The sequence below is a fragment of the Ipomoea nil genome, unplaced genomic scaffold (genome assembly GCF_001879475.1).
Source record: "Ipomoea nil cultivar Tokyo-kokei standard unplaced genomic scaffold, Asagao_1.1 scaffold0117, whole genome shotgun sequence".
In the NCBI taxonomy this organism is placed as follows: domain Eukaryota; kingdom Viridiplantae; phylum Streptophyta; class Magnoliopsida; order Solanales; family Convolvulaceae; genus Ipomoea; species Ipomoea nil.
This window is the reverse complement of record NW_017616545.1, coordinates 2,704,657-2,776,745: the sequence shown is the minus strand read 5'-3', so window position 1 is coordinate 2,776,745 and position 72,089 is coordinate 2,704,657. Positions and strand designations below refer to the sequence as shown.

Sequence of the window (72,089 nt, the reverse complement as noted above, 5' to 3'; positions counted from 1 at the left end):
AAAATGGTTTTCGTATATCTATATATATATATATATATATATATATATATATATATATATATATATATATATATATATATATATATATATATATATATATATATATATATATATATATGTATTGTATTTCAACGCGTTGGTGTGGGTTACCCGCATCTCTCGCTGAACAGATATATTTGGCTTTCAGGCACAGACGAGTAGATCACTGGAGCGCGCTAGAAGCTGGGGGCGTAGCTTAGATAGTTTTCCCTTTTGGCCTGCGTGCCATGATTTAGTATTGATACTGATTGAGGTTTTAGAATTTAGCCTGTGCACCCGAGTTCTCTGGCTCGGGTGTGGCATAGCACCCCGTACTCTTGTATCGTATTTTGGGATTTAATGAGATTCTATCCTTATTATATAAGTTTTAAAAGTCTTGAAAATCTGGGGTGTTACAGTTGGTATTAGAGCCTAAGTTTGACCCTAGGATAAGACTCTTAAGACCAGACTTTAGGACATTAGGCTTGAACTCTAGGTATTTAGGAACATAGGACTCGGGAATTTTAGGACGCGCGGTGAGATTGTGAAACCTACACATAAACCCCCTCACTTCATTCCTTCATTGTCTAAAGAAAACCTTCCTCCGCTTATCACGTCAAGGAAGGACACCAAGCTCTAATTTGATGTTCTTATAAACATTGACTCAGAAAGACGACAGCATGGCACCCAACAGAAGACAATCAAGGACTCCAGAACCCACCACACACGACCCCCTGACCCAAACACTACAACAACTAACGCAAGTCGCCCAGGCACTAAGCGACATAGCTCTTCGCAACAACAGGCCCCCGCCTCCTCCATCAAACACGAACTCAGACGTCGCCTGACAAGTTTCAAATCATCGACCACCCACGTTCTCAGGAGAAGAGGACCCCGTGATTCTGGAGGAATGGATCCGGACCCTCGACAAAATCCTCGGGTTAGTGGAATGCCCAGAAGAACGTCGCGTAAAGATAGCCTCGTTCTACTTCGGACACGAAGCCGATCTTTGGTGGATCCACGAGGGTCCCGCTTACCAACAAGAACCAGGGTTCAATTGGGAAAACCTCAAAACACGACTACGGGAACGATTCTACCCAACACACGTAAAGGCATCCATGTACGAAGAGTTCCTCCATCTAAAGCAAGGGACAGCCACCGTCATGGAATACCACAAGCGATTCCTCGAACTAGCGCGCTTCACACCAGAGCTAGTCCCCACCGAAGTAACCAAAATAGAAAGATTCGTCTCGGGCCTCAACTTCGAAGCCCGGAAAGCACTAGTGGTAAGCAGACCTCGGACACTCAACGAGGCTTACTCCAGTGCCGCCAATCTCTATCGAATCCAACTACTCCAGCGCGGGGTTCAGGAACAGATACGAAAAAGGAACACCGGAGGGGGAGCACCACCGGTAAAAAGAACAAGGAACGACACCAACACAAGACCAAGCAACCTGACCAACCAAAGACCGTCCCTATGGAACAATGAAGCAAACCCAAGGAGCTTCCCTTGCCCAAAATGCAACAAAAGCCATAGAGGGAAAGATTGCATGGGCAATCCCTGGCGATGCTTCAACTGCGGAGAAGAAGGGCACAAGGCCTTCCAGTGCGTTCAACCCCAAAGGCCACGCCCCACCACCACAGGTCAACACGGAGGCACCACCCACCAAGGGAACTACGGTGCTCCCGGGAAAATATTCGTCATGAGCCGCACTCAAGTCGACCTCGGGAACGAGAGCAACCTCGAGGAGGGGAACCTAACCCCAGAAGACGAGGACCACGCAAACCCCACAGGAGAAAATCAAGAAGACGAATTCTGTCTAGGATAAACTGGCAATTCCTTGTAATCACCCTCATAGTAAAACTACTTATTTAGCGATTACTTCGGAATTTTATAAATAAAAGATTCGATTAAAATTTGATCCTGCTTATAAAGACGAAACCATAAATTATATAACAAGCCAAGCCTCCCATCACTAGAAGACAAAAGAGGGAAAAAGACATGGACCACACCATCAAGAAAAGCCTAGTGTTGCCAATAGGAATTGAACCCTTGACCTCTCATATACAAAACCAAGGTCTTAACCACTAGGCTAGGAGTGTTTCTTGAAACCTCAAGGGAACACTTTCTTCTTAAAGCCCTACAAGTCCCTAAACCCACAAAAATCCCCAAATCAAAAACCCTTCTTCTTCTTCCTCTTCTTCCACACCCTCTCTCTCTCTCCCCTCTTCTCCCTCTCACCCCCGCCAACCCAACAACACCCATCAACCACCACCCACCCGTCGCCGTCACCAGCCGAACCACCGCCGGTCGTCCAAGCAACGCACCACCGCACACCACCGTCGCTACCTGGAGGCAACCCGTGACGCCGTCACCATCCGCCACCCACCCGGACGAACCCCGCTGCCACACGCCTCGTCATTACCAGTTCCACCCAAAACCACCACCATCGCGTCGAACCACCGCCGAAGCCAAGTCCGCCGCCGCTGCGTCGCCAGAAACCCGCGCCACCTCTTCGCCAGAGAACTCGCCGGAGACTCGCCGGAAAACGCTGCCTCGCCGAAAACCAAAATGCCAAAGAAGCCCCTTGGAACCCGTACCCCGGAATGGAGCAACGCCGATTATACCGTTATCGGAGGTAAAGCCCTTGAACCCGACCAATTTTCTCCGGAATTGGTTAATATGCTTAATCACCAAGGGCTTTTGGATACGTATCTCGCCATCAAGGGGGATACGTACCCCGAATTGGTGAAAGAATTCTATTAACATCTTGTAGCCACCAAACGGGGTGATAAGCTAGAAATCACCACAAGGTCCGCGGCAAGGAAATCATACTCTCCGAAGGCCGTTTGGCCATGCTTTTGAAATTGACCACCACAGGTGTGTCAAGCTATGACCGAAAGGGGTGGATTGATACCCAAAACACGGGGTACAAAGACTACCTCGGGTACCTACTCGAGAAAGAGGAAGGATTCACCTCGGCCACATGACCAAATAGAAAGTGGCTATCGGCGGAACAAAAGATATTGGTTATGATTGTAACCGATAGCCTCCTGCCTACGAACAATAAAAGCAATGACGTGGGGAGTTTAGAGTGCAACTTTGCCTACTTCTTGAAACACAAAATCAAGTTCAACCTGCCGGCCCTCATGCTAAAACACATGGAGTTTTGCAAATCAAGCAACCGACTTAGCCTACCCTACGGGATGATCCTAAGTTGGATCATGGAGAAAAAGGGGGTGGACCTAAGCCACACCGAGGTCAAGACCGCAAATGGCATGGTCTTTAATACCCAGAACCTACGCCGCAATGATATCTACTACACCGAGGGGGGACATTACCTCACCCTCGAAGAAATTTGCCAAAAACCCGAGGATGAACGAAGAGAATTGGTCGACCAACTAGACATCTCCAACAAGAAGCTCAAACGGGCAATGCAAGACTGCGGAATCCTAGAGGGAAATGAGGACCAGGAGGAGGACGACGAACCCAACCCGTCGGTGCAACCACGATCAGGAGGGAACCCAAGGGAGCAAAGCGAGGGCTCAATCAATGAACTAATACTCGCACAGCTCAACCGGCAAAACCAAATCATGGAGGAAGGGTTCTCATCCTTGATCCGTACGACACGCGCACTAGATCAGAGGGTGGCAGCAATCGAGGCCACCCTGGGCACTTGCGGGGCGTCCAGCTCAGGAGCAGGAGACCGAGGTAGACCCAAAACCTTTCTATCAAAACACCACTAGAAATCCAGTCTACCCCAGCTAAGGCAAAACGTGGGGCCACATTCCTAACCGGGAGGCCAAGATACGGGATGCCTAGGGGTGAAAGAATGGATTAACACACCGGGCTTCGGGGACGAAGCCCCTCGTAAGGGGGGGAGAGTGTAACACCCCGTGTTACGATCCCTAAAACCAATTAATCATTTAACAAATTACCCAAAAGAAAGAATTAAATCACAATAATTAATTAGGAAAGGCCCACCATAGTCCATGGGCCCTTATCCCTAAACCCAATCCTTAGTCCCAAAAGGAATAGAATAGCAAGCCTATAATATTAGTTCATAATTAGGACTCCTAAATATATAAATAGGGGACTTAAGAGGCACCTAGAGCCGCCACCACAATAATCCCTCACCACACAAGAAGTTCCAAGAATTCCCCTAGGAGAAATCAAGAAAGAAGAAAGCTTCGAGAATCTTGTTCTTGTTAAGCAATTAAATAATTAGTTCGGGTTAAAGGTCGTAACACGGGGTGTTACACCCTCCCCCCCCCCCCCCTTACAAGAGGCTTCGTCCTTCTCTTTAGTGGTAAGCAATTAAATAATTAGTTCGGGTTAGAGGCCGTAACACGGGGTGTTACACCCCCCCCCCCCCTTACAAGAGGCTTCGTCCCCGAAGCCTGTGCATGTCCATTCTTTCACCCCTAAACGTCACACATTTGGCCTCCTGGTTTAGGAAATGCGGCTCCACGTGTCATTTTGTTGTGGGGTAGAGCGGAGTTTGGTTACGTTGACGGCAAGTAGTGTTTGAAAATTTTGGGTCTACCTTGGTTTCCTGCTCCAGAGCTAGACGGCCCACGTGTGCCCAACATGGCCTCGATTGCCGCCACTCTCCGGTCTAATGAGTGTGTCGCGAGGATGCAACTTAGGATCATCTCGTAGGGTAAGCTGAGCCGGTTGCTAGATTTGCAGAATTCCATGTGTTTCAACATAAGGGCGGGAAAATTGAACTTGACCTTATGCTTAAGGAAATAGGCAAAGGTGCATTCTAAGCTCCCCACGTCCTTGCTCTTGTTGTTAGTGGGCAACAAGCTGTCAGACACAATCATAACTAGCAACTTCTGTTCGGCGGTTGGCCACTTTCTGTTTGGCCGGGTGGCCGAGGTGAAGCCATCTTCCTTTCCTAGTAAGTACCCGAGGTAATCCTTGTACCCCGTGCTTTGGGTACTGACCCATGCTTTCCGGTCATAGTCCGACACGCCAGTCAGTTTCAGGAGTTTAGCCAAGTGACCCTAAGAGAGCACTATTTCTTTGCCTCGGACTTTGGAGGTGACTTCTAACTTGTCCCCCCGTTTGGTGGCTACCAAGTGAAAATAGAACTCCTTCACCAACTCGGGGTACGTATCTCCCTTAATTGCGAGATAGGTATCCAAAAGGCCTTGGAATTTAAGCATATTGACCAACTCCGGAGAGAATTGGTCGGGTTCGAGGGCTTTACCTCCGATCACCGTGTAGTGGGTGTTGTTCCATTCCGGGGTTCAGGTACCAATGGGCTTTTTCGGCATTGTGAGATTTTCCAAGAAGCACTGGTGGCGCGGTTTGACGTTTCCGGCGAGACTCCGGTGTTGAGGGCGGCGGCGTGGCTCGACTTCGGTGGCGACCCGGGGTCGGCGGCGAGGGCTCGGCTGGCCTTGGGCGGGGTCGGAGGTTGTGTGGAGGTGCGGCAGCTGGGACTGGCCGGGCGGTTGACGGGGAGGCGAGCGCTGGTCTTGTCGCGGTTGGTTCGCGGGTCGGTGACGGCGGGAGTGGAGCGGTGGTGCTTGGCTGGGTGGTCGACAGCGGTCGATGGCGGCGTAGTGGCAGGCAGCTGGTGGTGTGTTGCTGGGGCTCTCGACGGCTGGTCGGTCGACGTGGGAGAGAAGGGAGGAGAGGGAGAGAGTGTGTGTGGGAGGAAGAAGAAGGAGAAGGGTTTTTGATTTGGGGATTTTGTGGGTTTTAGGGATTTGGAGGGGTTTAAGAAGGGAGTGTTCCCTTAAAGTTTCAAGAAACACTCATAGATTAGTGGTTAAGGTTTTAAACTTGTAAGTGAGAGGTCCAAGGTTCCATTCTCATTGGTAGTATTAGTCATTTTTGTTGTGTATCCCTTGGGTTTTCCTATCCTTCCTTTGACCCGATGTGGCAAGTGGCTTGACCGGATCCCCTTGTCGGACTCTTGCCTTCATTGTGTGTTGGTTTTGGGATTCGTGGATCTATGGGGGATGTTAGTCCTCTTCTTTACGTTGATTTATTTGACTTTGTCTTTTATTTATAAAAATCTCCTAATAACTAAACTAAACAAGCGATTCTACTAAGAGGGTGGTTTACAGGGGTTCACAGATCAACCTAAGCAGAATTCTTTTCCCTGATTTTCCTCTGATTGATTAGCGGGATCCTCGTCTCTTAGGGCCACGTTTTCCATGTCGATGTTGTCATCATTTTCAAGATCAGCCTGGGTGCGGCAGATGACGAATAACTTTCCGGGGGTACCGTAACTCCCTTGGTTGTTTGTGCCTCCTTGTTGGCCCATGACCATCGGGCGTGTGTTTGGGGGTTGAGTGCACTGGAAGGATTTGTGTCCTTCTCCCCCGAAGTTGAAGCACCGCCAGGGGTTGCCCAGTCAGTCCTTGCCTCTATGGTCCTTGTTGCATCTTCGGCAAAGGAATGGTCTTGTATTTGCTTCGTTGTTTCTCATGAGCGGCCCTTGGCCAGTTGGGTTGACCGTCCTCGTGTTAGAGTCGTTTCTAGTCCTTTTTACAGGTCGAAGGCCCGGTGAAACACTTCCGTCAAACTTCCTCTTACGGTTCTCCCGAATTCCTTTCTGAACTTGCTGAACTCGGTAGGGGTCGGTTGCACAAAGGTAGGTTTCCTTGACATGCGCAGGATAGAACCGCTCACGTAACTTAACCTTCAGGTCTTCCCAACTGAACTCCGGATCCTGTCTACAAGCTGGCCTTTCAAGCATCCACCACGAGTCTGCTTCTTGCCAAAGGTAGAACGTAGCCAACTCCACCTTGCGATTCTCTGGGCATACCACAACTTCGAAGATCTTGTCAAACATCCGGATCCACTCGTCCAGCACTGCGAGATCTTCTTCACCGGCGAAGATCGGGGGACAGAGACTTGCGACTTGGCGTACTACGTCCGGATTCCCATTCTGAAGAGGGTGGTTGTTGAGGAGGGCGTTGCTCAGCGTCTGGGTGATCTGCGTTAGTTGATGAAGGCTTTGAGCTAACTGTTCACTGGTGACTGCTTTTGAAGACCTTGCACGACGTCTCGATGGTGCCATCCTCGACTTCTGCAGCAACAGCACGATAACCGTAGGAAACTTAGGACCTGCACCCTTACCTGGTGCCTTAACTAAAGAGAACCAAAGCTAAAAGGAAAACAAAGCACAGAAAACACAACAGAAAATGACACAAGAACTCACAACCTCACCGCGCGTCCTAAAGTCCTAAGTCCTAAACACTTAGATTCTTACGGTCACCTTAAGGTCTCATACCACACTTAGCCACTTAGAAGTCTAGACTCTATCACCCTAGGCTCAAACCTAGGCTCTGATACCAACTGTAACACCCCCGATTTCCATACCAAATTAAACATTAAACATGCAGATAAACTAACCATAAAACATACACAGCGGAAGACTAGATATGAAATAGATGGAAAACGTAGAGTGTCATGCCACGCTCACACCATGGTGAACGCACTGCGTAAATATCTGCAACATAATCTATCAATCCCAAAAACAAAGTCAACGACATAACGTCTAAAGTCTAATCAAAGGCACACAGGCCCAAATCATCATAAAGAAAAGTGGATCTATTCTAACAGCTTCTAGACCGCGCTCTCATCTATTCAGCACCTGAAAGAAACACAGATATATATATATATATATATATATATATATATATATATATATATATATATATATATATATATATATATATATATATATATATATATATATATGGGACGACGCCTGGTCAGCGAATGATGCTGGTAACCCACCAATACATGTGAAATATCATATGTAGATAGTTTATATGTATACAAAATCATTTCGAAACAAGATATAGTATATATCACTTTAAAACCGAGATAGAGATCAACACAAGACTCTTTGCACTCACAATAAAGATAAGGGAACACATCCCAATACGTCAAGAAACAACGACACACAAAAACGGATCAAGGCATAATCTACCATCACATAGTAGATTAACACCCGACATGCACAACACAAGATAACAAAAGACACACATTGGCAACACATGCCTTCGCGACATCACTCATCACGAATAGAGAATTACACATAATGGCTACACAAGCCTTCGTGACATCACCCATCACGAATTGAGATGCCTTCCTTATGCCCGGTTCCAACCTTATGGCTACCACCGACCTTATATCTAGTTCCAACCTTTACCTCCAGGACCCCTGTACACCAAGTCCAACCTTATTACCCCGAGGACCGTCGTCCCCTCTCCGACAATTCTCCAATAAGACCACTGATTTCATAGTACACGAGGTACCAATCACACATGGCAACACATGCCATGGTAACACATGTTACCCTTTAAGAAATACGTGAACCTTACACAAAGGTCACAAACTCCATAATCGCGTCATGGCCACCACGAGGACCACTGTCGTACCTTGGTGACTAATGTCTCATACCATTAATCGTGCAATCTAGGTACAGCCACACACACCACACCACAACAGGAATCAATCAACGGATCACAACGAAGATATGAAACCATACTCAATCAAGGAAAGGATCACAATCCGACTCCAATGATGATTGACACAAGTCATCATCCACAATAGGAAAGGACAAACAACACACACGCTAGCATTTAAACACCGAACTAGCATGCTTATCAAACGGGTAAACCAAACATAGTTCCGAGGAACACACAAGACTCATCAAGGTTCAACGAATCACAATGTTGAAACATCCTACCATATAGTCCTAGACATACGAAACATCAAGAAGACACTCAAATAGTTCCACAAAAGAACATGGGGAAGTCAAAAAACCAAATACCGAGTCAAAAGAATCACAGGGAATAAATCCCCGCCAAGCCAACATATGTACCCCGCTGGTGGGCCCACGGGAACACCACGCCCAAACCACCTTGTACCCCGCGGGTGGGGCGGCGGGTAGGCCACTGCCCGCTGTTCCGCCCGCGGGTACACACCTGTACCAAAATTAATCCCTTCGGGGATTTTCAACTCCAAGCTCAAATTCAAGTCCAAAACATGCCAAATTCAAAGCTCAAATTGAGGCGTCTGCCCGCCGGCTGCCCGCTGCCTGGCGGTGATTCTCGGGCAATGGGTAGGTGGCGGGTCTCCCTAACCCCACCTACCCCCCACTGACTCTTTCATCAAATTTCGCGTCCCGGGATCCTTTGTGGAACCCGAAACCATGCTTAGTCGCTTTTAAACGCAAATAACGGCACCACATAGGCAAATAACGGATCAAAAGCAAGAATTATATTGAACACATCCTAACATGACTTCTAAACATAACAACACCCTAACATGCGAATTCCCACCCAAATATAAATCAAGAACATCACAATACAAATTCCCAATCCAACCTAGGGCTCTAATTCCCTTCCAAATTATCAAGATCATATTTTATCTCTAATATCAAGAAACATCAAGATTTATCAAGAATCATCACATAAATATCAAGAACCTCTTTTTAATATCAAGATCATCAAGATCACACATAAAATCATCACATCAATCAAATAAGACTATATCACGATTATCATAAAGGAATTCATCAAGACACAAGCATATATAGGGAGTTGAAGAAGGAGATTATAGCAAGGAAAATATGTTTTGTTGAGACATGGGTTACCTCTTAGCCTTAATTAAATTCCTTGGCTATGAAGGATCTTTCTTTAAGATTTCTTCTTTCTTGATTTCTCCTATGGGAATTCTTGGAAATTCTTGTGTGGTGAAAGTTATTGTGGCGTGAGTTCTAGGTGCCTCCTATGTCCCTAATTATATATCTAAGAGTCCCAATTAGGGTCTAAATGGTATGGGTTTGCTAATTCTATTTCCTATATGACTAAGGGGTTGGTTTGAGGGACAAGGGTTCATGGGCTTATGGTGGACTCTTCCTAATTAATTAATGAAATTTAATTCTTTCTTTTGGGTAAATGCTAAATTAATTAATTGGTTTAGAGGCCGTAACACGGGGTGTTACAATAGGCGTGGGGGGGGGGGGATTCTTAAATTAAGTGTAGATTAGAGTGTGGGGAAAGTTAGGCATGTAATGATAGGTAAACCCACAATCTCACCGCGCGTCCTAAGTTTCCTTAATCCAATTTACCTAAATATCTAGAGTTCAAGCTTAATGTCTTAAAGTCTTGTCTTAAGAGTCTTATCCTAAGGTCAAACTTAGGCTCTGATACCAAATGTAACACCTCTAAATTTTAAAATTTTTAATGCTTATGAAATAAAGGCAATACTATCGTTAAATCCCAAACAGAGCATAACTAAACATAATTGTTGGGGTGCTATGCCACATCTGAGCTAGAGAACTCAGATGCACAGGCTAAACTATCCAAACAGTAGGAATCCTCAAATCAATGTTAAGTACATCATCATGGCACGCAGGCCGGTAAAAAAACTAAACTAGCTAAGCCACGGGTCCAACTAACGCGCTTCGGAGCTACTCATCTGTGCCTGAAAGCTAAATATATCTGTTCAGCGAATAATGCTGGTAACCCATTCCAACGCGTTAAATACAATATAGGTAGATATATATATATATATATATATATATATATATATATATATATATATATATATATATATATATATATATATATATATATATATATATATATATATATATATATATATATATATATATATATATATATATATATATATATATATATAAGGAAAACCATTTTGAAGCCGGAATACATATATACTTATGAAACTCTAATTTAAAACCGAGAATAGACTCAAGCAAGCAAGGGTAGGCACATTCATCATATTTAATCACACATATAAAGATACTAGCATGCACCCTAAGGTCACAAGACTATTTCATATCAATCATATCAGTGTTCAATCACTATTTCCAACACGTAAACAATTTGGTGGTGCCGTAGGACCAACCGCATGCCCATACATGAGGGTCAGTGCATATAGCTCTGACACGGCCCCGAAGCACCCTGCTTGTACCGCAGCCCAAGGAGATTGATCGTAACCAATCGATGAACCGCAGCTCATTTATAACATTTGATCGCAACCAAACGGTGGACCGCAGCTCAAATAGTATGTATATCTGATCGCTACCAAATTATGGAGCGCAACCCTATATATATATATATATATATATATATATATATATATATATATATATATATATATATATATATATATATAAAACAGCCGATGGATCTCAACCCAGCCACCTGCCTTTATAGCCGACCGATCGCAATCTGCCGGGTTAACAGCTGATGTTTCTCAGCCCATCCAACTGCCTGTATAGACAATTGATCGCAACCAATTGGGGTATCATGCACAATTAACACATAGCCAAGCGCATGCAACCCACATTAACGCATAAGGAGGGGGAAATCAAATGGGAGCACATATATAACTTATGCGTGGTCAACCACATTACTCGAGACACGCCTAAGGGTTCATGCACCTTCCTCCTAGACCAATGTGATACCAATTCGACTAGCATGCAATACACAAGACTCTTTTATCCTACGAATGGTACCCGATACATTAAACTAGACTCATGCTTGACAAACGGGGTCCAATGAGACGCCACAGGACACGGGGAAACATCAAACAGGGAAAAGAACCATGTTTCACATCGGGATTCCAGCGGGTGGCCGGCGTGTAGAGGACCACCCGCCGGCGGCAAGCTACGAGGCAGCGGATGCCCAGCGGGCAATCGCCTGCTCGCTGCCAGGCGGTCTTATGGGGCAGCGGGTAGGTGGTGGGTACCCCTGCCCCCACCAACCCGCCACTGACTCCTATGTAATAACTCGGTCCCTGGATCCCTCGTGGAACCCGAAACCATTTCTAAACACATTTAAATACAAACGACATTTAAATACATCCTAACACGACTCCTAAACATACCAAGACTCAATACCCGATCATGCAAAATCCCACACAAACATACCAAGAATACCACAATACGAAATCCACATTTTAACCCTAGGACTCTAGTCATAATTAAAACTCAAGATTGTTTATATAATTTATCTTAGGATCAAGATCATCAAGATTATCACATAAGCATAAAGATCAACATATAAACATCAAGATCATCTCATAAACATCAAGATTATCTCATAATCATCATATCAATCTTACCTTATCAAGACGCAAGCATAGAATCACATATCAAAGGAGCCAATGAAGATGATTATAGTAAGGAAAATAGGTTTTGTTGAGACATGGGTTACCTCTCAGCCTTAATTAGAATCCTTGGCTACTAAGGTTCTTTCTCTAAGATATCCTCTTCTTGATTTTTCCTACGTTTGGTGCTAGGGGAATTCCTGGGAATTCTTGTGTGGTGGAATCTATTGTGGTGTGATTTCTAGGTGCCTCCTAGGTCCTTATATATATTTAAGAGTCCTAACTAGGGTCTACATGGTAGGGATCTACTTATTCTATTCCTTATAGGACTAAGGGTTTGGTTTAGGGATAGGGATCCATGATCCATGGTGGATCCTTTTCAATTAATTAAGGGAATTCAATTCTCTTTTAATGGTAAGCATCTAAATAATTAGTTCGGGTTAGAGGCCATAACACGAGGTGTTACACCCTCCCCCCCCCCCCCCCATACAAGAGGCTTCGTCCCCGAAGCCTGTGCATGGTTCCAATCTTTCACCCCTGAACGTCACGCATTTGGCCTCCTGGTTTAGGAAATGCGGCTCCACGTGTCATTTTGTTGGGGGCAGAGCGGAGTTTGGTTAGGTTGACGACAAGTAGTGTTTGAAAATTTTGGTCAACCTTGGTTTCCTGTTCCCGAGCTAGACGCCCCGCGTGTGCCCAACATGGCCTCGATTTCCGCCACTCTCCGGTCTAATGAGTGTGTCGCGAGGATGCGCTCATTGATGGGCCTTTCATCTTGGCCTTCCGTGTTCCCTCTTTCTCGTGCGGGTGCAGGTGGGTTAGGCTCGCTGTCTTTATCCTGTTCCCCACATTCTTGCATTGCCCATCTCAGTTCCTTGTTAGAGCTATTTCCAACTGGTCAACCACCACTCGTCGTTCTTCTGTGGGTTTCAGGCAAACCTCCTCGAGGGTGATGTATTGTCCCTCTCTGACATGGTAGATGTCATTGCGGCGGAGGTTCTGGGCATTGAAAACCATCCCACTCACGGGTTTGGCTTCCGTGTGGCTTAGGTCCACCCCTTTTCTTTCCATGATCCAACTTAGGATCATCCCGTAGGGTAAGTTGAGCCGGTTGCTAGATTTGCAAAATTCCATGTGTTTCAACATAAGGGCGGGAAAATTGAACTTGACCTTATGCTTAAGGAAATAGGCAAAGGTGCATTCTAAGCTCCCCACGTCCGTGCTCTTGTTGTTATTGGGCAACAAGCTGTCAGACACAATCATAACTAGCAACTTTTGTTTGATGGTTAGCCACTTCCTGTTTGGCCGGGTGGCCGAGGTGAAGCCATTTTCCTTTCCTAGTATGTTCCCGAGGTAATCCTTGTACCCCATGCTTTGGGTACTGGCCCATGCCTTCCGGTCATAGTCCAACACACCCATGGTGGTCAGTTTCAGGAGTTTAGCCAAGCGGCCCTCAAAGAGCACTATTCCTTTGCCTCAGGCTTTGGAGTTGACTTCTAACTTGTCCCCCCCCCCCCCCCAATTTGGTGGCTACCAAGTGAAAATAGAACTCCTTCACCAACTCGGGGTACGTATCTCTCTTAATTGCGAGATATGTATGCAAAAGGCCTTGGAATTTAAGCATATTGACCAACTCCGGAGAGAATTGGTCAGGTTCGAGGGCTTTACCTCCAATCACCTTGTAGTCGGTGTTGTACCATTCCGGGGTTCGGGTACTAACGGGCTTTTTCGGCATTGTGAGATTTTCCAAAAAGCGGTGGTGGCAGGGTTTGACGTTTCCAGCAAGACTCCGGCGATGAGGGTGGCAGCGCGGCTCGGCTTCAGTGGCGACCCGGGGTCGGCGGCGAGGGCTCGGCTGGCCATGGGCGGGGTCGGAGGGTGTGTGGAGGTGCGGCACCGGGGACTGGTCGGGCGGTTGACGGGGAGGCGAGCGACGTTCTTGTCGCGTGTGGTTCGCGGGTCGGTGACGGCGGGAGTGGAGCGGCGGCGCTTGGCTGGTGGCTGGTGGTGTGTGGCTGGGGCTCTCGGCGGCTGGTCGGTCGACTTGGGAGAGAGAGTGTGTGTGTGTGTGTGTGGGAGGAAGAAGAATGAGAAGGGTTTTTGATTTGGGGATTTTGTGGGTTTTAGGGATTTGGAAGGGTTTAAGAAGGGAGTGTTCCCTTGAGGTTTCAAGAAACACTTATAGCCTAGTGGTTAAGGTTTTAGTCTTGTAAGTGAGAAGTTTAAGGTTCTATTCCCATTGGTAGTATTAGTTTTTTTTGTTGTGCATCCCTTGGGTTTTCCTATCCTTCCTTTGACCCGATGTGGCAAGTGGATTGACCGAATCTCCTTGTCGGACTCTTGCCTTCACCGTGTGTTGGGTTTGGGATTCGTGGATCTATGGGGGATGTTAGTCCTCCTCTTTACGTTGATTTATTTGACTTTGTCTTTTATTTATAAAAATCTCCAAATAACTAAACTAAACAAGCGATTCTACTAAGAGGGTGGTTTACAGGGGTTCACAGATCAACCTAAGCAGAACTCTTTTCCCTGATTTTCCTTTGATTGATTAGCGGGATCCTCGTCTCCTAGGGCCACGTTTTCCGTGTCGATGTTGTCCTCGTTTTCAAGATCAGCCTGGGTGCGGCTGATGACGAATACCTTTCCGGGGGTACCGTAACTCCCTTGGTTGTTTGCGCCTCCTTGTTGGGCCATGACCGTAGGGCGTGTGTTTGGGGGTTGAGTACACTGGAAGGATTTGTGTCCTTCTCCCCCGAAGTTGAAGCACCGCCAGGGGTTCCCCAGGCAGTCCTTGCCTCTATGGTCCTTGTTGCATCTTCGGCAAAGGAATGGTCCTGTATTTGCTTCGTTGTTTCTCATGGGCGGCCCTTGGCCAGTTGGGTTGACCGTCCTCGTGTTAGAGTCGTTTCTAGTCCTTTTTACAGGTGGCGCCCCGCCTCCTGTGTTTCTTTTATGGATCTGTTCATGAACTCCCCGTTGTAGTAGTTGTATTCGATAGAGGTCGGCGGCGCTGGTGTAGGCTTCGTTAAGGGTTCGGGGTTTGCTTACAATTAAGGTCTTTCGGGCTTCGAAGTTGAGGCCTGACACAAACTTCTCTATCTTTGTTGTCTCTGTTGGAGCTAATTCGAGCGCGAAACGAGCCAGCTCGAGGAATCATTTGTGGTATTCCATGACGGTGGCCACCCCTTGTTTTAGGTGGAGAAATTCCTCGTACATGGTTGTCCTTACGTGCGCAAGGTAGAACCGTTCTCGTAGCCGTGTTTTTAGGCATTCCCAGTTGAACCCCGGTTCTTGCCTATAAGTGAGTCCTGCGTGGATCCACCAAAGATCGGCTTCGTGTCCGGAATAGAATGAGGCTATCTCTACGCGGCGTTCCTCTGGGCATTCCACTAACCCGAGGATTTTGTCAAAGGTTCGGATCAATTCTTCGAGGATCGTGGGGTCCTCGTCCCCTGAGAAGGTGGGTGGGCGATGGTTTGAAACTTGCCTAGCGACATCTGAGTTTCCGTTTGGTGGTGGTGGTGGTCGGTTGTTGTTACGGAGGACTGCGTCGCTTAGTGCCTGGGTGACCTGTGTCAGTTGTTGTAGATTATGAGCTAGAGATTCGTGAGCGGAGGGTTCGGGGGTCCTTGACTGACTTCTTGTTGGTGTCATGCTGATGGTCTACAAGGCCAATGTTTATCGCAATGGTTAGTTAGTGGGTTGCACCCTTACCTTGATGCGATAAGCATAGGGGTGGGGGGGGGGGGAATTCTTAAATTAAGTACAGATTATAGTGAGGGGAAAGTTCGGCATGTAATGATAGGTAAACCCACAATCTCACCGCGCGTCCTAAGTTTCCAGAAACCTATGTACCTAAACACCTAGAGTTCAAGCTTAATGTCTTAAAGTCTTGTCTTAAGAGTCTTATCCTAGGGTCAAACGTAGGCTCTGATACCAACTGTAACACCCCTAAATTTTAAAATTTTTAATGCTTATGAAATAAAGTCAATACTATCATTAAATCCCAAACAGAGCATAACTAAACATAATTGTTGGGGTGCTATGCCACATTTGAGCTAGAGAACTCAGATGCACAGGCTAAACTATCCAAACAGTAGGAATCCTCAAATCAATGTTAAGTACATCATCATGGCACGCAGGCCGCTAAAAGAACTAAACTAGCTAAGCCACGGGTCTAACTAGCGCGCTTCGGAGCTACTCATTTGTGCCTGAAAGCCAAATATATTTGTTCAACGAATAATGCTGGTAACCCATTCCAACGAGTTAAATACACTATAGGTAAATATATATATATATATATATATATATATATATATATATATATATATATATATATATATATATATATATATAAGGAAAACCATTTGGAAGCCGGAATACATATATACTTATGAAACTCTAATTTAAAACTGAAAATAGACTCAAGCAAGCAAGGGTAGGCACATTTATCAGATTTAATCACGCATATAAAGACACTAGCATGCACCCTAAGGTCACAAGAAGATATCATATCAATCACATCAGTGTTCAATCACTATTTCCAACACGTAAACACATTTGGTGGTGCCGCAGGACCAATCGCATGCCCATACATGAGAGTCAGTGCATATAGCTCTGACACGGCCCCGAAGCACCCTGCTTGTACCGCAGCACAAGGAGATTGATCGCAACTAATCGATGAATCCCAGCTCATTTAAAACGTTTGATTGCAACCAAGCGGTGGACTGCAACCCGAATAGTATGTATATCTGATCGCAACCAGATTATGGACCGCAGCCCTATATATATATATATATATATATATATATATATATATATATATATAACACTCGATGGTTATCAACCCATCCAACTGCCTGTATAGCCAATTTGATTGCAACCAATTGGGTTATCATGCACAATTAACACATAGCCAAGCGCATGCAACCCACATTAACATATAAGGAGGGGGAAATCAAATGGGAGAACATATATAACTTATGCGTGGTCAACCACATTACTCGAGACACGCCTAAGGGTTCATGCACCTTCCTCCTAGGCCAATGGGATACGAATTCGACTAGAATGCAATACACAAGACTCTTTTATCCTACGAATGATGCCCGATACATCAAACTAGACTCATGCACGACAAATGGGGTCCAATGGGACGCCACGGGACATAGGGAAACATCAAACGGGGAAAAGCACCATGATCCACATCGGGATTCCAGCACCCGCCGGCGGCAAGCCATGAGGCAGTGGGTGCCCGGCGAGCAGTCGCCTGCCCGCTGCCAGGCGGTCTTATGGGGCAGCGGGTTGGTGGCGGGTACCCCTACCCCCCACTGACTCCTATGTAATAACTCGGTCCCGGGATCCCTCGTGGAACCCGAAACCATGTCCAGACACATTTAAATACAAATGATGACACCTCGTAATCAAGTAATGGATTAAAACCAATAATCACATTAAATACATCCTAACACGAATCCTAAACATGCCAAGACTCAATACCTGATCATGCAAAATCCCACCCAAACATACCAAGAATACCACAATACGAAATCCACGTTTTAACCCTAGGTCTCTAGTCATAATTAAAACTCAAGATCGTTTATATAATTTATCTTAGGATCAAGATCATCAAGATTATCACATAAGCATCAAGATCAACATATAAACATCATGATCATCTCATTAACATCAAGATTATCTCATAATCATCATATCAATCTTAGGCAAAGCCTTATCAAGACGCAAGCATAGAATCAAATATCAAAGGAGCCAATGAAGAAGATTATAGCAAGGAAAATAGGTTTTGTTGAGATATGGGTTACCTCTTAGCCTTAATTAGAATCCTTGGCTACTAAGGTTCTTTCTCTAAGATCTCCTCTTCGTGATTTCTCCTACGTTTGGTGCTAAGGGAATTCCTGGGAATTCTTGTGTGGTGGAATCTATTGTGGTGTGATTTCTAGGTGCCTCCTAGGTCCTTATATATATTTAAGAGTCCTAACTAGGGTCTGCATAGTAGGGATCTACTTATTCTATCCCTTATAGGATTAAGGGTTTGGTTTAGGGATAGGGGTCCATGATCTATGGTGGACCCTTCTCAATTAATTAAGGGAATTCAATTCTCTTTTAATGGTAAGCAATTAAATAATTAGTTCGGGTTAGAGGCCGTAACACGGGGTGTTACACACAAGGTACCGAGATGAGAGGTCCACTAACGAGCGTATCCTAGCGCAGCTCTTGAGATAGGACCAGATCATGGATGAGAGATTCTCGTCCTTGATTCTCGCGACGAGCTCGTTGGACAGGAGTGTGGCGACGATCAAGGCCATGCTTGGCGCATGTGGAGCTTCAAGCTCGGGAGTAAGAAACCAAGATCAAACTGCATTGTACCTAAGAATGAGGGGAGCGACATGTGGCTAAGCTTCGGGGACGAAGCTTATTGCAAGGGGGGGAGGGTGTAACACCCCGTGTTACAGCCTCCGAATCCAGACTAATTATGGAATTAATTCTGTTAATGTGTAATTAAAAAGGATTTAATTGGACTAGAATTCCCATTAATTAATTAGTATGGTCCACAATGAATCACGGACCCTTATCCTTAATAAAGTCTTTAATCCGTTAGGAATAGGGAAAGTGGGCCTTTACTATTCAGACTCTAGTTAGGACTCCTGAATCTATATATATAGGATTAAAAAGCATTTAGAAACCCTGGCATAGTTAATTCTACTACGTGAGACATTCCTCGTGGAAACCTAGCAAAGGAATTCCCCACCACCGAACCTAGGAAGATCAATTGGAGAAGGATCTTAGAGAAGAACCTTAGTAGCCAAGGATATTGATTAGGGCTAAGAGGTAACCCATGTCTTACAAAACCTATTTTCCTTGCTATTGTTTATTGATTGGCTCCGATTGAATGATTGATTGTGTGATTTGTATGTATATCTTGTTAGAGCTTGTCTTTAGGTTTATATGGTGAATTATTGCTATTCTTGATGGCCCTGTGTGGTTATTAATATGATCTTGTATTTAATTATGTCTAGAGCTTGTCCCTAGGGTTTATATCGTGAATCTCGTTGCTGTGACGTTTTTGGTGTTATTGGGTGGATTTATGTATGCTCGGGTGTTTATGCTAGTCTAGGACTTGTCTTTAGGGCTTTGCATGTAGATTTCTTGATGTTCTTGAGGTTCCAGATGCTCCTGGTTCTTGGTTTAATCTTCGTTAATTGAATTCGTGATGTTATTGTTACGTGTCAGAATGTGTTTGGACATTGTTTTGGGTTCCACGAACGAACCCCGAACCGGGTGTTCTACCTTCATACCAGTGGGGGGTAGGTGGGGGGACGAGTCCCCACCACTTACCCGATGCCCGGTTTGCCCAGTTCCAACGGGCAGTGGTCTGCTCGCCGGGCACCCGCTGGAATCGTGGCTGCCCGCCGGGTACCCACTGGAATCATGGCTGCCCACCCGCTGGAATGTGGTGGCGCGGCGGGTCGTTTTCCCCCGTTTGATGTTTCCCCGTGTCCCGTTGTACCCCGTTTGATGTTTATGAGTCTCGTATGATGTTTTGAGTACCGTTCTAGGAATTTATGTGTAGTGCGTATCATTGCTATTATACCTTGATTGTTATTGTTGATTATATGTTGATTGATGGAATGATGATGGGTATCGTGATCATTGCGCAATGATGATTGAGATTGATGATAATGAGATTGTGATTGGTGGAATGAATTGTTGGCGGATAACACAACGAGTGCTCGGTTATCGTGCTAAAGGCATAGACCACCCCTTAGACTTGCTGGCTAAAGGCTTAAGTCAGAGTATAAGCGCCGCGGTGCCATGTCAGAGCTATATGCGGTGACCCCTTGGTACAAGATCATATTAATAACCACACAGGGCCATCAAGAATATCAAGAATAGCAATAATTCACCATATAAACCTAAAGACAAGCTCTAACAAGATATACATACAAATCACACAATCAATCATTCAATCGGAGCCAATCAATAAACAATAGCAAGGAAAATAGGTTTTGTAAGACATGGGTTACCTCTTAGCCCTAATCAATATCCTTGGCTACTAAGGTTTTTCTCTAAGATCCTTCTCCAATTGATCTTCCTAGGTTCGGTAGTGGGGAATTCCTTTGCTAGGTTTCCACGAGGAATGTCTCGCGTAGTAGAATTAACTATGCTAGGGTTTCTAAATGCTTTCTAATCCTATATATATAGATTCAGGAGTCCTAACTAGAGTCTGAATAGTAAAGACCCACTTTCCCTATTCCTAACGGATTAAAGACTTGATTAAGGATAAGGGTCCGTGATTCATTGTGGACCATACTAATTAATTAATGGGAATTCTAGTCCAATTAAATTATTTTTAATTATACATTAACAGAATTAATTCCATAATTAGTCTGGATTCGGAGGCCGTAACACGGGTGTTACACCCTCCCCCCATTGCAATAAGCTTCGTCCCCGAAGCTTAGCCACATGTCGATCCCATCGTTCTTAGGTACAATGCAGTTTGATCTTGGTTTCCTGCTCCCGAGCTTGAAGCTCCACGTGCGCCAAGCATGGCCTCGATCGTCGCCACTCTCCTGTCCAACGAGCTCGTCGCGAGAATCAAGGACGAGAATCTCTCATCAATGATCTGGTTCTGTCTCCAGAGCTGCGCCAGGATACGCTCGTTAGTGGACCTCTCATCTCGGTCCCTTGCGTGTAACACCCCATGTTACGACCTCTAACCCAAACTAATTATTTAATTACTTACCCTAAAAAGAGAACTAAAATCCATTAATTAACTAAGAAGGGCCCACTATAGTCCATGGACCCTCATCCCTAAAACCAACCCCTTAGTCCTATAAGGAATAGAATTAGCAAACACATACAATTTAGACCCTAATTGGGACTCTTAGATATATAAATAGGTTCATAGGAGGCACCTAGAACCCACACCATAATAAATATCACCACACAAGAATTCCCAAGAATCCCCCACTACCAAACGTAGGAGAAATCAAGAAGAAGAGATCTTAGAAAAAAGAGCCTTAATAGCTAAGGAATCTAATTAAGGCTAAGAGGTAACCCATGTCTCAACAAAACCTATTTTCCTTGCTATAATCTTCTTCTTTGGCTCCTTCTATATGCTTGTGTCTTGATGAAATCTTCTATGATAATTATGATATGATCTTAATGATTGATGAGATGATTTTATGTGTGATCTTGATGATCTTGATGATGATAAGAGGGTCTTGATGATTGTATGATGTTATTGATATATCTTGATATTAAAGATGAACTATGATCTTGATGATTTGAATGGGATTAGAGCCCTAGGTTAAATTGAGAATTTTATATTGTGATGTTCTTGGTATATATGTGGGTGGGATTTCGCATGTTTGGGTGTCAATTATGTTTAGAAGTCATGCTAGGATATGCTCAATATGATTCTTGATTTTGATCCATTATTTGACTTCGTGGTATCGTCGTTTGTGTTTAAAAGTGTTTAAACATGGTTTTGGGTTCCACGAAAGATCCCGGGACCCAAGAATTGAAAAAGAGTCAGTGGGGGGTAGGGGAACCCGCCACCTACCCGCTGCCCCATTTAGGCGTCGCCGGCGGGCAGGCGATTGCCCGCCGGGCACCCGCTGCCCGGTTTCTCGCAGCCGGCGGGTGGTCCTCCACCCGCTGGTTTTCCCACTTCGAGATGGTGGTTTCCCCTGTTTGATGTTTCCTTGACACTCGTGGTGTCCCAACGGACTCCGTTTATCGTGCCTAAGTCTAGTTTGATGTTTCGGGTACCGTTCGTAGGATAAAAGAGTCTTGTGTATCGCATGCTAATTGAATTGGTATCCCGTTGGCCTAGGTGAAAGAAGTATGAACCCCTTAGGATTATTCCTAGTGTGTGGATGACCACGCATAGGTTTCATTATACGTCTTTCCCAATGTGTTAATATGGGTTGCATGTGCTTGTTATGTATTATGTGTGCATGATACCCCAATTTAGTTGCGATCAAATTGGTTATACTTAGTTGCGGTTCAGAAGCTGGCTGCGGTCAGAAATACACTTTTGGGCTGCGGTCCACCGTTTGGTTGCGATCAAACGTTTTACATGAGCTACGGTTCATATTCCTGGTTGCGGTCCGAGGTTCACTTTTGGGCTACGGTCCACTGTTTGGTTGCGATCAAACGTTATGATGAGCTGCGGTTCATCGGTCGGTTGCGATCAACCCCTTCGTGTTACGATACGAGGCAGGGTGCTGCGGGGCCATGTTAGCGCTACATGCGTTGACCCTCCTATATGGACATGCGATTGGTCCTGTGGCACCACCAAAGTGTGCTTATGTGATAAGATATGAATTGAATGATGATATGAATGATGTGAAGTGAATCTGAGACCCTAGGATAGATGTTAGTGTCTTTATATGCTTGATTATAACTGTTGAATATGCTTATTTCTATTTGTCGAGTATATATATATATATATATATATATATATATATATATATATATATATATATATATATATATATATATACTTGCACTCGGGTGCGAACGGCTCGCCCAGGCGCGAAATAGGAATGGATTCTGTTCGTCCACGTGTCCAGATCTAATGGATGAGAAACACTGATTTTTAAAAAAAAAACGCGGTGGCATTTTCGTAAATAATTGAACATCGAAGTGCAAGTAAAATGTATTACAAGTGCATGTAAAATGTATTATAGGTGCAAGTAAAAATTTACACTGAGCATCAATACTTAGTTGCACTTATAGTTCTAAGTAGTTGCACCTATAATTCTAAGTAGTTGCACACATAGGTATAAGTAGTTGGATCTAGGTGTATGAATGTTTGCAAGTGGTTTTCAGGAGTATTACTACCCGCTGAACTCAGATCAATGAATGTTAACAAGGCAAGATTACATGCACTTATAGGTGAAAGTAGGTGCACCTATAGTTATAAGTAGTTGCACCTATAGTTATAAATAGTTGCATATATAGTTATAAGCACACCCAGGTGCATGAATGGTTGCAGAAAGTGAATGCTAACAAGGTAAAATTACATGCACTTATAGGTGAAAATAGGTGCACTTATAAGAGATTTTACTTGCACTTCGATGTTCAATTATTTACGAAAATGCCACTGCGTTTTTTTTAAGTTATTAGATCTGGACACGTGTCGCGCGCTGATTCGTTCGCATTTCCTTCCTGGGCACTTATTCGCACCTGAGTGCGTCCCTATATATATATATATATATATATATATATATATATATATATATATTTGTTCAGCGAATGATGCTGGTAACCCACTCCAACGCATTGAAATACAATATAAGTATATATATATATATATATATATATATATATATATATATATATATATATACTTATATTGTATTTCAATGCGTTGGAGTGGGTTACCAGCATCATTCGCTGAACAAATATATTTGGCTTTCAGGCACAGATGATTAAGCTACCAGAGCGCGCTAGAGGACCTCGGCTTAGATAGTTAGTCTCTCCTTTCGGCCTGCGCGCCTTGATGATGTAATGACAATGTTTAAAGGATATTTAGTTAGAATAGCCTGTGCATCTGAGTTCTCCAGCTCAGATATGGCATAACACCCTAGACCTTATGTTTAGAATACTCCATTTGGGATTTATTTAATAGAATTGCTTTCATATTATAAGATTGAAAAGTTTTAAAATTTCGGGGTGTTACAGCCGTGGTCCGCCTCTCAACGGGCGGGCCAATGGACTATGCCAAGGTCCGTTGGGTGATGTGGTGCACCTACTGTGTGCACCAGACACCTCTTTCTTCACCTGTAACACAAAACTAGTGCAATTCATCACTTCTAAACCACAATAAATCAATCATAGATCATCAACAACACACAAATAGCTCAACCACAACATTTATCTAGCATTTCTACACATCTAACCACATTTCTAACAGTTAACAGAGATCAGAATGTAGTTTGGGAGTCCATGGTTTATACCTTAGCTTCTTCTTCTTCTTGTGTGAATCTCCCCTTCCTCTCTACTCAGCTTCCACCACTTTCTCTACCTAAACACCTCAAACAAACAATACAAACCAAGCCCAAGGATAGAAACCACAGATATTGGAAGAAGGGAGGAAAAAATAGGAGGAAAGATGAATGAATGGATGGAAATGGAGCTTGGAAGACTTACTGTAAGTTTTCTTCTTCTACCAGAGCTTGGAGAGGCAAGGATGGGATCAGGAGAAACAATGATATAGTGTTGAATATAAAGGGTGCAAAACCATATGTGAGAAGCCAATGATTGGTGGAGGGCAAAATGATAATTTGGCTTGTTTCTAGCAAAGATCAGACAAAGTGGTAGAAAGCTCTTGGTTCACCTTGCATCATGCACCAAGGTCTAAAAAGTGAATTTTGGATAACTTGGGGTCAAAATAGTTTTTCTAAAAATAGTTTCTAGTTAAAACACTTGGTTCAGGTTTCTCAGCCCTCAGGTTCCTTTCCGGTTTCACTCAGATTGACTGTTTGGGTCAAAACTTGGTACATAAATGTATCCGAAATTTAGGGTTTTCGAAATAGGATAAATCTTGGTTTTGAATTTATTTGAAAACTCGGTTTAAAATATTTAATTCAAACACCATTTTCGAAATAAAATTTCGAAAGAGTGAAAATGGTTGTTTTGGAATTTTGTAAAATAGAATTTAGAAAAATTAATTTTGGGTTGTCACAGAAGTGGTCTAGAAACGTGATTAATTTTCTAATATTTATAACTTATTGTGTCTCATCCTTGAAGAGATCCAAGAGCTCTACAAAGTGTTCTAGAAACGTGACTATGTTGTGTTGAAGATTGAAGTCTTTTTTTGGCTTGCACGTACCCACTCAAGTAGATGGTGAATATTGAGTTGGTGTAATTGGCTAGAGCCATAGTGTGTATGGATATGTTTTACCAACCCTTGTAATCTTTGGTGCTTCATCTAGTGGATTGGACTGACGTGAGTTGCCCCGCAGACGTAGAAAAGTTTGCTCTAAACTGCGTTATTTTTCCATTTGTTGTATCCCTGGTTCTTTTTTTACTTATCTTTTATTTGCTTTCTATCATTGTAACTGATAAAGTCTATAATCCAAATAAGTATCTATATTAAAATTAAGTAGAAATCAACTAGGAACCTCTTTCATTCAAGACTCGCGATCCTTTTTCATTACCGAATTAACCAAAATGATGTTTTTTTTTTCAATTAACCGAAATTTTTTAAGCTGAAGTTTTAAATCCTAAAAGTAATACCTATAATAATAAATCCAATTAAAATGTACATATAATAATAACTCTAAGAAAACATACAAAAACAATACCATACCAACATTACACATTTATAAGGATTTTACATATTATATATATATATATATATATATATATATATATATATATATATATATATATATATATATATATATATATATATATATATATATATATATATATATATATATATATATATAGGGAAAGGATCAGGTGCATTTGTTGCTTCCCGTGCGAATGTGCGGTGGATTAATGTGCGTGAGGTTTATACTTAATGTGCATGAGATTTGCACTCAATGTGCCTGAGATTTGTACTTAATGTGCGTCATGTTAATATGCGTGAGTTTTGTATTTAATGTGCCTGAGTATTGTGTTTAATGTGCATGAGATTTGTGCTTAATATGCGTGCCTATTTCAGAATTACGAGCTCAGAAGGAAGCAGAACAGAAACTCACGCACATTAACGCCCAAGCTTCTTGTTACTTCTTCCTTCAATTTGGTCATGGATTCTGGATTATCAGCTACCTTCAGTGCAGTTGAATGTTTATATAAATGACGCACTCACAGTAAAATTTGCACAGCAGCTAGGTGTGGATTTCTGTTGTATTATTCTCATAATTTTTAACCACCATAGCCCACCTCCGCATCATCATCATCAGGGAGGGGAAAAATGGCTACTGGGATGGGGAAGAAGCTGACATCAATATTTTCTGCTGCATTTTACACATTCACGCACATTTAAGTAGAAATCTCAGGCACATTAAGCACAACACTCACGCACATTGAGTACAAATCTCACGCACATTAATCATCCGCACATCCGCACGGGAAGCATTCACCGCACAGGAACCTTTCAATATATATATATATATATGATTATTTATTTATATAAATTTAAAATTACGATTAACCGTTCAGTTAATTCGGTTAACCGACAATTTCGAACTAAATTAATCGTTAACCGAAATTTTAAAAACCTTTAACCATTAACCTAATCGAAAAAGTTCGGTTAAAAAATAGTGGAATAATGTTCAAATTGGCCACTGAACGTAACCTGAAAATGCAATTAGGCCACTGAACGAAAAAAAAAGTGCAATTAGGCCACTGAACACTCCAAAAATGTGCAATTTCACTTGATAGCAGGTTACCCTCAATTTTAGCAGGTTATCTGCTTACGTGGCAGCTGAGTTGGCATTTTTAATAAATTTTAAATCATTTTTAATAAATTTTAATAATAAATTTTTATTTAAAAAAATTTTTAAAAAATAAAAACGACTTTATTTTATTTTTTATTTAATTTTTTTTCAATTTTTTATAAAATTTATTATTAAAATTAATTATTAAAAATTATTTAAAAATTATTAAAAATACCAACTCAGCTGCCACGTAAGCAGGTAACCTGCTAAAATTGATGGTAACCTGCTATCCGGTGAAATTGCATACGTTTGGAGAGTTCAGTGGCCTAATTGCACGTTTTTGGAGTGTTCAGTGGCCTAATTGCACTTTTTGTTCGTTCAGTGGCCAATTTGAACCTTATTCCAAAAATAGTTAACTGAACTTTGTCAGTTAACCAAAAATTTATCGAAGTTTGCACGCCCTAAAAAAAAAGGAAGAAAAAGAATGTTTTACCCTTTATTATTAGTAGTATTACTATATATAAAGACATTTTAATTTTTATACTACTTTTTTCTTTTCATTTCAAATAATTTTATCCCTCTATGTAATTTTATTCAATCTTATTCTTTCTAACTGACTTACAATTCCTTTATCTCTTAAGTGATTCGGTCCAACCAAACGCCCTTTAATACTCCATAGCATATATACACACGCGCGTGCTCTATATGTCCAACCACACGGCCTAACAAGACTCAAAGATTAAAAAACACCGCCGCGAGCAGGCCGCAGCTGGTAGCATGTCAAATATCTTTCTGAAAAACTTCTCCCATTGTTTCAAATGCCTTCTGAGGACTACTACTCTCTCTATAGAAGACCATGATGACAAAGGAAAACTGGAACCCAACAAACCTCTCTCTTCTATTAATAACAACTTCAATTATTCCCTCTATGCCCCCACCGTTTCTGCTTCCACTACCGACGACGAGTTATTCTCCACCGTTTTAGCCTCCGAACGCTTCTTCTTCTCCTCCCCCGGCCGCTCAAACTCCATCGTTGACTCATCGGAATCTCCTTCTCCCAACCCCACACCCCTAATCTCCGGCGGGGTCGCTGTTCAAACTGATTCCCCGGACCCGTTAGCCGACTTCCGGCGGTCAATGCAAGAAATGGTGGAAGCACACGAGTCAACGGACTCGGATTTCTTGCACAGCCTTCTACTTTGTTACCTGAATCTCAATCCTAAACACACTCACAAGTACATCGTGGGAGCTTTCTCCGACCTCATTGTATCTCTAGTTTCATCACCGTCGTCGATCGGACTGTAGTTGAGCCGATCGAGGAAAGCAGAAGCAAAAGAACAACCCCGCCGCGCTGCCGCCGTCACTCCATCATATCATATCCAACCACAACGTACGTACACTTGGTATACAAATTATATTAAATGCTAAACGTACAAATCCATGTAGTGTTCTAAACAACTATTATTTAAGGTTCCTTTGGAAAGCAAGAAAATGATTTATGAAAAATTCATTTTTCAGAAAATATTAAAATTGTTTTTGTATGTTTGGTTCATTTACCAGAAAATAGGAAAATGATCAAAATAATATATTTCAATTATTTTTATTTCTTTAATTACTTTTTATTTTTTATATTATTTGATAAGTTCATTTTTTTTTTATACCTGATGTGTTCTTCTAATACTTCTTATTCCTAAAATTTTATGCTCTGCTGTTTTACTTATTCTTTGACTTGCAATTCAGAAAAGAATAAATACCCAAAATGGTCCCTCGACTATAGCTAAATTCACAAATTAGTCTTCGATTTTCAATTTCAACCAATTAAGTCCTTAACTTTGTAATTTTAACACAATTTGGTCCCATGTCTATTTGACCGTATGTTGACTGTGATTTTCATGGTCCATCATCGGTTTTTTAAGGTACCGGTTGCATTTCCAGACCGCACTGTTACATTCGAATCCACTGCCGAAAGCAATCTACCAATTCCGGTCGCCTTTCTTCATCCTCCCTTTGGATTCAATGTAGTTGAGTTCGTACCGGAGCGAAGAAGACGACGTGTTTTCGAACCAGTGCAACATCATCCTGGAGGCCTCCACGTGCTCCGACGAGAGCTAAAGGTTCTTATGGAGATCGTCGATCATGGTCAACAAATGGTCAAATAGATGGAGGACCAAATCGTGTCAAAATTGCAAAGTTAAGGACTTAATTGGTTAAAATTGAAAGTTGAGGACCAATTTGTAAATTTAGCTATAGTCGAGAGACCATTTTAAGTATTTACTCTTCAGAAAATTAGAGTAATTCAATCAAAACAAATAAGCACATGAACTCAAAACAACCATTTCCATTTCTACACAAATCAAAAAAAAAAAATGTACTGATAAAAAAATTCAAAAAAATCAAAAATATCTCATTTCATCACTGGTTTCCGTCCACAACCGGAAACCAGTTCTCACAAGTTTCCGATGCGAAAACTAGTGAGACTGGTCTCCATGCAGAAACCTCTCTAGTTTCCGCAGTCGGAAACCAGTTCTCACTGGTTTCTGATATCGGAAAGTGAGATGGCAAGTGGAGATGGAGGCATGAAGGTGACAATTGCTACGTTGAGTAAAGATGGAAAATGACTTCCCCCAAAATAAAGCGGAAGTCATTTTCCGGAAAAGTGAGATGATTTTTCATTGACTTTGACTCCTATTTTCCTTGCCTAGCCAAACACCAAAAACTTGAAAAATGATTTCCAAAAATCATTTTCCGGGTTTCCAAACACACCTTAGTGGCGTAAAAGTAACTTTTGAGTAAAGTTGTATTTGTGGTTCTGATAAACCTTATACGGAGTAGCTTATTTTAAATTACAAATAAACAAGTTCAGTTGGGTAAAAGATAAAAAATTTAAAATAATACGGAGTAACTTAGTACCGTACGTTTTAAAATAAGTTATTGACTTTTAAATTTTTTTCTTTTTTAATTAACTTTATTAATTTACAAAAATGATAACATTTACCCTTCATTAATCAAAATCTTATCTTAACTTATCCTTTTATATCTTTTTACACTTATCAACTAATTCAACACTTAATTTTACAAAACACTTTAATTTCACTTAGTTTATTAGCTATTAATTTTTTTAACTTTCAATTTTAGCTAACTTTTAACTAGATGGGTCAAACAGAGCAAAATATATATATATATATATATATATATATATATATATATATATATATATATATATATATATATAATAACCTAGGGAAAAATGGCTTGGCATCGTACATCGTTACTTTTTTTTCTTTCTATATAATTAGATATTATTATTCAATTGTTTAATTTGGTTGCCTAGTCAATTGTATTATATATTCACATGTACAGTTGATCCTTATATCAATTTCATTGAATTATACTTCTTACTAAAAGCCTCAAACATAAAATTCAGCTATCAACATAATACTTGAGATCAGCTTGTTGATTTATAGGTGTTACTCAACATAATCACACAAATAAAGTATGAATATGTAATAAGAAATATAAATTAATATGAACTTAATGAAAAAATCGTAAAGAAAAATCCGCAACTCCCTTCTAAAATGTAAATTATTTGAGAGCTAATTGACGAGTGGTTGTTGTTGAGCTCAAGAACACCCATCATTATCTTTAATTTTAGTGTCTTTATACTATAGAACGAAATGACATTCTCTAAAAGTCATCTACAAATGTTCATAATAAAATAGTAGTTACTGATGATGAATAATGAAGAAATAATGTAATACAATATTGATTCATGAAGAGTTATGAGCTTTTGTAACATATTTAATAGATTTATATACGATTCTTTTATATCATAATAATTAGTTTGACTAGTAAATAATTAATTATTTTAACAACTTATTTGACTAAATCAATCTTGTGGATTTGGTCACTAAACCATCTAATAATCTTTCATGTCATCCTGCTGGTTGTTGATCCTATTGAGCCACAGCTTCCAAAAGGTCGTCTTATCTTCAAAACTCAACTAAACGATTATCATCCAATACTCTAATAAGAGACTTAATGTAAACTAGTTCATATGTGTCTTAAGCAAATTAAAATTAATTGCATGATTAAACTAATTATTTTCATCTTCTGCGAACGGCCGCCTTTTAGTGGCCAAAACTGTGTCATGTTTCACATACTAAGACAAAGCGAAAAAAAAAAAAAAAATTAATGAAATTGGTTATAAGACCAAGAAGAGCGTGGGACGTGAATGCCTCGTTGCATGTAATTATTTTAACGTCTATTGTTAGCCTTTTAAAAGAATGTTTTGTCTCGAGTAAATGAATGTTCCGTTGATTGAAATCCGGCCCACCATGGTGAATTATATATAGGGATCGCAATTTCAACCCGTGCCGCGAATATTCACCCGAATATATTTTACATGGATTGGATTTTTTGGGTGATGGTGGATGGTGGGTTGGGGTGGGTCTTAAAAAAGTAAACCCGCAGTGGGTTGGGTTGGATTCGAGTTCTATGTACAAAACCCGCTTAAAACCTCACCTGACCCACCATGTGTGTGTGTGTGTATATATAATAGAAAAATAAGTACTAGTATGTAGTTATTTATAAAAGTTTATATAACTTCGTGTATCTTTTTACTATTTTTTAAAACTAAACTACTAAGTTTAGTTTTAAAAATTATCAATTTAGTTATTATCAGGGTTGTAAAAATCCCACTTAGGCACCGAGTAATCGGCGCCTAGGCACTAGGCACCCATAGGTCGTGGCGATTTTCGCCCTAGGCTCCCGCCTAGGAGACCGGCCGCCTAGGCGCCCGCCTAGCGCCTAATTCAGCCGCCTAGCGCCTAACTCGTCCGATTACGCCGAGTTAACTCGTCAATTTCTGTCGAGTTAACCCGACCCAACTTGACCTTGCTAATTTTTTCCATTTATATGATATATACATATAATATGACATATATACACTTGTATACTAGTTTGATACTTTCAATCTTTGGAAGATTGAAGTATTTGGGTATTTCATTTGAGTTTTTTTTTTTAATATTCTTTTGATGTTATGACTTATGAATTGTCATTATATCATTTATTTGGATGTGTTATTTGATTGAAAGTTGAAAACAGCCTCATTAAAATTGTCAAATTGCAAGTCTGCTACTGTTTTTTTCGCGACCGCATAGCGCCGCCTAGATTCCGCCTAGGCCGCTTAGGCACTAGGCGCTGCCCGGGCGCCCAGCGCCTACTACAACCATGGTTATTATATTTAAATATTTCTATTATTTTATATTTTAGTATCACTAATGAATTTTATTATTTTATTATGTATAAGTAATTTAAATATTATTTTTTAAAAAAAATAATAAGATGATAAATGGTGGGTACCCGCGGTGGGCACCCACACTCGGTGGGGGTGGGGGTGGGTTTTGAAAAAAGTCCACCCGATGCGTGTTGGAGGTGGGGGTGGGTGAAGAAAATATAAGGTGGGTCGGGTGATGGATGTAGCCCTCCCCGACCCACACCCGACCCATTGCCATCCCTAATTATATATAGAGTTAATTACTGAAATGGTCTCTTGACTATAGCGAAATTACCAATTTGGTCCTTGACTATTTTTTTGACCAATTAAGTCCCTCAACTTTAAAAATCTTAACCAATTTAGTCCTCCGTTTGTTTGACCGTTAGTCAACCGTTAAATTGGGACCAAATTGGTAATTCGCTATAGTCAAGGGACCATTTTGGTAATTAACTTTAAGGGTGGGCAATTCGATTAAGTTTTCTCGAACTAAACCGTACCAAACTAGTTAAATTCGGAATATACCGAACAATCGAACGGTAATAGATTCTTGTATACCGAACGGTTCGGTAAAAACTCGAACCGAAGGAATTGTTCGGTAAAAACTGAACCAAACCAAATACCGTTTGAACTTTGGATTGCTATTTTGTTATATATTAGACTTTGGATATGGACTATGTAAACACCATAGCACATCATATAGAACTTTTGATAACAAACCATAAAGAAATCAAATAAAACATTTACGAGAGATACCCGTGAGAATATGAGCTAAACGGCAGAGCAAGTAGCAAGGGACTTGGATTTACTTTTTATTTATTTATTTATTTATTTATTTATTTATTATTATTATTATTATTATTATTATTATATTTTGATAAAAAAAAATCAAAAGGTATTCGGTTCAATTTAATTTTTTACCGAACAATTCGGATCAATTTTTTATCGAACCGTTCGGTATACAAGAATCCAATATCGTTCGATTGTCCGGTATATTATCGAACCAAACTAGTTCGATTCGGTTCGGTACAGTTCGATTCGAGAAAACTAAACCGAATTGTCCACCCCTAAAGTTAATTACCAAAATGGTCCATTGACTATAGCGAAATTACCAATTTGGTCCCAAGTTAACGGTTGACTAACGGTCAAACAAACGGAGGACCAAATTGATTAAAATTTTTAAAGTTGAGGGACTTAATTGGTTAAAAAAAATAGATAAGGACCAAATTGGTAATTTCGCTATAGTAAAGGGACCATTTTGATAATTAACTTATATATATATATATATATATATATATATATATATATATATATATATATATATATATATATATATATATATATATATGGGTTCCCTTGCGGTTGGGTGTGTCAGGTGCAGTTGTGGAATAAGATGAGAGTCATTGATCTTGTCAAGATCAACGTTCAAGATTAACAAAATTTAAAAAAAAAATGTGGTGGCAATTTAGTCTTTTTGCATCTAGGGTCAAATTTAAGGTGCATAATTTTTCTTCTTAAGGTGCGTGGTTTTTGTGTTGTATGCTTAAGGTGCATCAGTCTAAAGCTTTAGTTGCGTGATTTTCCTTCTTAAGGTGCGTGGTTTTCCTTGTTAATGTGCATGGTTTTCCTTCGTAAGGTGCGTGGTTTTCCTTCTAAATGTGCGTGATTTTTGTGGTTAAGGTGTGTGGTTTTTGTGATGTGTGCTTAAGGTGCGTTAGTTGTTGAAAACTTAAGTGCGCCAGTCTAAAGCTTTAGGTGCATAATTTTCCTTCTTAAGGTGCGTGGTTTTCCTTGTTAAGGTGCGTCAGTTGTTGAAACTTAAAGTGCGTCGGCTTAAAGCTTTTAGTTCGTTGTTTTCCTTTTTAAGGTGCGTTGTTTTCCTTCTTAAGGTGCGTCGGTCTAAAGCTTTAGGTACGTAATTTTCTTCTTAAGGTGCATTATTTTTCTTTTTATGGTGCTTTGTTTTCTTTCATAAGGTTCTTTGTTTTCGTTCTTAAGGTGCTTTTTTTTCGTTCTTAAGGTGCATTGTTTTTCTTCTGAAGTTGCGTTTTTTTACATTTTTTTTTTCATTCAACAGTACTGATGGTTTAATCGGGACCGGGTACAGAAAATATAAAATGGAATAAAAGAACGATAGTTTTATTAGGGCGTGAGGCCCAACAAATATATACATACCGGCCCAAGAATAGCGTACTAGAAGTAACAAAATAATATAAATAATAAGCTGAAGAACCAATAAATAAATAAATAAATAAAGAATTGAGGGACTAGTGAAAAATAGAATAACTATGTTACCACCATGATTTGAAACCAGGCACACCAACAGGGAGAGAAAAGATCATACCACTAGACCAGGAGTGCAGATCCTGTTTGAGGGATGCCATAGATGGACTAGACCCCCCCCCCCCCCCCCCTTATACTATTAGGAGAGCCACCTGCACCCTCCACGTGTACGACATCCAAGAGGTGTCAACTTCCACTAGACACGCGTCCCACGTCGCCTTGTCGTGCACTCATCTTGACTCCCCCAACCAGCCACCAACACGCCACGTATCCGAGACACTCCACCAATCTAGTGAAGAAGGCAGTGAGGTGGACACGGCGAGGGGTCCAGCGGCGTGCCCAATGGGCAGCAGGGGCGTGTCGCACTCCCAGGGCGATGGGTGAACCATCGTGCATGCGAGGGGTGCGAGCTCGCACGCATGCCTTCACGCCCTCTCGCCCCTAGACTGCACGATCAGCCGCCACCCAGGGCGCCCTAACGCGCCGTCGAGGCGCTAGGGGGGCGCGACCAGCCTCCCAAGGGCACCTCAGCATCGGGCAACCAGCGCGTTCGCCGGCTCCCCCCTCTCCTCTTTGTGTCGACACCTCCCGCCTAGCCCTTCTAGTTCATCTGCCTTGCACTCATGTCTCCTGGCCTCACCTTGCACCATCCTACATCCTATCTTACACGCCTCTCTCTTGGGCCTGGCCCCAACAAATTAAAACATAGGCCCAATATCTCATATCCCCATCATAAGTCCCCAACTTCTAGTTATTAGATGACAATAACTTGGAGAAGTATAGAAAAAAGTCCATCGAGTCATTTCCCTTCCTGCACCCACCAGGAATTTCTTGTGGTTGTTTTCCTTCCACTGGCGGGGCCCGTACTTCTAGATCTCCTTTTGGATCGGTCATCCTATTTCCCAAAGTTTTGGCGATGTCGGGGTGCGACCCTTCGGCCCTACCCGAAAAGCTAATGGCTGAGAAGCTACCACATCCATGAGGCCGCCGGGAAGTTTTTTTTTTTTTTTTGGAGAACTAGAGAGTCGGGGTTGGATCGTCCTTCCTTTAGCGTTGGCTCAGCGGTCGGGTATGTGGCAGTGGCGCTCATCTCAGTTCTTCGTCCTTTTCACCAAATAAAGCATCTTATTTGGGCGCGGTCTCGCATCCGAACAGCTTCCCCCATATTCCTTCATCCTGTTTAAATCTTTGGGGTTTGCAAGCTACCTACAGCCTCGTGCTAGCACTACATATCCCTTTTCTTCTTTTTTTTTTTTTTTTTGATATTGCCATTCTGGGTTGCGTACCTTTCCCTGCATGCCTAGATGGATAAGGGTATTCGTCGAGCTTTACGGGATCGTGTCCCCTTGACTTGGGAATACCGCTTTTAAGGCTTGTGGACTACCCGCTACCTCACGCTGCACCACGTACCTTTCCTCTTCTTTTTTTTTTTTTTGTTTTTTTTTTTTTTTTGAGATAGCCACGGTCTGGTGAAAAAATCCCGCCCAAAATTTCGCCCAAAGTATCACGACGCCGTTTTTCTATACTAACTTGGTGAACGTTTCGTTTGGCTTACACCGCTTAGGGTATCAAGAAGATAACAATAAATGGGTTGTGCGTTAAAATTTGAATTTTAGCCGTCTTTTAATTATAGATTTTTAATTATAAGCTTTTTGGAATTATAAATTACAACATTTCAACTGGGCATTTATGAATTTTGAATCCCAAACCCTAGAATGAACAGTAATCACATCAAGTATATAAACATATGGAAAGAAAACGAAATTACATCCAACGCAAATTATAAGATTACAACATCTGATAGTGGATAGAGAACTCCAAGTATCATATCATGGCTCCCATCTTCATCACGGCCAACCAACTTTCACCTCAGAGAACTTCCAGTGCCATCAAGCTAAGGTGTGTTCGAACGTATGAAGTGCCGGACATAAAGGGAAACGAGAGTATCAAATGCAAGCAATTTGTTTTTCACAACAAGGAGGTTTTGTTTTCTATAATGTTTATAAGCTAAATTACGGTATCTGTTCGTTTATCTTTAGCAATCGTAAACATAGTGTGTGATTTGCAGGGGAGTTATTGGCACGGACATATTCCTAGGGAATACATTAGCAAGTTTCAAAATACATTCAATATGAGGAGAGAGTGTATTGCATAAGGAAGTTCTTGGTTATAACTAGCTTCTACACGTACAAAACATGCACGAACAATCTTATGATCAAATTCATGTATTATATAGAAGTAAAGGAGTATAAGCAGATAACATTCCCTAGAATTATGTATTGTCCTATATCGTTTTCATCATTAAAATCTAATCAAGGTATTGATGATAAAGAATTTATTGGTAAGTTTTAGTTCTATTTGCATATTCGTATTCTATTTTGTTTTCGTAAATATAAAACCTACTCATTCGTATTGGATCAGAATACTTGTGTGTTCATTTGTTTTCATTTAACAATTTCTAAGTATTCTATTGTATTTCTAGATTGGATCAGATTAAACCTACGTATTCTATTCTATTTTGTTTTCATTTAATAGTTTCTAAGTATCTTCGTATTCTATTTTGTTTTCATAAATAGAAAACCTACTAATTCGTATTTTCTTGGTTTATTAGATATAATAGGTCGGTTGGTTGAGATCAATTCTCCCATGGAGAAATTGGTTGGTGGAAAACCTTCAGATTGATAAACTTCATGCTTGAAGACAATAAGTGAGCAAATATTTACATTATTCGTTTAATGTACTATTTATTTGCTTATTAACGAACCATATACTGTTGGGGAAAAGTGCAACGTCAACGCACGATCTGGAAGCCTTTTAAGAAGCACGGACAATATTGGTGTATGGTAGAAAGAAAATTTGTGACGTGTTATAATAACACTACCTTAAAAGCGTTATTTGCCCGATAACGGTGCAGTTAGCGCCCTGGCACGCTTTCGACAGGCTACACAGACCTACTATGGTCTACGGATAGCTTGCACTAGCAATCACGTAGGCGAACCTGATTATATATGATCAGACTAGAGGGTATGTATGAAATGAAGAAAGCAAAGAAGGAAACTTCCTTTTGAGTGCACTGCTCAATAGTGAAGGATGCACTATTTATAGCCATGAAGCTCTAATCATGACCATACACACTCACACTAGAAGTGGAAGTTTCATTCCCATGTCCATGCAAAATGTGTGGACAAGAAACATGCAGACCCAAGAAATTAGGACTAGAAAGGTGGCTTCTAGTTTGACCGTATTTTCCCAACAATCCCTCACACGTTCAAAGTAGAAGGCTAGAAAGGATAATATATGAGCAATACAATCGAGTTGATCTTAATGCCAGTGTTTGAGAACTTGAACTGACACGTAGTGACATCGAGTAATTTTCTTCCCGGGAGTGATGGGAATCTTGAACTCACCGGTTAGATAAATTTTGAACTCGAATACACACACCAACTCAAAAAGCAGGTCCAACAAAAGTTAAACTCTTTGACTTCTTATGAACACCCTTAGTATTAAAGAATGTTACGTCTGTCTCAAATATAGACTTCTACCCTGTCAAAGTCTATCACAACATAGACTTTTAACACTGAGAAGTCTTACCGCATTACAGATTTTTATGTCTTATCAAGTCTATCTCAATATAGACTTTTAACTCTATCAAGTCTAACTTAGTATAGATTACCACTGAAGGCTTATAGAGTAGTTAAAAACATAAATCAGTTGTAAGTCTTTTCTTTCTATCATAGGCACTGTTATTTGCAACGCAAACAACAGTTTGTGTATCACAATGTGGTGGAGGGGCGAACAAATGAGATGTACAGTTTGCGACAACCATGTCTCAAAGATGGAGCCATGGTTTACTCGGAACTACGATGGTCATGTGGTTGTTCTCATGTAATTTTGCTGAGCCAAGCTAGACATGAACCGTCAGTATTATTCTTAATCGTTTATTACATATGATTATCAAGAATTGTAATATTAACTATTGTTTTTTATGCAAGTGGGAAGATTAAGCTATCAAGTTCGTATGATGCAACAAATATATTGGTCAACAAAGATATACCCGAGATCATAGAGTTTAAGGAGAGGTAGATTTGTAAAGTCTTTTTATCTTTTTTTTTTTTTTTTGGTTTTTTGAACTATACTGTATAGTCTTTTATCTTTTTTACTCAATGATGTGTAGACTCCATTGAGGAGTGTAAACACTGTTTTAAGTCTATCACAAGCAAATACATTTGATGAATTTACGAGTGGGTCAATGGTTATTAATTCAATTTCTAAGGTTTATGCGTTGTGTCAGGTAATATTTTGAATAATTCAATATTCAAAATATTTATGAGTGGGTCAATGGTTATTAACTCAAATGTTACACTACATTTTTTCTTATCTTAGTATGGTGACTTCTGGGTTGTGGCCCGAATTATTGAAATCGAAATAATAGAGATTGATGCTACAGATCCTGTAAAACGTGTGGTAGTAATAAGAAACTTGCACTCAATGAGAAGGGTTATTTAGAATTTTATAAGTGTAAAAGGACATGGGGAGATGGAGTATTGCGCTAAAGGTTGAATGTTAGAGTAGTGGATATGGAAGGTAATGCACCGTTCCATATATGGGATAAGGAATGTATTGAACTAATCGAAATGCCAGCAGTCAAACTGTTCGAAAAATATCCTCAGGTAGTGTTATTATTCTCTAATTTCAAGGCATAGGGGAATTTATAATTTCTTTCTATTGTAAAATAATATTTTGTTATTTTAGAGTATGCACACTTTGCCCAATGAAATTTTGGTCATCTATGGTGTAGCGATGGTTTTCAAAATAGCGGTACGCAAAAAGCAATTTGACAATCTTCATAATGCTTTCGCAGTTATGAAGATTACAAACGATCGTGCGTTGATTGATGCATACTCTCCTAATTTACTCGAGAATGGTAACCATGATAACGAAGAACTCATAGCGGAGGGGGACGATGAGGTAAATAAAATAGACATATTTGTTTTAAAAGGTTAGTGCTTATAATATTTACTAGTATTTCTTATGTGCGATGCGCAAAAAAATAGGTGTCCAATATTAATATTTTATATTAAAATTTTAAACTTATTTAGATTTTAGATATTTAACTTTTTGTAAATAATAATAATAATAATAATAATAATAATAATAATAATAATAATAATAATAATAATAATAATAATAATAATAATAATAATAATGTAAAACATTTCTATAAATTTAATATTTATATTTTAAGAAATAACTAACATATAACCCCAATATATAATGTGTATATTATTATTATTATTATTATTATTATTATTATTATTATTATTATTATTATTATTATTATTATTATTATTATTATTGAAAATAAGAAAATATATGGTGGATGCATGTGCATGGTAGCAATAGTGGAAAAGATAACGGAAGTTATAACGGTAGAGGTATGTTTGTCCAAAATATTGTATAGTACAACATTTATAGCATAATGTATCATAAAACTTAACGGAAAAAACGGACATAAATGAAGGGTATAACCTTCATCCACACTAATTATGTTTTTAGATTATACTAACGTACTTTTTTTTTTTTGGGTGATAGGAGTTCGTTTTAAAAGGTTTGTGTTCTTAAGGTGCTTTGTTGTATGCTTAAGGTGCGTGGTTTGTGTTCTTAAGGTACGTGATTTATGTTCTTAAGATATTTTGTTTGTGTGCTTAAGGTACGTGGTTTGTGACTTTGTGTACTTAAGGTATGTCATTGTAATGCTTAAGGTGCGTCCTTCGCACAACTGCACGGGACCACTTCCCCGCACCTGAACCCTTATACACACACACACACACACACACACACACACACACACACACACACACACACACACACACACACACACACACACACACACACACACACACACACATATATATATATATATATATATATATATATATATATATATATATATATATATATATATATATATATATATATATATATATATATATATATTATAATGATTTTACTTTAAATGTAAAATTATATTTATCATAATAGAATGTTAAAATAATTATTATATGTGTAGTATACTTTTTATTTTTCGAACATAGTATTTATTTAAATTAGGAACAACGAATGTAGTTCCAAGTTTTCAAAAAAAAAATGTAATTCCAACGACATTTCGTAAATTATTTCACCATCATCGCACGGGTATGTGTTAAACTAATATTGTACTCTTTTTTTTTTTTTTTTCTATTTTGTAGAAAATTCTTCTCCTACACCGAAAAATAGTGGATCAAGTTCATTATGAGTGTATGGTGTATTCCAAAGATCGCTATCAAACAGATTTTACCCGTAATTCTAAAGGGATCGAGGCAAGATATTGTTTTTTCAACGATCAATTCATCTTACCTATGGCGAAGTTGTAAAGTACTCAGGTTGACCAAAAATCTACGTTTGAATAGTTTGGAAAATGCCGTAGATCGGAAATCCAACAGGTAGAACAATTTGCAAAGTGGATAGCTGCTACTGAGGATGGTACAACAGGTGCATTGAACGAAGATTGTCCAGAGGTGGAAATTCATGATGAAATGTTATTGTCATCAAATGGTGACCCGATCGCAACCATCGTTGAAAGCACATTTCCTATGTTTCATAATGGTTCGTTGATAATAGTTTTCTTGAAAGTCGGGCAATTCTTGCACCAACACTTGATGTTCTGAACGCAGATAATGACTACATGAGTAACATGCACGAAGTTGAGAGTAGAACATATCTTAGTTGTGATTCTGTTTGTAGAGCTAACACTGGAGATGGAGTTCTTGCATATGTTAACACACCTAAGTTCCTTAATGGTCTATAAGGCATCAGGTATACCAAACCATTCATTGACATTGAAGGTTGGTTCACCTGTTATGTTGTTAAGAAACATTGATCACTCACTCGGCTTACGTAATGGTACTAGATTTGTAGTCACCAGACTGTCATAACATGCTATAGAGGCTAAAATAATGTCAGGCAGTCATTCGGGTACAAGGGTTTTAGTTCCTCGAATGAGTATGACTCCTTCAGATCCTAGGTTTCCATTTAAGTTCAGTAGAAGACAATTTCAGTGATGCTTTCATATGCCATGACCATTAACAAGAGTCAAGGTCAAACATTATCATATGTCAGGTTGTTATTAAAGAAACCAGTGTTTGTGCATAGCCAATTGTATGTTGCTGCTTCAAGAGTTAGTAATCTAACTGATTTAAAGTGCTGGCTATTTCAGAGAAAAGATACGACAGTTAAAGTCCTAAAGACTTGGTAAATAAAAATAAACTAAACATGGAATAAACTAAAAAATAACGGAAGCTACTAAAGCAACATTCAACACTCCTCCTTGCATCAGTAGATGCAAATTCCAAGTCTTTCTTTCAAGTCTTCAAATCTGCCCTTTGCAAGAGGCTTTGATACCACATTGCTGGTTATTTCAGAGAAAAAGATGCGTCTTATTAACTGATGAAACATTGTTTAAATACACAAATGAATCTGACAAACAAAAGATAGTCACTAACCCACTAACTAGCTAATATCAAGCCACTAAGGCACTAACAAGTAATTGACAATTAAACTCCTAAAGACTTGGTAAATAAAAACAAACTAAACATGAGAATAAACTAAAAAATAATTAAAGCTACTAATGCAACATTCAAACATAAAGATTCTACTTTATAGTGATTTGGAAAAAAATTGTAAGCAAACAATTAATGTTATTTACAAAGAAGTTTTCAATAATTTGTAATTTAAATTTGTTTATCTAATGTTAGTACTAATTTAGTATTTTTACTTTGAAATAATGATTACAAACTTTTATTAATACACAATTCAATTCTTTACAATAATATATATATATATATATATATATATATATATATATATATATATATATATATTGAATGAAATAAAATAATATATTTAACATTCAATTATTTATTTATTTATTTTTAACATCCTTTTCTATTTTTGTATTTATAATATAAATACTTTTAATCATTCCACATTGTAGTCACTAGTCATCTACATATACATACATACATACATATATATATATATATATATATATATATATATATATATATATATATATATACTAGTCACTAGTCATCTACATATACATACATACATATATATATATATATATATATATATATATATATATATATATATATATATATATATATACTAGTTTTTTACGCGCATTGCGCGATTGGGATAATGCCTAATGTTTTTTTTTTTAAATAAATACTTTAAAGTATATCAAGGCAAGATTATATTAGAATTGTTCATGCATAGATAATTAAATGTTAAATTTACGTATTTAAATAGGCAATTCTAAGTTTACAAATGCAAGATAATATAGTCAAGATTGATTATAATTGTCAATAAAATAATTGTATAGGTATGATTGAAACCAAATACGGAACATAAGGGAGAGCAAATAAAAATTAGGGCATAAAATATTAAATATATACTAATATTGAAGAGCTAACTACTGATTGTCAAACAAGGACATTGCGAGATAATTTCCCACTTAAATTTTGTGTGATTTGAATACTCTTTTTGTCAATAAATCCCCCAAATAGTTAATATGATTGACTTAATTATATTTTTTATTTTATTTATTTTTTTAAAAACAATTATTATTATTATTATTATTATTATTATTATTATTATTATTATTATTATTATTATTATTGTTGTTGTTGTTGTTGTTGTTGTTGTTGTTGTTATTATTATTATTATTATATTATTATTATTGTTGTTGTTGTTGTTGTTATTATTATTATTATTATTATTATTATTATTATTATTATTATTATTATTTATTTATTATTAGGTCATTTTACATGTTAATCTAAATGACTAATTTTTTCAAATATATTTTTACCAACCGTTGATATAATTCGCTGGTCAAATTCGCTAATATAATCCGCTAACAGATGATTGTCAAACAAGGACATTGCGATGTAGTTCTCACTTCAATTTGTTGTGTGATTTGAATACTCTCTTTGTCAACAAATCCCTCAAGTAGTTAATATGATTGACTTTATTAATTAAATTTTTTCATGGTATTAATAAAATACTTGGTAAATAAATATATAGCATTATTTTGTATTATAACTTTGATATTTAATTAAAAATAGTGCACAAAAAAGATAATAGACAATGTAGTGAATATAATCAATTGATGAATTTGAATGTAAAGAATTTTTACATTGGAGAAATATAAAGACAATATAACTAATAAAATTATTTCTCTTAATTAATTTATTGATAATGAATAATTTTTTTTTTAATAAAGACATTGTAGGGACAATGTAGCGAATATAATAATTTGAATGTAAAGAATTTTTATATTGGAGAAAAATAAATACAATATAACTAATGAAATTATTTATATTATTTAATTTATTGATAATGAATAATTTTTTTGAATAAAGATCTTGTAGACACATAATTCTAAATTAATGAAATACATATGTATTATTTTTTGTTGTAGCTACTAAATTATTATTTAATTTAATAAGAGTAAAATAGAGTACTAATTATGCCAACTTTGATTGAGATGAGGTCGAACCTAAGACCTTTCTTATTGAAATGAATGAGTAAGTTAACGGTGAACTAACAGAAATTAATGGAAAATATAATATTTAACGGAAAAGTTAACGGATAATCATATTCATTAAGGATCAATTAGGGAAATCTTAAGAAAAAATTAAAATCTGATCAATTTGAGTCATTCAATTGATTAAAAGATTTGACCGCCATTTTTTCTACCTATTATAGGCCTAACTTTCTTGGGCTCTTATTAGTATAGTAGATATACCATATATGTTTCTATATCTTTAATTTTAACATATATGATGGGTAAAATACTAGTATTGTAAATTCCTAATAGAATATATTGTTTCCTACTTTCCTATTGAATAGAAATATGAATTATAATATTGTTGTATTGTATTATGAATAGGAATTTTAATGTAAAATTGTAGTACGAATAGGAAAAGGAAAGTACGAAATAATATATTCTATTAGGAATTGTATTACACTATTTTATTTTATAATATTAGAATAAGAATTTTAATGTAGAATTGTAGTACGAATATGAGAGTAGTAAACAATATATTCTATTATGAATTGCATTATATTATTTTACAATATTAAGCAAATCTTAATAGTATAGGAATGTTTTGGGCGGGAAGTTAAAATGAAGGATTTTATTTTTATCTATAGTATAGACTATAGATAGATCGCAAATTATGCTGTGCAACCGTGTGCACTATGTATGGTGCACACGGTTGCAAAAACGACGTCGTTTTGACTAAAAACGCGCGTCCCACTTAAAAAAAAATCAGGTTCGATTCCCGGCAACAGTATTTTTTGTGCATAATTTAAATTGTATATCCACAAATTCATAACTATATATCCACAGTGAATGAATAACACAAAATCCAGAATGAATGAACTAAATATCCACAACGAATGAACTAAATATCCATAATGAATGAACTAAATATTCATAAAGAGCAAATTACCTAAATGGTCCCTTGACTATGTCGATTTCACTAATTTCGTCCTACTCATTTTGAATTCGCTAATTGCATCCTTCGACTATCAAAATTTTAACCATTTTAGTCCTCCGGTGACTTAAACAGTAATTTTTTAGGGGTATTATTGGAAGTTTACTATGCATTCGCCATTTTCATCCTCTTCCTCCGACGTAGAAGCAAAGACGGCGACTCCATGCTCAATGCCCATAGGGGATGAGCAAAAAATCAATTCACTGGTCTCGTGCATTAGGGCTAGTGCAGTAATTTAGCACATGATTCCATAGCCACTACACCAAGAACCTCCGTCTAACCCCGTTCACGTTATAAGTCGTGCCGTCTTTGCCAGCCAACATTTAGCCGGTCTACGACCCCCCGCCGCCAGTGCGGTATATCCTTTCACCGAGGTCGGCGATTTCCATCGGAAAAAACCGGGTCCTGCCCGGCGTACCACGCGTTCACCAATGGGTTGGTAGAGAGCTCTGCGATCTCGTGCCCGATCACGCTTATCATCCCGTCCACCCCAACGTCGTCGTTGGGGGGTTTCACGGCCTTCAAGCCCGGAATGTAATCGGGAACGACGAAAGGGTAGGCGCAGGTGCCCGGGCAGAGCTTGCCGGAGTTTCCGACCCAGGCGTACGGGAGCGTGTACCCCACGATCGACGGGAATGTGAAGTAATGGAAGCCGCTGACATTGTTGCAGAAATCCTGGACGTAGACGTCGTTTGACGTCAGCAACGGGTAAACCCCACCCTTCGGGTTGATGGGTATGGGCCGGGTCATGGCAGTCACGGCGGATTTAATCACGGACTGAACGCTCAATCGAGTCAGGGATTTTCCGTGAGAGCAAAACCTATCGTTCTTCTCGGCGCCGAGCCGCACATTACGAGAAACATTACCGCCAGTCTGATCCGTGTAGAGCCGGGCGGTTTTCCACCACGCGGCGACCGAAAACGGCGAATTGCTTCTATGTCGGATGAGGATGATGAAAATGGCGAATTCATAGTAAACTTCCAATAATACCCATAAAAAATTACCGTTTAAGTCACCGAAGGATTAAAATGGTTAAAATTTTGATAGTCGAAGGATGCAATTAGCGAATTCAAAATGAGTGGGACGAAATTAGTGAAATTGACATAGTCGAGTGGCCATTTTGGTAATTTGCTCTATCCATAAATTCATAAGTATATATCTACAAATTCATAACTATATATCCACAAATTCATAACTATATATCCATAATAATGTTGTTGAGGGGAATCGAAACTGATTTTTTTTTTAAATGGGACGCGTTTTTAGTCAAAACGACGTCGTTTTGCAACCGTGTGCACTATGCATGGTGCACACGGTTAGGGGTGTCAAAGTGGGCCGAAGCCCGCGGGTTAGCCCGCACCCGCCCCGCAATGGGGCGGGTTAGGGCCGCAAGAAATTAGGCTCGCGAAAATGCGGGCCTAACGGGCATGGTCCGCGGAGGGCCAGAGCTCGCGCGGGCAAACCCACGTGGGTTGCGGGCCGGCCCGCGAGCCAGGTCATATTTAAAAAAAGTAATAATAAATTATATATATAATATCTTTTAGAAAAAAATCATATATATAATATCTTAATTCTTAGGCAATGTGTAGATCTAACTATCTAAGAGTACGCAGAAGGGGAGAAATCCAATAATTCAATAATCCTTCGCCAATTCTTAATTCAATAATTCCTAGAGTACGTAGTTCTTCGGTTTTCCCGTCTCCATCCGCCTCAACTCTATCAAATAATTACTAAAACTGAATCATCAATTCATACATATTTATGAATTACTAAATCGCCTCCAAGTCTAGCAAACATACATATTTATATATGTATTATACACAGACGGGAATTGTAGAGGGAAAATCTGAAGCCGAGAGAGAAATCGAGTGTGCTGTTACGTTGAACCCTAGCTTTGATCACCCTTCTACAGTTCTGCTGAACGCGTGGCATCGATCCGAGAGATTTGGGCAAGGTTTATGAATTTTATGGAAGTTTATGGTGCCATATTTCAAGCGGTTTTAAAATGTTTATATACTATTTAATTTTTTTTTTTTAAATTTAAGTGATAATTTAAGTGATGGCCCGCGGGTCAGCCCGCGAGACCCGCAAGCCCGCATGGGGCGGGCTTGGGTTGTATAGTTCTAAGCCCGCGGGTTTTGCGGGCCGGCCCGCCAAATAAAAAGCCCGCGGTGGTGCGGGCCTAATGAGGCGGGCCGGCCCGTATTGACACCCATACACACGGTTGCACGACATAACTATTGATAGATAGATAGTATGGATTACAATTAAACATGAGTCGTTGATTTTTTTTTTAATAATAATTACAATTTATTAATTTTGACACGGAGGATGAGGAAAAAAAAAATAAAGGCAATATGGTGAAAATAAATATACTTAAGGTATAAAAGTATAAAAGGTATAACTGCACATATATTAGTATAATTGTCTAATAATTATTATGATAATTAAGCTAAACATAGGTTGTTAGACTGTTTTATAATAATTATAATTAAATAATTAAATTATTTTTCCTTTTTTCTATATTTATTTTAGTAATAATATAATTATATAAATCATATTACATATCGATTTTTAAGATAATTGTAGACAAATGAGTCATATATTATTCAATTAATTGAGTGGTATTTTTGCACTAATCTTATAACTAGTATTTCACCCGTGCGATGCACGGATTAAGTATTTAAAATATTAAAAGTATGATATATTATTAAATTTTACATATAAAAAATGAGATTTTATTTTATTTATTAATTTATATTATTTAATAATTAAGTTGATTTGTTATGATAAAATTATAAATTCAAATATTTATAATTAAAATAAAAATTGATATTTAAGTTGGGTAATTACTAAAAATCAAAATTGTATGAAAAATTTAATACAACATAAAAAAATATTAAATGGATTATTATGGGTTAATATTAATATTTTTACGTATATATTTTTTAAAAATGAAATACGGAGTAACATATAATTATAGATTTTTATTATAAATATGTAATCTAATACGTTTAAAAATAATGAAAATAGAATCTTACAATTTAAATTAATGGTTTAGTGGTATCCACTAAAATTTAATATGCCACTTGTGTGGGCATTCAATAGTATCAACATATTAAAATTATTCTACGATGTTACTCGTGCGTTACACGATATCAATTCGATCGATTATATAAGAATATACTCTAACAATATTAATCGATAATATAATATAGTAACCAAATGATATGAATATATCATTGTAAATAAATTCATTATTTTTTGGCAAATAATAAATTCAACATAATACATGTATAAAAAACTATATAATTGAACTTATATATTGTGATGCACAAATATAACATAAATAAACAAGAATGAATTAAGTCAATAATGTTCACACACATATAATTAGTAGAAAAACTACACATAAATAAAAAATTTAAATTAAGTCAATAATTTTAATGTGTATAATATTTGTAAATAGATTTATTCCACTAACAATTTTACATCATTATAATATCTATTTTATATTAAATCAAATATTAGAAGACTTAGAATATAAAATTATATCTCAATTCAACAATATAAAATATTGGTCTTTCAAATATAAATTACACTTTAAAAAAACTTTAAAAATATTTTTTGAAATCAATATTTATAACAAATTAATATTATAAATAACTAATAATATATATTTCAATTTCTACTTAACTGGGCCAGTCCATCTATATACATATCATTATGTATATTATTATATAATAAAACCCAACGTCCAGGCCCAAATTTGCAGCCCAAACTCGACCCAAAACCCACCATATAAAATCCAAGCAACCCGGCTGTGTATAGACACTAAGACACACACCCCCAAATACAACTCTAACGCTAACACCCATCCCTCTGACGTCCTCATCGCACTCTTCGCCTCTCAGCCCTCGCATTGTCTCTCTCTGTCTCTATCGACGTCTCCTGCTCTCCACCATCGGCGTGTCCAGCTCTCTGCCCTCGGCGATCTCAGCCTCCCTCCGTCTCTCTATGTGTCGATATTGTCTCTCTATGTGTCGCAGCCTCTCCAGTTCCGGTTCTCCGCCCTCGGCGTCTACGGCTCTATGCCCTCAACGCTTTCATGCTCGAAGACCTTCTCTCAGCATACCTGTGAGGCAATCCATCGAACAGGTGCTGTGTTTTAACCGCTTCATCGTTTTACTGCAATTCCTCATTATTCATTCTCCACATTAGAATTAGGGTTAGGGTTAAGGGTTCACCTATCAATTTTCCTTCATTTTTCTCTGTGTAATCTTCATTTTTCTCCGTGTAAATAGACTGTGTTTCATTTGTATACATTTTTTCAAAATTGCAGTATTGAGCTGTATTTTTTTTTTAATATACGAAATTTCAGAAATTACAGAAAAGGTTTTAAAAAAGGAACATTTTTAGGCAATATATTACATACAGCACAAATATTTGATGAAATAGGTATAGATGTTGTGTATTAGTTTATTATATATGTGTCAATTTTCTCATATTTTTGCAGACAACCCGTATCTAATGCATGCTTTTTTACTTTCCAGTCCAACTGTTAATCTATTATTGGTAATGTGTTATTGAGTGTGTAAATTTCTGAACAATTTAGCATATTTATTTTCTCAAAATAAAGTTCATATGAAGGAAAATTGGATTTTAAACAGGCATGTATTTTTGTAACTAAACAGATCATTTGACTGCCTTGCATTTGATTTTTTTTGTCATTCATATGGTACTGGATAGGTGATTTGGTATTGGATTCTAACCCTCCCTCCCTCTCACTGTCTCTATGGATATAGTTAAAAGGGAGTATATGTAAACCAACAAATAAAAAAGAGTAAAAATGGCAATAAATTTTACCTGTATGTGGGTTGATTGGTTAAATTGATTTCAGGTTAATGGGGAAAGTTGCATCTGATAACTACATAATGTGAACTAAACATATCCAATTACTGGTAGAGTTCCTTTGATGCTGTAAGTACAAAAATGCCAACTTCCTATACTTCTTATTACTTTCTAGTTTCAGAAGATTTCATCAATTACCTCATATTGCAGTTTGTGTCTGAAAATTTAGCCTTGTTGTGATGGTTTAGGAAAGTTGATTTCTTGCTGCCAATTATTGGCTTGTTGAATGTTCCACTCAGCTTGAATGCCGCATGCTCTTTGCTCCTTTTCGTATATATTCTGATATGTTATATATAGCATAACATAAATTGTTTTATACCATTTTTTTTAATTGCATACATGGTTTAACCTTGGATCTGACTCTTGAACCTCTTTTATGTTATTTTATGGCTATATGTTTCCCTAGCGGATGTATTTGAATGTTGTCTAATCAGCTACTCACACACTCAATTTCGTTTTCCTTTTCTTATATTCTGATATATAGCATAATTTTCGTTAAAATGCAATCAACATATAGCTCCATGTGAATATTTGCTTCACTAATATGCATGAATATGTTGAAGAACATAACATACAGTAACTAAGAGACAACAATGGAAGATAACTATTTAAGATGAGCACATTACCATTGAGAATGTAAGAATAGGCATGTACTTACATGGATTTGAGTTGTATTGCTATTATGATCATACTTTGCTCTTAATAATTTCAGGTGTCAATGGCAGTAAGAACGCTTGGAAATTTATGCAGGTGGTATGCTATTGAAATCCTTAAAAAGGGTTTCTATTAGCTTTTCTGAGCATGTGTATTCATGGATTTCATGCTAAGCTTTGCCTCCCTGAGTCTCTGATCTCTTCTCCTGCAACAAAACAAATGAGAAACAAATAATCAGTCCTTCAAATTGGTTTACCATCATTGTAGATGTGGGTTTCACCACAGAACCATCTATTTATAGGCATTTTCTCAGTAAAATTTAATTTTAAAAATGTGTACATGCTTGCTTGTGTTGTACTCAGCAAAAATTATTATTTTTTAATGGTGCCTTGGAAATAGAAGCTAGCAGCAGAGGTGCTCAGGGAATAGGACTGAAAAGTTGTCAGGAAACAGGTTTATTACACGCAAATGCTATGACTTTTAGAATATGGCCAAAATGCCAACTTTTAAAGGCAATAATTTCTAATTAAAAAAATCAAAAAGGGAAAAAGAACTCCAAAACTTTGAGCGGGAATTTACACCAAATCTGTTTGGCTTTTTTATATATAGGATTAAATAAAGAGTAAATACCCAAATTGGTCCCTCGACTATAGCTAAATTTTTAAATTAGTCCTCGACTTTCAATTTCAACCAATTAAGTCCTTAACTTTGCAATTTTAACACGATTTGATCCTCCGTATATTTGACCGTTTGTTGACTGTGATTTTTGAGGATATATATGTAATTTCATGGTCTATCGTCGGTTTTTTAAGGTTCCGTTTGCATTTCCAGACCGCACTGTTACATTTGAATCCACTGCCGAAAGCAATCTACCAAATTCGGTCTCCTTTCTTCATCCTCCCTTTGGATTCAATGTAGTTGAGTTCATACCAGAGCGAAGAAGACGACGTGCTAACCACCAAGGCGTTAGAGTTGGGGTGCACGTACAGGAGGTCACGTGCGAGATCGATCGAGATCAGGCCGGCGTTGCACCCCATACCAGAGAGATTATAGCTTTTGATAAATTGATCTGCGAAGTCCCTAGAGCGGCTCTTCGAGAGGCAAGCTGAACCGGCTCGTGATCCCCAAGCAGCAAGCGGGGAAGCGCTTCCCCCTCCGAAACGGCGCTGTGACCTCCAAGAGCGTTCTCTAAGCTGAACCGGCTCGTAATCCCCAAGCAACAAGCGGAGAAGCACTTCCTCCCCCGAAATAGCGATGTCACATCCAAGAGCGTTCTCTTGAGCTTTGCACGTGAAATTACATATATATCCTCAAAGATCACGGTCAACAAACGATTAAATAGACAGAGGACCAAATCGTGTTAAAATTGCAAAGTTAAGGACTTAATTGGTTGAAATTGAAAGTCAAGGACCAATTTGTGAATTTAGCTATAGTCGAGGGACCATTTTGGGTATTTACTCTTAATTCTTAAATAAATGTACATTTTCAAATATTAGAACCATTTATAATTTCATCTTTAATTTTTTTAGCTAACTATATAATAAAAAAGCGAGAATAACATCAAAAAATATATTCGATCCAACTTATTTCATCAATTGCACTATACAATATTCGTTATTCATTCCATATAATGCTGGAGTGAAAATACTAATTTGTGATAAAAAAAAAACAAAAGTCCAAGTAGGAGTTTTAATCAAACTGAAAGTCGAGAAGTAAAAAGACTTCTAACCTTCTAATAGTCCGAGGAACATTTGTGCCTTTTGTGGGATTACCTCTTTTACTAAATACAGTAGCATTTTCCGATGGGTGTTAATGCAATTAGCATCAGCCTCGAAGCGTTTATTCCGAAATTAGTCTTTCCAAAGTAGTCTTTAATACAGAACAAATCGCCGGTAGACGGCTTGCGCCACCGCCTGGTGCTCTCTCGCTGGTGTAGGGTTTCTAGATCGGAAATTTCAGTTTCCAACTGCTAAACTCTAGCACTCTCAATTGCCCTGCAGTGTACGTCCACACTCCACACAGATATCTGGAACATTCGATTCAGTCCTTTTTCAGTTCACTCACGATTTTCGTGGAGCTAATATTTCGGTAAATGCTCATATGCATACAAATGTACTTATATATACGGACATACTGCATCTATTCATATATATGTTTTTGTTTGAGTGTGTCTTTTTGTGGATTTCATGCAAATGGTTGGCATCTGAAAATGGCAAGACATCGAACCCTAAATTTCGATAGATGATGGTTGGATGCTTAAATGTTTCTTATTTCTTATAAACAAGATGCCAATGGGAATGAACTGTGGAAAAATAAATGAAAAGCGGAATATGTTTTTTGGCTAGTAAAGCACAATATTTTTAGTGGCAGAGGGTAAGACAATTTATATTTGGTATGAATGCCAATTTCATTCCTATGGTTCTTTTGAAATGTGTGATCAAGCTAGTGCTTCATATGTAATTTTCTTAGTTATTCCCTACAAGCATCTAAGATAGTGGTTCATATAAGTTAGGTAATATAGATGATAGAGCTACTGCCTCATATTGATTGATTTTAAATTTGAAAATAGTGATATCACTCCAAAAAATCCCATTTCCTTTATGAGGAAAGAATTTGAGCCTGAAAGTTTAAATTTTTCTGAATTTTTCTCAATTAGAATGATTTGGTAGTCTTCAGTGCTACTGAGGGGTCTAGTTACTTTGTGTTATTCTATAAGCATGTTGATATCCTTTTATCATACTAGTAAATAGCTTTGAATCATTATAGCACATTTTATTTGTTATTAATTTTTTTTTTTAAGTCCTGTTTTGAATTCATGGTGGTATACATATGCCATAATCGAGAACTCCTTGTAGGTTTATGTTCGAATTAAATTCACTTTTGTATACAACTTTTGCGTTTGGGTCTAGCATATGTGAAATTTTAACATCCAATATTTAAACTAAATTTATATTCGAATATAGCATGACTAACAATAGGGTGAGGGTGTGGTGAGTAGATGGTGGTACGAATAGCTATATAGATAGGTAGGTGGTAGGAGTAGGGATGGGGTGGGCACTGGGTAGGTGGATGGTAGGTACATATAGATAGATAAAGTAGAAGTTTGTAGGTAATGAAAATAGTGGCCATAAATAAACTATGTGTGTTTTTGTATTTGGAATGTTAAACAATGAACTCAACTTGTATATTTCTATATGTTCTGTGTGTCAATGTACAAGGAAGTATAGAGCTATTTATATAAGACAAGAACTAATCCTAGCCATAGATTTCAAACACCTAAAACTAAGGCTAAGAGAGATCCTCTCAACTAACTCCCTATTCCTCTAACACTCCCCCTCAAGTTGGAGCATCCAACTTGTTACATATGTATCACATGAACCATAGGACCTAGACTCATAACTTCCATGACTAACGCCCCAGTCTTGAACCACTCGAACAACCTTCGAACCACGCTGTGTCAAACAAGTCCACAACGCACCTTGTCGCACCAACAACACTTCTATGGAGCCAACAAAAACTAGGCCAATCAACACAGCGCCGCACCTGCCTCTCACACCCCACACCCTTATCACCGCTGCCTAACACCACAGCGTACCTGCTTCTCACTCCACAAACCATTAGCGCTGCTAGACCACAGTGCACTTGTCCCTCTCACCATGCACCCTTATCAACGCTGCCTAACACTACAACGTTTCCCTGGTGCATGCACGTAAACTGATTCACTCTGAATCATTCTTCAACCGTCGGCCTCCCCCGCGGCATATGCCAGGTCCGCCCCACTCTTGGCACCTGTGCTGCCCACTCCTGCAGCACCCCTGTTTACGCACACTGAACAAGCTGCACTTGACTCAACTCAGACCCTAGAATTGCTCCCATATCAAATTAATTTTGAGCGACAAACTATGATAAACAAAATACAAAGGTCAAGACTTATTAATACGAATACGATAAACAAAAGAAAACTACTGCCTAATTATTTCTCAGCTTCGTGGACCTCGGACCACCCAGCTTCATGGACCTCGGACCACCCAGCTTTGTGGACCTCCCCTACCATCTCTCGATTGTCTCTCTTTCTCGGCTGACACCAGACTGGTGAACAAACAAATCCCCTCTGCCGTCACCGGGGGTTATGAACCCAAACCCCTCACTGAACCACTCGACCCAACACTCCATCCTCTGCTCACTCTCCTCAGCCATAATATACAAAACAGACCAACCTGAAAACGCAGCAGTCCAAAAATGCAGCAGTCCAAAACGTATTAGTCCAAAACGCAGTAGTCCAAAACGTAGCAGTCCAAAACGCAGTAGCCCTTCGCAACACCAGAGTACACCACCACTGCAGACGCGTTGGGTGTCCAGAGACGAGCCCAACGGTACCAGCCGCGACCGGAGAAGACGCCGGAGAATTGCCCACGCGCCGGCGCGTGACGTTGGAACCCTAGGACTGCGCCGGCGCGTGAGGACTTCGGTGGCTGCTCCGCCTCTCCCGCCGGCGTCGCCTCCTCTTTCCGACCAACACCCACCACCCGGTTACCTCAATCTCGCTCTGATACCATGTTAAACAATGAACTCAACTTGTATATTTCTATATGTTCTGTGTGTCAATATACAAGGAAGTATAGAGCTATTTATATAAGACAAGAACTAATCCTAGCCATAGATTTCAAACACCTAAAACTAAGGCTAAGAGAGATCCTCTCAACTAACTCCCTATTCCTCTAACATGGAATATTTGGAAATCAGTAGAAGTATGTAGGTAATGAAAATGGTGACTATAAATGAAATTATGTGTGCTTTTGTATTTGGAATATTTGGAAATCAAGAAAAAAGTGTTTTTCAGTTTTCAAAATAGAAACTATGCAAGTAAACATTTTCTTTTCCATTTTTTAGTTTTTTATTTTTCAGAAAAAATTGAAAATTTCTCCAATTAGTAAATTGGTCCTTTGTTTCAAGTGGAATTGATATCCCTATTCTCTTTTTGTATCAACATAATTTTAGATGCTTATAACTTGATCCTGCTTTTCTTGCAATAGGAAATTACTTCTTTACTGTTCTTTTAGTTACAATTGTTTGCTTCAGCCTGTTGCCACACATGACAGAGAGATGCTTGGTGCTTATTTTTTTGTGTTTCGCATTCTAAAGGATATACCTGACTGCTATATTGCTATGAACAAACACTACTTCAAAATTTGGTTCTTTGTTTTCCTAAAAATTAATATTTTTATTTATTTGCATACAGCTAAACAGTTTTGCTACATGTTGGCCATGAATGAATCTATGGATATTGACAATCCAGATGCAAGTAACAGAAGCACAGTCGAGAACAAGGACAATCCAGCTGCAAGTAACAGAAGCACACCTGAACACAAGGAAAATGGACTTCACCTCTATCCAGTGTCTCCAAATGATTCAGGTGAAGGTTTGCCATATGCTCCTGAAGATTGGCCTAATCCTGGTGATAAGTGGCGCTGGAAGGCAGGGAAACGAATAGCAGCTTCAGGTTACTTTATGGATAGGTACCTGTATCTACCAAGCCGTCTGGGGAAAATTGGAAAACCCGGACAGAGGAGGAATTTTGCTAGCAAGCTCTCAGTTGAACAATATGTCCAGTCAATGTTTCCTGGCACAGATGTTAATGCGTTCTTTGCTTCATTTAGTTGGAAGATTCCCTCAAAACAGTTTGTGTCAAAAGGTTAGCTTTAATATTTTAAATGATATAACAGTTTGGATTATTTTAATTATTTATTGATTGATTTGTCAAAAACTGTAATTTATGTAGCTAGATATGTCTACTTTACTTTAATGGCTTCAAGGCAACATGCTACTTTTATTATAAGAATTTGATAATTATGCCTTTTTTGTTGGGGTGCATTATTCAGGCCAATAACATTAGGTCCCTTCAATTTGTGTGTAAAACTTATTCAATCTTGTCAAAGTACAAATTTGGAGACCCCTTCAGTATTCAATTAGGAGAGGTTAAATCATATTCATATAGTAGGAAATATGTAAGGTATTTGTAAGGTATTCAGAATTTGACTGTATTTTTTTTTTTTTTTTTTTTTTTTTAAACCTGATTTAAAAAGAGGCATGTAATATTTTGGCTCCATTTAAACAATTTGTGAATTGTGTTCATTAGGTGTGAGATTTAGTTTTATGCCATATGGAAATGAAGTTTTTGTCTGCTTGTGTTTTTGTTAAGAAAATTAGTTTAGTATTGTCTTTTATGAATTACTGTGGCTCTGATGGTTGATTAAAATCCCACAAATCTTGAGTTCCCACGTTCTGTACTGGAGCCAATTATAGAACTCATAGCATAGAAGATTTTGAGTCTTACCAAATCCTAGGATTTGTTGAACAAATGTTATCTCTCTCATGGTTGAAAAAATTGCTAGGCGCTCTTCCGGCGCTCGGGGGGAGCCTAGCGCCTAGGGCGCCTAGGTGGGGATTAATCGGCGCCTAAGCGCCCGTGTATTTTTTTTTTTTTAAATTTGTTTAAATTTTTAAAATTTTTTAAGACTTGATAATTATAAACTATTTAATACTTTAATAGTTAATACTAAAATATTACAAATTAACCTAAAAAATCTAAAGTTTGAACGATTTTGTTATTTCGCTAAAAACGATGTCGTTTTGAGTGAAATAACCCATTTTAAAAAGAAGGGAACAATAGCTAAGTCTAGGAGGCCTAGGCGATTAGCGCCTAGGCGGCCTAGTCGGCCGACTAGCCGGCCAACCGCTTTGGCCACCAATTATGGTGATTCGCTAGGCGGTCGGTCAGTGCCTAGCGCCTTGGCTCCGATTAATCGGTGCCTAGGCGGGATTTTTGCAACAGTGATCTCTCTTATGCACTATACCATTTGAGAGTTAGTGTGAAGAATAAAAAACGCTGAATTAGGATAATAGCTACCTTTCAATATGCTATTGAAGTTGCCAAGAAGATGGATCCTCTATCCTTTGTACTACTTCTGTCCCATTTTAATTGTGTGCATATTCTCTTCAAAAATTGATTATTTGATTTTCAATGTAAGTAGTATTTTTCATGTAGTTTGATAATATATGATTTTTATTTTCACACATTGAATTTATCATTATGTTAGGCGAAATTTAGTCAAATTGTTCACCAGAATACTGTCTATGACACTAAATGGGATGGAGGGATTACTACTAACGAATTTTCATGATTGTCTGTAAAGGATTTATATGATGTATACTTCCCAGATTCGATAGATATCTATTATAAGTATGTAATTAAGTCACAAAGATTTCTTTTGCTCTCTTCTACATTCCTGTAATTGAACTGTTTGATTGTGGGTTTGACTGGTAATCCGGTATCAACTGTTTGGAGGATGTTATATTTACATTTTACACATGAATTTTCAATTTTGCACTTATTTACTGGCTAGCTATTTGGTCTGGTATAGATGTTTGATGAGGAGTTTGCATCTTCTGGGCTGAAAACAGAAATTTCAGGGTTTGAGTCTCATTTCGAACCTGGTGGTTGCAAGGCTGGTAACAAAATGTGCAGCAGTTTATCAGAAGCACCTGTTCCTTCTCCTTTGGAAGCCATGTTTTGTGACATTTGCTGTAGTGAACCCAGATTCTGCCGAGAGTGTTGCTGTATTCTTTGTTGTAAGACTATTAATACAGCAGTTGGTGGTTATCATTACATTAGATGTAAGGCAACAGTGGTTGATGGTCATATTTGTGGACACATTGCCCATATAGACTGTGCTCTTAGAGCTTATGTGGCTGGAACAGTAGGAGGAAGCATTGGTCTAGATGCAGAATATTTTTGTCGACGCTGTGATTCGAGAACAGATCTTATTTCACTTGTCATGAACCTTCTTCAGACCTGTGAAACCATTGAATCTCGGGATGAGATTGAGAAGATGTTGAACCTTGCAATTTGTATGTTGCGTGGCTCACGGAAAATGACTGCAAGGCAATTATTACGACATATTGAATCAGCCATGGCAAAGGTATAGCTGAGCAGAAGTTAAATCAATGTTAGTTTGTCTTATGGAATTTATATTTGCTGCTTTTAGGGGTTTCGAATAACCATCGTAACTAATCTGTATTGAAACCAGCTTAAGATGGGAGCTGACTTTGAGCATGTGTGGAATAAGGAAGCGTATAAAGTAGTGACTGGTAATTTCTATCTGCCCCTTTTGTGTGCCAAACAATATTTTTTGATTCTTTATGTATATATGTTATTCTATTATCAAATAGATTTCTTAATGATATTAGGTTAATGACATTACTAGTATTTTAGGAAGAAAAACATAATTGTTAGTGTCAGCCGTCAAAATTTTGCTTTCTAGCCTTCATATAAATTTTTCATGGTATGTAGATGGGTGTTATAAAGGATAGTATTGACTTAAATCTAATAAAATAATACTTCATATGGCTATAAAACCAGGGTTATCAAGGCGACGCCTAGGCGTCCGGGCGGTCACGGCCTTGCGCCTAGTCCGCTCGCCTCGCCTAAGTGCAAAATACAACCCAAAACCCCCCAAAACATACATGGGCAGAACCTACACACTAAGGCGAGTTGACCGGTGTAATTTTCAGCCGGAGAAGACGCCAGAATCTGCCTCGCGCGCCGGCGCGTGGCGTCGGAGCAGCGGCACGGCGGCGGCGCGTGGAGGCTCCGATGGCGGCGCTGTTCGAGCTCCGGCGTCGTCCTCCTGTTCCGAGCAAAGCCCACTACCTCACCCTGACATGTTATCAATAAATACTAGACTTCTCATTATTCTAGGAAAAACTATTCATCTTCTCAAAGATACTTGAAGTAAATAGGGTTCAAAAAGGCTTCCCAAGACAAGATATTTCCAATATACAATAAATACTAAACTTCTCATTATTCTAGGAAAAACTATTCATCTACTAAAGACATTGAAGTAAATAGCCTGCCCAAGACTCAATATATATGTATATATTTTATTTATTTAATACTCATCGCCTAGTCATCGCCTAGGCGGTCGCCTAGTCGACTAGGCAGTTGGTGGCATCTCGCCTAGAAAGTCCGCCTTGATAACTTTGTATAAAACATTAGCGAGCATATTTATATCCATGGATAGTTCAACAAACATGTTTTTCAAGTATCATTTAGGGTGTGTTTGGTTCATGGGGTTAGGCACTAGGAATGAGAATGAAAGTCATACACATTGTTTGGTTCACAACTTTTTAAAACACAGGTATAGGATTTTATTACCTCTATAATTACAAAACTCATCACCTAATTAAATTAGGTATCATTCCATTAATTCAACCTTATCCCTCCTTACTTCATCGCCTCCTCACTTTATCGACTTCCTCAGTGCATTGCATACTCACTTCATCATCACTCTTAAAATCAATTGCCTTGATTTTTTATTTTTGTATTTTTTAAAACCATTATTTTGATTATAGTCATACATAACCAAACATCAATATTGGTAATCATTCTAATTCCACCGTGCTACCAAACATGCAAAATACATTCACAAAATCCATTCCAATTACCAAGTCTTTGATTCCCATTCCAATTCCGGTTCCCATGTTCGAACCAAACACACCCTTACTCTTCCCTTGGGCTTAAAACTTGTCCAAAGTTTGCTTTGACCCAGTAGTATAAGTTGCCATGATGACTACATAAAGCGTTTATTATGTGTTCTTATTTCTTAATGTTTTTCTCTCTTGAATTATTGGATTTGTCTGTTTCCTTATTGATAGGGGAGAGCGCACCACATAATGGAAATGGTATACTGGAGTTAGCCATAGAACCACGAGAAAACAAAACTGATTTACCTGGAATTTTGTCTTCACATTTTGACCATCGAATTGAATCACTTCAACTCGATGAAGATATTGATCAAGTTCTACAGTCGTTGAGAAAGTCACAGGAATTGGAGTACAACATTGCGGAAGAAAGGCTCTTTGCACAAAGGAACTATATTATGAATCTATATGAGCAGCTTGACAAGGAAAGGTCCCAACTAGTAAAGCACACATCGTTAACTGACTCAGAACTGCTGCTCAGTGCGGTTGTGGAGAGGATAGAGGAGGTGAAGCAGGAAGTTATGAAACTCGGGGATATGAAACAAGTGGAAAGGGGATTCGGAAGAACTTCAAAGCACATACTCGAGGAACATTTTGGTTTAAAATCTGAACAGTGACAAATTCCTGCCAAGCCCAGTGTAGGCACACGCTACTTACCCTCGGCCAGCTGCATAATTTTCAGGATAGAATGTTGATCATTCTGTTGTAGTGTTGTAATATCAAAGTTCAAATGTAAGAAAGCATTTTCCTGTCGCCATTCCTTTGGATTATTCTAAACGTGTAATCTTAAGAATGTTCCCACCCCATCTCAGAATTGGAGAGAAGGAAAGAAAGAAATTCAAAGGTTGGTACCAATTCAAGATCAGTGAAATGGGTTAGTTCTTCTTTTGTTTATGCAGTTTGCATGGAAAGAGACAAGTGAACCAATTGGTAGTCAGTAGGTGGCTAAGGCAATTGGTTTAAGCCTTTAAAGCTAGAAAGATTTTGTGGCACAAATTGGAAGGTATTGGATTAGTTAGTGCCCTAAGGGGTTAAGATTTCCGAGGATAAGCTATTAATGGTAAACTAGTAAAAGATGTTGGATTACTTTTTAGAGTGAAGTTAATTTCCTTTTAAAGTAGCTTATGTTTGAATTTATATATTGTCATGCATCAATAGTTGGAGATGCTGAGGTACTAAGTGAAGCAAAAGAAGTTCAATCAACAAAAATCGACAAATTTTGTTGTGGACTATGCATCAAAACACATTCACATAAATAATGTATTTTATGCATACAAATAACAAATATTGATTTACTAAATATTAATTTTCTAAGTAAAAAGGGTTGAGTGTGCTAAATAAGTTCAGTTATATTCAAGTAAATGAACTTTATGTACAACTAACATAAATGAGTATAGAATATACATACCTAAATAATTAACCTTTAATCAATTTGTACAAGCTCAAATAATGGTCATATGCATATAAATAATGTACCCTCAAATTATTTTCATATTATTTTATACACATTCAAATAATGAACATACGTATAGAAATAATGGACCATATGCATTATACAAATAAATGAATAATGTATCATTTGCATACGTGTGTGGACTACAACCCACTTGATAAGTATCCACACAAACCTGCAAATGTGCAAACACACTACAATATGACAATATCTATACATTTGCTGGCTTTACAATATATATATATATATATATATATATATATATATATATATATATATATATATATAGAATTAGGTTCTGGTGCGGTTGTGCGATTTAATCTGGACCATTCATCTCGCTTAAATCAACGTCCAGGATTATTAAAATTTTTTAAAAAAACGCGGTGGCAATTTTGTAATTTTTTTATTTAGGTCAACATTAATGTGAGCGGATCTGTGATTAATGTGCGTGAGTTTTGTATATAAGATGCGTGAGGTTTGTGCGTAAGGTGCGTGAGTTTTGTGCTTAATGTGTGTGGGGTTGTGCTTAATGTGAATAGTTAGTAAAACTTAAAGTGTGGGCTTTTGTGTTTAAGGTGCGTGAGATTTGTTCTTAATGTGAGTGGAGTTTGTACTTAATTTGCGTAGGGTTTGTGCTTAATGTGCGTGAGGATAGTGATTAATATCAGTAATTGTAATTGTTGAAACTTAAAGTCTGTGAGTTAATACTTAAAGTGCGTGGATTTTGTGCTTAATGTGTGTGAGATTGCGCTTAATGTGTGTCGGATGAAGAAGCATGCAGCACGTCTAAATGACCAAAAGCGTCTACCAAAACCAAAAGCGTCTACCAAAAGCGCGTCTTCTTGTCCAACAATGTGCGTGGGTTTTGTACTTAATGTGAGTGAGTTTGTACTTAATGTGCGTGGGTTTTGTACATAATGTAGGGTGCGTGAGTTTGTGCTTAAGATCTAACACTTAAGGTGCGTGGCTTTCTTCCAAACACGCGTTTTTTTTTTTTTTTTTTTTTTTAAATTTTCATTGATTTGAGCCGTTGATTTAGATTTGATCAACGACTCAGATCTAACCGAACAACCGCACGGGAAGCTATATCCGCACATGAACCCTTCCCTATATATATATATATATATATATATATATATATATATATATATATATATATATATATATATATATATATATATATATATATATATATATATATATATATATATAATGCTTCTCGTGCGGTTGTGCGGTTGATTAATGTGCGTGAGTTTTGTACTTAATGTGCGTGAGTCTCGTGCTTAAGATGAGTGAGGTTTGTGCTTAATGTGCGTGAGTGTGTAGTGTTTAATGAGCGTGAGTTTTGTAATTAAGGTGCGTGAATCTTGTGCCTAAGGTGCGTGAGTTGTGTGCTTAATGTGCGTGAGTGTTTACATAACGTGAGTTGTTGTTGAAACTTTAAAGTGCATGAGTTTTGTGCTTAATGTGCGTGTGTTTTGTGCGTAAGGTGCGTGAGTTGTGTGCTTAATGTGCGTGAGTGTTTACTTAATGTGAGTTGTTGTTGAAACTTTAAAGTGCATGAGTTTTGTGCTTAATGTGCGTGGGTTTTCTGCTTAAGGTGCGTGAGTTTTGTACTTAATGTGCGTGAGTGTGTACTTAATGTGAGTTGTTGTTAAAATTTAAGGTGCGTGTGTTTTGTGCTTAAGGTGCGTGAGTTTTGTGCTTAAAGTGCGCGAGGGTTGTGCTTAAGATGCGTGAGTTTTGTACTTAAGGTGCTTGAGTTTGTGTTCTGAATATATTTTGTTTGTGTGTTTAATGTGCGTCTGTTGTGTACTTAAAGTACGCTAGTGTAATGCTTAATGTGAGCCCACCCGCACAACCGCACGGGAAGCACCACCCGCACCTGATCGATCCCTTCCCTATATATATATAGAGTTAGGTTCCTGTGAGAACAGGTCTTCCCGTGCGGTCAGTGCGACATACACCATTAGGTATGCATAAATGCACCATATAGTGTTCGAAAATATACCATTATGTGTGGTGTATTTTTTTTTTTTTTTGTGGTGAATTTTTTGGCATTTCAATCTGGTGTGTTCTCGAACACTGTATGGTGCATTTATGCATACTTAATTGTGTATGCCGCACTGACCGCACGGGAAGACCTGTTTTCACAGGAACCAATATATGTACACACACACACACACACACACACACACACACACACATATATATATATATATATATATATATATACACACACACACACACACACACACACACACACACACTTTTAATTCTATTTAGATAAGCATAGTCTATGTATTTATTTTAAGAAAATATTCATTATTAAAAAAGGGATATAATATTAAATGTAAATTATTAATTAGATTGCCTAATATAATTGTCCTACTAATTGATTCCATGCTACTATGTATAATTCATATGTTTGAAAACTTTTAAAAGCTAAATACCTATTAATTGCCTTAAGAATTAAGATAATTTTTAGTTAATCAATATTTAATAGTACTAAAAGTATTATTTCGAATTTTTATAAATAAGATATAATATTATTAAACCGAAATAATTAAAAATAATTTGTACATATTACCAAAGATTTTATAATAGTAATTTTTATTGCATAATAGAATTTGTCAATTATTAAACATTGTTTATGGTACTTATTGTATGACATTTAATACTAAAATTATTAGGTAGAATTTTTATAATTAAGGTATAATATTATTACATCAAATTTATTAAAAATAATGTGTCCTCAATATAAAATAAATTATACTTGTCTTAACAATTATTTATTAATATAAATTTACCATTAAAAATTTGTATAAGAAAAACATAGAAACTTCTGGTTAAAAAAAAATAAAAAATCTCTCTATTTCATTTTTCTCTTTCCTCACCATCACATTCCCACTCTCTCTAGAAAAAGACAAAGTAGGATGAGAAAAAGACAAAGTAGGATGAGAAAAAGCCTTCATCTACAATGTTCTCACCACTCAATTCGATTTAGCTTTTGCTTGATTGCTATTTTGCCCAGCGAACCACGTAAGCCCTTAACGCTACTTGTTAAAAAAAAACATATAAACATGAATATTACATAAATAATATATGCACTATGCAGTATGCACGTTAATTCACTATGCAAGTAAATTAAAATGAATATTTCAGGTTTATATTACCATAATATTATTTCCATAATTAATTAATACATGAATATTACATAAATGTCCCTAAGTATTGGGGGGGGGGGGGGGGGGGAAATGGATATAGATATAGATTTTATCATAGGAATTGATGGATATATTGAAAATGACCCTATAATAAAGACTCGAGGTCTAGTAGCACATCGCTCGGGATCCAAGAAAATAACCCGAGCAGTTCAAGAAGAGTTCCTAATCCGGAGCCTGTCTCCAAGCCCAAAATAATGAGCCTTGACTTAGTTTCGTGACCCACCATGAGTTTAGCCAATCGTTATATCGTGCACCAGGGCGCACAATACATTGTGCGCCTCACCCTCCCAAAACGACGTTGTTTTGTTAAGTTGTGTGGGAAGTTGACGCGATGGGGTGTATGTGTATTCTGTTATACAATTATGTATATTCTATTATACGATTATGTACATTTGAAACATAAAATTTTTTTAAAAGTTAAGAGTTTATGTGTATTATGTTAGATTATGTGTATTATCCTTTCAAAAAAGTGTGTGTATTTTGTTATACAATTATGTACATTCGAAACATGAATTTTCTTTTTTAAAGAAGTTAACATCAGACACAGGAATGAAATTTCAAAAAAAAAAAAAAAGGTACAAAACGACATCGTAACGACGTCGTTTTGGACCAAGGCGCACAATTCTTTGTGCGCCCTTGTACACGATATAATTTGCCGACTTTAGCATGAGGTGATTGTAACTAGCTCCTCCTTTTTTAAGGGGCGGTTTGGAGGCTTAGTAGTATAAGTAGCTATCCCATTTGGGATAAGAGACCAAGGTTCAAACTTCGGCGGCGACAGTGTGGGAATTATGTCAAAAGTGGGCAGATTCCTTGTGCGCACCGGCATTTGGCCCTATCTACTAACCCATTGAGTCACTGTGATTTACATCCTCCCACATGCTCTGTCAGGTCGGAGTGTGAGGGCACCTTAGAGTTGGGGATTCAACCTTTGGGATAAGTATAAGTAGCTATCTATTTGTCTTGACTAGGACATCTTCATCTACTTGGTCGTCTAGGCATACAAGTGTTATTGTAAATAGCATTTCATTCAATCCCTTGTAATCAACTTACAATCTCACAATCAATACAAATTTTTTCTCCGTGACATAGTTTCATCTCGTTACTTTACCTATTCAATTCCATTATCCATTTACATTTTCCTTAATTAATTGGTTTTAATAAATGAAAATGCTATATGTACTCCATGGAGTATAAACTTCCGCCACGTGTACCAATGAATTCAAGTGAATAAAGAAAAATAATGGCCCACTTTGTTTTTTTTTTTTTTTGAATGCTACTAGCTCTATTAGAATGTAGTATCTGTTCATATACTTTCTCAACCCACTGAAACACAAATATACTTTCTCAACCCACTGAAACACAAAGAGCTAATAACGCATCCACTGAGGCTCGAACTCACAATCTTTCAAATGGAAGTTCAACCCGGGTACCATTGGACCACATAGTCCTGGTATGGCCCACTTTGTTATTTAAATCAATCAGATAATAACATTTCAGCAGGGAGTACAAAATGGAATAGAAAGTAAGAGTACATGTAGTATTATTCTTTAATAAATCAGACTACCTGAGTTAATTAAAACGATCAATAATTAATGCATAATTACCGCTCTTTATTGCGACCCATCAATCACATAACTTATTCCCTTTGATTATAACGACCAAAGGGAAAATGGTACTTTTTTTCTCCCTTTGTTATATATTTATAGCACTTTTTCTCTCTAAATTATTTAAGTGGCAGTTTTTCCCCCTGATATATTAAATGGACATATTTACTCTTAAAATAAATATTTCATTTATTTTTCTTCTCCAACAAATTATAACCACGATTTGAAAAAATAAAATACATCAAGTGTTGAATTTAGAATATTTTAAAAATAAAAAAATAAATTTTAAAAGAAAGTTTGAACCAACCGTTCAAATTGGATCCAAAATCGTGAACCGACGGTTCAAAATAAAACTCAAACCGCGATTATATATACTTATATGTGTGAGTCAATATCAATGCGGAAAAAAACATACACTATTTGCAAATATTATAATTCTAATTTAAGCTATTGCTAGTAGTTGTTCCGATTTGAACCTCCGGTTCACGGTTCAGGATCCATTTTTTTCCAGTTCATGATTTTAATAAACGGAAACCCAAATATTGGGTTATGTTATGAATCATAACTGAAATTTTTTAATTTGATTGCTATATTGTTTGGTTCAGTTCGAACCGAACCGTGGTCATCCCTACGTATAAGCAATAATTTGTTGAAGAAGAGAAATAAATAAAATATTTGTTTTAAGGGTAGAAATGTCCATTTAATATTATCAGGGGAAAAATCGCCACTTCTATAATAATTGAGGGGGCAAATGTGAATGCATAAATAACTCAAGGGGAAAAAGTGCTATAAGCATATAACACATGGAGAAAAAGTGTCATTTTCCCACGACCAAATCATGATTATTAATTTGTAGACATAATCAATACTCTTCAACCTCAAGATATTTTCCATTCATTATTGTACCCTATAGGTTGAATCCCCAACTCCAAAAATTCCCACGTCTCGATCTGACAGAGCATTTAAAAGGATGTAATTCATGGTAATTTAAAGACTCGATTTCGAGTTATTGTTTTTAAATTTCACCACTGTGACCAATTGAACTATCCATGCAAAAATATATTTTCCATCTGACTTGATGGACCAATGCATAGCTACACGTTTATGCCTTGATTATTATTATTATTATTATTATTATTATTATTATTATTTTAAATCCCAATTGGAAACTTTATCCTATAAGAGCCTGACTTGATTTTTTTTTTTTTTTTTTTTTTTTTGGTGAGGAAAGAGAGGTTGTGCCTCAGATTAAGAGATTCTACGGGAGCTGGCCCCTCCCGCATCACGAGCGAGAAGAGGGATGAGACCTTCCATGGGTTCTGTGAATACCCAAGTACCCCAATCTTTAGTTTGCGCGAGGTTGGCCAAGAAGTCTGCGCAGGTGTTGGCTTCTCTGGAGATATGGTTAAACGAGATCCCTTCAAACTCGGGCACCAAGGCAAGACAGTCATGCAGAAGCGCACTCCCATAGTCCTCCGTGTCCCTATCATCCTGGAGGAGATCAATAATGGCTTTAGAATCCATTTCAATCATAACCCGACGAAACCCCTTCTCGAGGCTGAGCCGTAGACCCTCCCTTAGGTCCCACAGTTCTGCCACGAAGCTATCAGCCGTAGACCCTCCCATACCTTTTTTTTTTTTTTTTTTTTTAAACAATCGGAAACTGTATCCTGTAAGTGACTGATGAATGACTCGTAGTTGGTGATTACTAAATGATTGTATACCGAAGTCTAATGAATTGGATTATTGAACCTAATAAAATCTAAAAACATAATAAGTGTCAATACAAGTTATGTCCTTGATTTTTGTCCCTTTTTTATATGCTAATAAATATATACATCTTGCTTTAATTGTTGTACATTTAATTTGTATTGGACAAAATTACCCTTACACCGTTAGTATTTAATATGTCCACCAATCTTACCATACACCTACATCTATCATATCTTTTTCCTATTTTTAGTTATCATTTTATTGAAATTATCATATAACAATTAATTTAATTATAAATTATATTTTAATTAAATATTTATATGAATATTAAATTTTAATTATAAATAATATGTATATACATTATTTGTGTATACATATCAATATATCATATATGTGGGTGTTAGCTTAGTATTATTTGTAAATATATATATATATATATATATATATATATATATATATATATATATATATATATATATATATTTGGTCACTTTAAAGAATTGTGAAACATAATTTTAACTAATTTTTTAAATTTTGTTACTTAACAATATTTTAATATTGGGCATAAGTTTTCGCGCATCGCGCGTACAAAATGCTAGTAATGATAATAAAAATAAATAAAAAAACGTTGTATGTATGTAGCAAATGCAAACTCAAATTGATCAATTCAACAAGGGACATTAATTACTCAAATAATGCAGAGGCATATACAATTTACCCCTTCCAAAGGATAATAACCACTGAATTCAATGTAATCAATGCTGCAAATTAAATCATTCATCCCTCCCTCCAACTAGCAAAATGGACAGAGACGATGAAGCATTCAACATAATGATTACTGCTACTTAGTGTAAATTGATGCACTATAATTCTAGTATTTATTGCCCACAATCTACTACTTAAGAATCAATTGAACTATCCGTGCAAGTTACCCAGTATTTATAATAAGTAGGTTGACTATTCAATGTAAAGAATACGAGCAAAGTATGAAATAAAAAATGAAGTTCTTGGTAACCCAGGACTTTATACAAGAACATTATGATTTTAATCTTAGGGTGTGTTTGGAAACCTGGAAAATGAGTTCTGGAAATCATTTTCCAAGTTTCCAGTGTTTGGATGTGCCTGGAAAATCAAGTCAACGGAAATCATTTTCCGTTGACTTTGGAAAATAGGCTTGTTTTGGAGGAAAATGACTTCCCTTTTTTTTGGGGGAAGTCATTTTCCAACTTTTACACCAACATCACACCACCACCAACATCATCAACACCATACCACCATCACCACCACTATTGCCGCCGCCACCACCACTATACCCCCGCCACCATCACACCACCAACACCGCAACCACTACCACCACCACCACCACCACCGCCACCATCGCCGCCGCCACCACCAACACATACCACCGCCACTACACCACCTTCACACCACCGCTGCCGCCACCACCACCATTATACCACCGTCGCCGCCACCACTACCACCATACCACCGTCGTCGCCATCACCACCATACCACCGCAACCACCGCCACCATACCACCGTCGTCGCCACCACCACCACCACCATACCACTACAACCACCGTCGCCGCTACCACCGCCGCTACCACCATACCACCACAACCATCATCGCCGCCACCACTACCACCATACCACCGCCACCACCACCACACCACCGCCGTCGCCACCACCACCACCATACCACCGCAACCATTGTCGCCGCCACCACTGCCACCATACCACCGCCGCCGCCATCACCACCATACCACCACAACCACCGTCGCCGCCACCACCACCACCACCACCATACCACTGCAACCACCGTCGCCGCTACCACCGCCACCACCACCATACCACCACAACCACCATCGCCGCCACCACTACCACCATACACCGCCACCGCCATCACCACCATACCACCGCCACCGCCATCACCACCATACCACTGCCACCACCACCACACCACCGCCATCACACCGCCGCCACCACCACCACCATACCACCGCAACCACCACCGCCACCACCACCACCATACCACCGCAACCACCGTCGCCGCCACCACCACCACCACCACCGCAACCACACGACCACTGCCACCACTGTCATACTACCACCACCATCACACCAACACCACTACCGCCGTCGCCGCCACCACCAGCATACTACCGCAACCACCGTCGCCGCTGCCACCACCATACCACCGCCACACCATCACACCGCCGCCGCCGCCACCACCACGACCATACCACCGCAACCACCACCGCCACCACACCACCACCGTCATACCACCACCAATTATTATTATTATTATTATTATTATTATTATTATTATTATTATTATTATTATTATTATTATTATTATTATTATATAACGAATAACACCACTACCACTACACCACCACCACCACCACCATAATATTTTTGATATATTATTAGTTTTTTTTTATTTTGAAAAACTTAACTATTTTTTATTATATTTAAAATTAATATTATATCATTACATATTATTATACATGTTGTAGTATTCTAAATAAAATAATTAAAATGTTTAATTATACAATTCTACTCATTTTCCAGAAAATGAACCAAACACAGAAAAACAGTTTTCCATAATGCAACCAAACACTGGAAAGGAAAATGTTTTCCGGAAAATGACTCATTTTCCAAAAAACATTTTCCAGAAGTCATTTTCCTGCTTTCCAAATGGACCCTTAGTAGAGTTCAAACCCTATTCAGTAGTACTATTGTGTGCTATAGTTATAGGAAACAATGAATAAGTGCATTATAACTATTCAAATAAGGTGATGGTACTTGTATTCAGACAAGTTAGTTTTAATTCCAACGTGTGACAGTGAGAATATAGGGCGGTTGTAATTAGCTGTCTCCAAATTTTTAGACTACATCCAGTTGTCTAGGCCGATCATAAAGCAGGTCTTGAGTGAGGATAGGGGCTAGTTGGATACTTGATGATCACTTCTAAGTCTATTATTCCATATTGTTTCGAGTTCAAAGTGAAGTAAATTTTATGCCTTGATTGATTGTATTTACTTCAACAGTCAATAGTACGTATTGAAATCCTAGCTCTTAGTGTCTTATTTTTCCTTTGGCAAAATCTCAATCCAGCATTATACTACAATTGGTTATTTTGTAAAATTGTGCATGTAAACCAATGCACTAAAATCCTAATATGCATTGCATTAATTACATTTTCAAAAACTTGTATATTTCAGCATATTACATTTTCCACAAATAAGTAGAGATAGTCAGATACATCAGTCTGAATTTTGACCTTTTCTTCCATCTCCCAAACCATCTATCCACGTATACCAGAGACCAAGCCAGCAAACAATTAAGAGGGAATCTGGCATTAGTCTTCTTGATTCCAAAATTTTCCCATAAATCAAAGCAAACAATTTCCTAAACTGAAAACATGTTGACAAGAATCATGGTCTTGACGATGTTTCTTTCATTTCTGGTATGTTTGTGTAGTTCCACAGACACCATTACCTTCAACCATACTCTCAAAGACGGGGATTTATTAATCTCTAATGATAAATCTTACGCTCTCGGCTTCTTCACTCCCGGAAATTCCACCTTCGGCAAGCGATACGTGGGAATATGGTTCCAAAAATTGCCAGAACGAACGGCCATTTGGGTTGCTAACAGAGACAACCCCGTCAACGGCACGTCCGGAATCCTCTTCATCCACACCACCGGAAATCTTGTCATCCAAGACAACAAAACTAATGTTTCTGTCTGGAACACAAGTCTTTCTTTTCCAAAAGCTTATTATTCTGTTCAGCTACAAGAAACTGGGAATTTGGTTTTGTATCAAGAACACCGACGGATGTGTGGGGATGTGGTACTTCCCCAACGACGATTGCGACCGGTACGGCCATTGTGGGGCGTTCGGCATTTGCGATCCCTACACTCCGGGGAAGTTTGAGTTGACGGCATATGCAAGCGCGAATATCAGCGATGGCGGAATGGGATGTGTTGGAGGATAAAATAGTATAGGGCTATTTTTGTCATCCTTCCTTCTGCTTTAACCGCTTCATATATACTTTTTCTTCTCTGTAATTGTATACGCTTTTGATGAGAAATACACAGCCTTCTTCTTCTTCTTCTTCAATCTGCTCCATCTCTGCTTCTCATTCATTGATGTAGTCCATATTCCAACATGGTATCAGAGCGGCGAGACAGCCACGCCGCCGCTGTCACCATCGTCGGAAAATCGAGTCAAAGCACGACTCATCCGGTGATGTCGATT

At 38.4% G+C, this 72,089-nt stretch overlaps 2 protein-coding genes, 1 long non-coding RNA gene and 1 pseudogene across 7 annotated transcripts; 3 read left to right on the top strand and 1 right to left on the bottom strand.

Moving 5' to 3' along the window:
- Window positions 1-27,280: 27,280 nt before the first annotated feature.
- On the top strand, window positions 27,281-27,934 carry LOC109164623 (transcription repressor OFP16-like). Its single transcript, XM_019313179.1, has one exon. The coding sequence runs from the start codon at window positions 27,334-27,336 to the stop codon at window positions 27,859-27,861; it is 528 nt and encodes a 175-aa protein (XP_019168724.1). The 5' UTR covers window positions 27,281-27,333; the 3' UTR covers window positions 27,862-27,934.
- A 16,984-nt stretch (window positions 27,935-44,918) lies between these two features.
- Window positions 44,919-46,650, bottom strand: LOC109166875 (annotated as a pseudogene).
- Window positions 46,651-48,438: 1,788 nt separating this feature from the next.
- Window positions 48,439-50,640, top strand: LOC109157743. The gene is made up of 3 exons (XR_002050285.1): window positions 48,439-48,876; window positions 49,619-49,698; window positions 50,342-50,640. It is a non-coding gene; the product is annotated as an uncharacterized LOC109157743 (long non-coding RNA).
- Window positions 50,641-52,033: 1,393 nt separating this feature from the next.
- LOC109157424 (protein OBERON 1-like) lies at window positions 52,034-60,715 on the top strand. Of its 5 annotated transcripts, XM_019305380.1 has the most exons (6): window positions 52,035-52,371; window positions 55,523-55,975; window positions 57,745-58,262; window positions 58,371-58,431; window positions 59,998-60,454; window positions 60,486-60,715. In XM_019305380.1, exons 2-5 carry the CDS (start codon window positions 55,540-55,542, stop codon window positions 60,438-60,440), a joined length of 1,458 nt encoding a protein of 485 aa, XP_019160925.1. In that variant the 5' UTR covers window positions 52,035-52,371; window positions 55,523-55,539; the 3' UTR covers window positions 60,441-60,454; window positions 60,486-60,715. The 5 variants fall into 5 exon arrangements, with proteins under 5 accessions (XP_019161079.1, XP_019160925.1, XP_019161013.1 ...); XM_019305534.1 differs by having other exon boundaries at window positions 52,034-52,371; window positions 57,754-58,262; window positions 59,998-60,715; XM_019305468.1 differs by having other exon boundaries at window positions 52,035-52,284; window positions 55,531-55,975; window positions 59,998-60,715.
- Window positions 60,716-72,089: the final 11,374 nt, after the last annotated feature.

What these genes read in the sequence shown, in the direction of transcription:
- LOC109157424 (XM_019305468.1), top strand. Translation starts at nt 55,540, where the DNA reads ATGTTGGCCATGAATGAATCTATGGATATTGACAATCCAGATGCAAGT. An exon ending in TTGAATCAGCCATGGCAAAG is followed by an intron (nt 58,263 to 58,370) that starts GTATAGCTGAGC and finishes TATTGAAACCAG; the next exon opens with CTTAAGATGGGAGCTGACTT. An exon ending in AGCGTATAAAGTAGTGACTG is followed by an intron (nt 58,432 to 59,997) that starts GTAATTTCTATC and finishes CCTTATTGATAG; the next exon opens with GGGAGAGCGCACCACATAAT.
- LOC109164623 (XM_019313179.1), top strand. Translation starts at nt 27,334, where the DNA reads ATGTCAAATATCTTTCTGAAAAACTTCTCCCATTGTTTCAAATGCCTT.